The 72,089-nt window shown below is 36.8% G+C and overlaps 1 protein-coding gene across 1 annotated transcript; it reads left to right on the top strand.

Annotated features, from left to right (window-relative positions):
• Nucleotides 1-41,292: 41,292 nt before the first annotated feature.
• On the top strand, nt 41,293-45,770 carry LOC112720685 (tobamovirus multiplication protein 2A). Its single transcript, XM_025771720.2, has 7 exons — nt 41,293-41,550; nt 42,135-42,436; nt 43,154-43,253; nt 43,429-43,509; nt 43,586-43,690; nt 43,940-44,152; nt 45,290-45,770. The coding sequence occupies exons 2-7, from the start codon at nt 42,207-42,209 to the stop codon at nt 45,395-45,397; spliced, it is 837 nt and encodes a 278-aa protein (XP_025627505.1). The 5' UTR covers nt 41,293-41,550; nt 42,135-42,206; the 3' UTR covers nt 45,398-45,770.
• Nucleotides 45,771-72,089: the final 26,319 nt, after the last annotated feature.

The following is a 72,089-nucleotide window of genomic DNA, read 5'->3' as shown; positions in this document are numbered from 1 at the left end:
TTTATAATTGTCATTGCTTATTATTATTATTATTATTATTTGTCAGTTGCACCTTTTATATTTTTATCTATTGAGTTCATATAGTATTTAACAACTTTAATAATGACAAATATTTGATAGGCTTATAAAGCTTAACCCAATTTACTTGTGTGGATTGATATGACACATTAATATACTTCTTAAAATGTTGCATCTGGTTCGGACTTTGGCAAGGCCAAGTGATAGAAAGAAATCTTTAAAAATATTAGGGATATGGATGAATTTGTGATGTAATGTCTAAAATTGGAAGTTTTTCAGTTTGTCGAACAAAAAAAGAAAAGTATTGCAAACCCAGTGTATCAAACTCAAAGGATGTTGATCACACACCTAAATTTTGTTCGGTTCTTTTGTCACGGAGAGCTTTTCTCTCTAAAAGAGAACTCATGAAGCACGTGGCTCACAATTTTAGGGCCTCTTGGCCCAATTTTGGAAGGCTGGAAGCTAATTTGGAGTGCTATATCAAAGGGGATCATTTGATATCAAAGGAGGACACTTGAGACCTCACTTTTTTACAATAGAACACATTATTAGGAGTAGGAGTAGTGTAGTTTAGGAAATTATCTCTTAAGGTTTATTTAGGTTTCATTGTAGGATTTTATACTTTCAGTTTTGATCTTGGATTTTGCTCATCTCTTTTATAAGTACTATTTAATTTCTCTCTAATTACATCACATTTAATCTTCCTACATTTTCTTATGGTTCAAGTTATTTTGTTACTATATGTAATTTTATTTTCTTGAATCTTTTGTTTATGAATTTGACCTTTTATGATTTTTATATGCTTGATTAAATTTCTATTGTTGATATTGTGAATAATTTGGTTATAGTTTTCATTTTCCTTTGTAATTTCCTATGTTTTGCTTTATTGCCACCAAGTGCTTGTGAAAATGTCACTTAAAAATTTCGAGTAGATTTTCACACCTTGGCTTGGAAAATGAGTCCCAAGGATACTAGAGTCATAATGTTCGACATTTAGTGTAATTCTTGGGTTGTTAGTTGGCTCTTGTTTCCATTGACGCAAGCTTTTTACTAAGTTAATTAGTAAGTTAGCTAGGACTTATGGATTAAGGTCAATTATGCTTGCTTGACATACTCCTCGATGTTAGGGATTGACAAAGTGAGATTAACTCATCATAGTTGCCATAGTTGTGATTATGACAAGATAAGATTCCTTAATTCTCATTCCCAATTCAAGGCTCTTTTATACAATTATTGCATTTTCACTAGTTTTGACTTTATCTTCCTTTTGATTTGCATTAATTTCCTTTTTGATCTTTTGTTAGTTCTATTTTTCTTTGATCTCTTTTACATTTCCCATTTTATACTTCAAACCCCCCTTATCTCATAACCAATAGTGTGTACACCAAGTTTGCATGGTCTGAGGGAAGATGACCCGGGATTTCAAACTCCCGGTTTATATTTGTTTTGGATTGTGACAATCTTATAGTTTTAAACTTTGATTGAGATGATCGATTGTCGGTTTGGACTATACTTACAATGGAATTGTTTTGTCTAAATTTTCAAACCGACACAATCCTCTTCATCAACTATCCTAAATTGAAGAAAGATGGAAAAACCCTAAAAGACAAGAAAAAGGGACTCATGGCCTCTTGGAAAAATTTGGAGAATGACTCAGAAGATGATAAAGATTCTAATAAGGGCTCCCAAGCCTGTCTCATGGCCGACCATGACCAACCCAATGAGGTAATATTCATTGAACCTTCTACTGAGGACCTTTATCTCATGATAGATCATCTCACTGAAAAATTGAGAAATTTTCTTAATAAATGCCGTAATCTTGAAATGGCAAATGACATCCTTAAAGCTGAAAATGCTTTTCTCAAAGATAAAATAAGAGAAGTCGAAATACCTTTGGATCTTGTTGAAGAAAACAAGTGGATTAAGGCTGAAATTAGTAGCTGTGAGAAATAGCATTATGTGATTGCATACTTAAACTATTTTGAAGAAAATGATAGATTGCATAAAGAGGTTAAAAGTTTAAAGGAAGATCTAGCCAAGTTTGCTCAAAGTTCTGAGAATTTAAATAAACTTTTGGTTAGCCAAAAGCCTCTTTATGAAAAAGCTGGGTTGGGTTTTTATGAATAATATGAAACTATTTTTGAAAGATCTCCACATGCAAATGTGGCCTCTACTTCAGATGACATAAGATTTCAAAACCCAACTAATTTGAAAAAATAGCAAACAAAAAGATTTTGTCGCTTATGCAATCGGGATGGACATTTTCCTATTCAATGTTTTATAACTGAGAAAATAATTGGTGATAAAGTCTCAAAATAATGGCAACTATAATGATCTTAGCCAAAAAAGATGGTTTAACATTAAAGGATCCAAAAAGATTTGGATACATAAGGTCACTTGAGAATGTTTTGTAGGTTTGCCTAGCATCCAAAAGAAAGGACAACATGTGATATTTGGACAGCGAATGCTCTAGGCACATGACCAGAAAGTCTACGTTCTTCATCAAGCTAGACAAGTATGATGGAGGCTTTGTAACTTTCGGTGATAATGGTAAAGGAAAGATAGTGGCCATAGGTAGAGTAGGTAAAAATTTCTCTTTATTCATAAATGATGTTTTTCTTATTAACGGATTGAAACACAATTTACTAAGCATTAGCCAATTATGCGATCAAGGATACTTAGTTATCTTTAGAAAATTGGATTGCTTAGTCATTTGTGAAAAATCCGGTGAAGTTTTATTTGAAGAAAAAAGATGTAATAATGTGTATGGACTCACTCTAGAGGAACTAAAAGGACAAAATATATCATGTTTTACTTCAATGGAATCTGAAAAAAGTCTTTGGCATAAAAGGTTGGGACATGCAAGCATGTACCAAATTTCTAAGCTAGTAAAGAAAAACTTGGCTAGAGGCATTCCTAACATAAAGTTTGATAAAGACATCACTTGTGATGCTTGTCAATTGGACAAACAAACAAAATCCTCTTTTAAGCCCAAGTATAGAATCTTTACCAAAAGACCATTAAAAATGCTACATATTGAACTTTTCGGTCCTACAAGAACTTAAAGTTTGGGAGAAAAATATTATGGCTTAGTAGTGGTTGATGATTTCTCTAGATATGGATGGGTTCTTTTCTTAGCTCACAAGAATGATGCGTTCAATGCTTTCTCTTCTCTTTGCAAAAAGATTCAAAATGAAAAGGATTTAAAATTTGTTTTTATAAGAAGTGATCATGGGAAGGAATTTGAAAATCAAGAATTTGAAAACTTTTGTTTTGAGTTTAGAATATCTCATAACTTTTCATGTCCTAGGACCCTTGACAAGCCCCAATTTTGTGTTTTTTCTTGTGCTTAATTTAAGGAATTTTATCAACTTATCTCACATTTATTCAATGAAATAGCATAGTTTTATAATTCTTCCTAAATTTCTGCTTAAGAGTGAAAACATGCTTTCTAGGCCTTGAATTTGCCAATTTTAATTCACCTTTAATTCCACTCAATGTCTTGATATGTTTGCTAGTGAATTCAGGAATAAAAGGGCAAGGAATGGATCAAAGAGGTGAAGAGAAAAGTATGCAAGATGGAAAATTTATGGAAAAACAAGGATTTGGAGTGCTTAGAGCGACGCGCACGCGTGACAGATGCGCACGCGTGAAGAGGAGGTCGTCCAGGCAATGCGTACGCGTGACATGATGCGTACGCGTGACAAGAAAAAGCCAGACGATGCGTACACATGACCCATGCGTACGCGTCACAATCAGCACGTGACCTCATTAAAGTGAATACGCTGGGGGCAATTTCTGAGCCTTCCAGGCCAAAATCCAACTCATTTCTGAGGCTATTTCATGCAGAATTGAAGATTGGACAAGGGGGCCAATTAGATTTTCTTAGCATCATGTTATAGGTAGTTTTATAGAGAGAGAAGCTCGCTCTTCTCTCTAGAATTAGGGTAGAATTAAGTTAGATCTCCTTTGGATTTAGGTTTACTTCTTGTTTTCATCTTGTTTTCTTTATAATTTCTTGTTCCTACATCTTTGTTCTTCTTAGTTTTCTTGTTAGTTTCCCTTTTATGCCTCTTTTTATGTTGATGAACTCTTGTTGGATTTGGATTTCCTTTCAATGCAATTTAATGTTTCATGTTACTTATTATTTAATTGAGTTGTTATTCTTACTTTTCTTGCATTGGATAGTTGTAGATTTACATTTCTTGCAATTTTACCATGTTTTCCTTTTATGCCTTCCAAGTGTTTGACAAAATGTTTGGCTTAGGTTTATAGTAGCTTTTTGAGCATTCTTGGCTTGGAAAGAGAAATTACGTAATCTTGAGTCATTAATACCCAACTTGGGTTGGTGATCTAGAGTTGTTCGTTAATATTGTTTCTATTGACTCTAATCTCTTGCTAATTCAATTAGTGAGCTAATTATGACTTTTGGATTGAGATTAACTAGTCTTATTTGACTTTCTCTCAAGTGAAGATAACATTATACTTTCTTCCTGTGTTGGAGATGACTAAATAGGATTAGCTCTTGTTAATCATTGTATGATAATTAATAATTGGGATAGAAAGCCTTGATTCTCAATTCTTGCCATGAATGTCTCTTTTTATTACTTGCTTTCTTTAGTTGTTTGCTTTATTTTCTTTCCATTTATATTCTTGCCCCTTTTATGCAAACCACCCCTTGGATACTATAACCAATAATGTGCACACCTCACTGTAATTCCTTTGAGAGACGATCCGATATCTAATACTCTCGGTATTTTTATTGGTTTGCATTCGTGACAAACAAAATTAAACTTTGATTGAGCATTATTTGTCGGTTGGGAACTATACTTGCAACGAGGTTATTTCTCTTTTACCGAGAAGAAATTCCTAACCGACGGTTTTTCTCTTTCAAGTTTTTGGCGCCGTTACTGGGGAGTTGCAATGTATGCTTATTGTTGGTTATTGTTTATATGTGAATATTGTGAATAGTTTACTTTTTGTTTGTTTGCTAGTTTTGGTTTAGGAATTTGTTTTCTTTGTTTCTTATTAGATTTTGTTTTTGATTTTTTCCTTTTCACTATAAACTCTCACCACTTTGGCTATGAGTTTGGTTCAAACTATGTTGTACCCTCAGAAACAAGTTGGATTTTGGCCTGGGCAGCTCAGAAATTGACCCCAGCGATTTCACTTTAAGTGGGTCACGTGCCGACATCGACGCGTGCGCGTCGCTAGCAAAACCTCTACTCACGCATACGCGTGCATGACGCGTGCGCGTGGCCCTCAATTCTCCATTTTGCTCGTTTCTTCATGAATTCTCCCACCTTGCATGCTTTTCCTTCATTCCTTCAATCCAATATTTGCCTTCTAAACCTAAAATCACTTAACAAACATATCAAGGCATCGAATGGAATTAAAGTGAATTAAATTTAGCTATTTTAAGGCCTCAGAAGCATGTTTTCACACTTAAGCACAAATTTAGGGAGGATTACAAAATCATGCTATTTCATTGAATAAATGTGAGAAAAGTTGATAAAATACCCCGAAATAAGCACAAGATAAACCACAAAATTGGGTTTATCAAACCCTGCCCTGTTTCACTCCTTTCTTTTCTTCTCTTCTTTCTATTTCTTTCCTTCTCTCTTCTCTTCTTTCCTTCCCTCCTTCAACCATCATCCAACATACCAATCACCATCTATCACCATTTTTTTAGTTAGTTAATTAGTTAGTTATTTAGTTAGTTTAATTTCTATTTAATTTTCTGTTCCTCATGACAAGTGTTGGATTATTAATCTTGTTTACTATCTATTACTGCTTATTATTAACTGAATACTATTTTAGCATAACTATTTTGATATTCATTGTTAGGATTCATTGTTGAGGTTATTTTTTGTTACTTGGTTTTGAGTTTTTCATGTTTAACATTTGTGAATACCAAGTGTATGACATTGCCCTCAAGTATCCTAAATCTTTTAAATTGCATGTTTTGGCCATCATGTGATTTAAAGCATTTCAGTATGATTAGGCAATTTGTGTATTATCAATGCATTTTTTGTTAGGTGATGCTTGTTTATGATTGACCCTTATTTACGTCACCTATTTCATGCATTGAAATTTTGGAATTGTGGAATTGGATCGAAAGCTTGCCTAGTGACATATTTTTTAGCTTTTCAAGCTTTGTGGACCATGCTTGCTATGTGATTGAGTTTAATTTCTATCTTCTTTTTTCTAAGTTCCATAGCACCCATGTCTTCCACCCTTATGTCACTTAGGTGTTGCAAACAAACTTCAATATGTGTCATTATTTGATGTGTGAGCTCTATATTTCAATAAGTTCACTAAGTTTACTTGCACATCAACCAATGACCATTCATTATCTAATTCACAATTTCTTGATTAATTGCTTGAATGCTTTTATGCTTCTTTGTTGCTTGTTTGGTTGTCTTAACTTACATGTTTTCTTTGAAGTATCTCAAGCACACTAGAATGAGTGAAGTGTATGCTTTCTTTTGTGTACTTGTGATATAACTTTTAATATCACTGTGTGTGTTCTAAACCGCATGCAACTTAGAACTCACACACTATTCTTCCTTATTGTCACACTAATTCACTCACTCCATTCTAGTGGTTACTACCTCATTCCAATAATTTATGCTTCCTTGCTTTTACATTTTCTCATCTTACTGTGCTATTTTCTATTTTTCATGGGTGAGTCATCATAAGCAAAGATAGAAGCGGGAGAAAGAACACGCAGCAGCCGGTTGATCCACCAGCTGAAGGTGACAACCCGTGTAGTCACTGTACCCCCTTGCTCATCTCTGAATGCACCGAGGACGGTGCAAACTTTTAAGTGTGGGGAGGTCGTCTGACCGATCGGCATTTTTGGGTGACAATTTCTAATTCCAACACTTTCGCATTTCATTTTTAGGTCTTCTAGGATTTTTAGTTGCATTTTCTTATTTTGCATATATGTATAATAAGCTTAGTCAAAATAATGAAATTTTCAAGAAATTTATCTATAGGGCACCCCAATTGATTTGAGTAAAATTTTTTTTTAGAACTTGCTTGAACTATATATCGTGGATCATGTTTTTGAGCTAAGAACACATAAGCATGTGAGTTTTGAGCCTAATTGTGTGGTTACATCATATAACCACTTATTTTCATTATTGTGTGTATTATTCTCTTTCTATGATTGTAATCTTTGATTTGTTTGATTCTTTATGTCCATTATTTTGTGTATGAATGCACTTATATGATTGAGGCCATTGTTTCAATCAGCTCACTTACCCAAACAGCCTTACCTTTTATCTTCCATTGTTAGCCAACTTTGAGCCTATGCTAAACCCATTTGTTCTTAATTTTAGCACATTACAAGCCTAAGTGAAAAACAATAAATGTCTCTTATTTGGATCTTTGATTAGCTTAGACTAGTGAGAGTGTCTGTCATTTAATGGTGGGAGCGTTGGGAACATTGGGTAGAGATAAAGTGTATTTTTATATTTTTGTTGAAAATTTTGGGAATTGGGTACATACTCATACATTAAATGTTAAACCATATGCATTGATTCCCTTGTATATATTTTTAGTTTGGAAAGAAAAAAATAAAAGAAAAAGAAAAAAAATATACATATATAAAAAAATGAATGAAAAAGAAAAGAGAAGAAAAAGAAAGCAATAAAAAGGAGACAAAATACCCCCAAAGTAAAGTTCAATAATAATCAATGCATACGTGTTGTGATCAAAAGAGAATGCATGAGTGTGTGAAAAAGTGAAGAATGGGTAGCTAGGTTAGCATTTGAATAGTATAGGTTGTCATAGGTTAGGTGGGAAACTTAAGTCAATCAAAGATTCAAATTCTAGTCCACCTAACCAAATACAATCCTACCTTGACCCTAGCCCCATTACGACCTATGGATAAGTCCTCATGATATTTGTATGCATGCATTGAATAAGTGTTGATCGTTAGATGAAAAACAAATCTTGGAAAGCATGATTAGAGGAGAATTGAGTGAATCAACCCTATACACTTGAGCGACTAGAGTGGATACACATCCGGTGAGGGTTCGATTGCTCAATTACATGTTTTCACCTATGATCGTCTCTTTTCTTACAAGTTTGTGAAATCTTTTTTATAACTCAACTAAATTGTGGTTTGATTTGATTGCTATTGCTTTAGCCCTTGTATTCATACATGTATTTTTGGAAATTGATTTATTTTGACTAAGTAGTTGCATTCATTTAGATAGATTACATATAGATAGTTTGCATTGAATAAATGTTAATACCCTTTGTCTCTTTCTTGAGTTTAGCATGAGGACATGCTTAGTTTAAGTGTGGGGAGGTTTGATAAACCCCAATTTTGTGGTTTATTTTATGCTTAATTTAGGGGATTTTATCAACTTATCTCACATTTATTCAATGAAATAGCATGGTTTTGTAATTCTCCCTAAATTTGTGCTTAAGAGTGAAAACATGCTTTTTAGGCCTTAAATTTGCCAATTTTAATTCACCTTTAATTCTACTCGATGCCTTGATATGTTTGCTAGTGAATTCAGGATTGAAAGGGCAAGGAATGGATCAAAGAGGTAAAGAGAAAAGCATGTAAGATGGAGAATTCAAGGAAAAACAAGGATTTGGAGTGCTTAGAGCGATGCGCACGCGTGACAGATGCGCACGCGTGAAAAGGAAGTCGTCCAGGCGATGCGTACGCGTGACAAAAAAAGCCAGATGACGCGTATGCATGACCCATGCATACGCGTCACAATCAGCTCGTGTCCTCATTAAAGTGAATACGCTGGGGGCGATTTCTGAGCCTTCCAGGCCCAAATCCAACTCATTTCTGAGGCTATTTCATGCAGAATTGAAGATTGGACAAGGTGGGGGCAATTAGATTAGCTTAGTATCATGTTGTAGGTAGTTTTCTAGAGAGAGAAGCTCCCTCTTCTCTCTAGAATTAGGGTAGAATTATGTTAGATCTCCTTTGGATTTAGGTTTAATTCTTGTTTTCATCTTGTTTTATTTATAATTTCTTGTTCCTACATCTTTGTTCTTCTTAGTTTTCTTGTTAATTTTTCTTTTATGCCTCTTTTTATGTTGATGAACTCTTGTTGGATTTGGATTTCCTTTCAATGCAATTTAATATTTCATGTTCCTTATTGTTTAATTGAGTTGTTATTCTTACTTTTCTTGCATTGGGTAGTTGTAAATTTACATTTCTTGCAATTTTATCATGTTTTCTTTTTATGCCTTCCAAGTGTTTGACAAAATGTTTGGCTTAGGTTTAGAGTAGCTTTTTGATCATTCTTGGCTTGGAAAGAGAAATTAGGCAATCTTGAGTCATTAATACCCAACTTAGGTTGGTGATCTAGAGTTGTTAGTTAATATTATTTTCATTGACTCTAATCTCTTGCTAATTCAATTAGTGAGCTGATTAGGACTTTTGGATTGAGATTAACTAGTCTTATTTGACTTTCTCTCAAGTGAAGATAACATTATACCTTCTTCCTATGTTGGAGATGACTAAATAGGATTAGCTCTTGTTAATCATTGTATGATAATTAATGACTGGGATAGAAAGTCTTGATTCTCAATTCTTGCCATGAATGTCTCTCTTTATTACTTTCTTTCTTTAGTTGTTTGCTTTATTTTTTGTCATTTATATTCTTGCCCCTTTTATGCAAACTACCCCTTGGATACCATAACCAATAATGTGCGAACCTCACTGTAATTCCTTTGAGAGACAATCCGAGATCTAATACTCTGGGTATTTTTATTGGTTTGCATTCATGACAAACAAAATTAAACTTTGATTGAGCATTTTTGTCGGTTGGGAACTATACTTGCAACGAGGTTATTTCTCTTTTACCGAGAAGAAAATTATAATCGACGGTTTTGCACTTTCACCCCTCCCCCCCCCCCAACAAAATGTGATTGTTGAAAGGAGAAATAGAAGTCTCCAAGAAATGACTAGGGCAATGCTTTGTGAAAATAAGGTTCCAAAATATCTATGGGCAGAGGCTATAAATACAACTTGCTACATTTTAAATAGAACCATCATTAGAAAGGGGCTAAAGAAAACTCTTTATGAGCTATGAAAAAGAACATCTCCAAATCTCAAATACTTTCACATATTTGGATGCAAATATTTTGTGTTAAATAATAAAGATAATCTTAAAAATTTTGATCCAAAATCTTATGAAGGTATGTTTGTAGGATAATCAACCACTAGTAAAGCTTATAGAGTTTATCTCAAAGAACATAGAATCATAGAGGAATCCATACGTGTTTCTTTTTGTGACTCTAACTTCATTCCAGGCTCTATCATAGAGGATGATGCAAGAACTAAAACTGAGTTAAATCCAAAGAAGAATCAAGGAAATGAAAAACTTGTACCATCAATAGAGAATGCTGACTTTAACCCTACATATCAGAATGTAGGAGATAATCTGGTTTTGTCTCCTAATGAGGCAGGAGATTTTGGATCTGTGAGCATTGATGAACCAAGTCAAAGCTAAACTGAAAACCCATCACATAAACCTAGAGAGTGGAAGTTCTTGAAGAACTACCCTCACGAGTTTATTATTGGAGATCCTTCAAATAGAGTCACCACTAGATCTTTAAGTAAGAAAAAATCCAATGTCAACAACGTTGTCTTTTTATCCCAATTGGAGCGCCAAAATGTGAAAGAAACACTTGAAGATACTTCTTGGATTAAAGCTATAGATGAAGAGTTAAGCCAATTTGAAAAGAATAAGGTTTGGACTCTTGTACCCTACCCAAATGGTAAAATGAAAACCGGTACCAAGTGGATCTTTAGAAATAAATCGGGTAAGAATGGTAGTGTGGTTCGTAACAAGACTAGATTAGTGGCCCAAGGTTACAATCAAGAAGAGGGCATTGACTTTGATGAGTCATTTGCTCCGGTAGCAAGAATGGAAGCTATTCGATTATTGCTTGCATATGCTATTGATGCATGAGCATCTTTTCTATCTTTTCCTAGTGAATTTGCATTCAAATTGTTAAGTTTAATAAAGATTTAAATATCTTTTAGCCACTATGAATGCTACTTTGAGTTGTGTGTAATTCTGTTTATTTCAGGTAGCATTCTGTAAGGCCCACATCGGTTGGGGAGGGGAACGAAGCATGCCTTATAAGGGTGTGGATACCTCTCCCTAGCATGACGCGTTTTGACGAGTGAGTGTGGGGGGCTTCGGCTATCATCCCTATCGTCAAAGGCAAAACCGTGAGGCCTTGTGTGCCAAAGCAGACAATATCGTGCTAGCGGGTGGTCTGGGCTGTTACAGATGGTATCAGAGCCAGAACCCGGATCGATGTGCCAGCGAGGGCGCTGGACTCCCTTAGGGGGTGGATTGTAAGGCCCACATCGGTTGGAAAGGGGAACGAAGCATGCCTTATAAGGGTGTGGATACCTATCCCTAGCATGACGCGTTTTGACGAGTGAGTGTGGGGGGCTTCGGCTATCATCCCTATCGTCAAAGGCAAAACCGTGAGGCCTTGTGTGCCAAAGCGGACAATATCGTGCTAGCGGGTGGTCTGGCCTGTTACAGAGATGTAAGACCCGGTTAATTAACGGCTAATTAACCCATAAATGAGAATTTATTCTAGAAAGCCAAAAATGTTATTTTTATGGCTTAATATGATAGAGAAAATTGAGACGAGAATTTCGGTACCAATTTTATAGAAATCGGACCAAGATTGGACCGAACGGGCCAAACCGGGCCAACCGGACCCAAAGTGGACCCTTGGCCCAACTAAACTAAACCAAAACCCTAGTTTTCAGCACTCTCTCTCCTCACTTAGCACTCAAACACGCTGAAATTGGTATCGAGGGGGGGAAGAACACTCTCTCAAGTTCTCTCCCTTGGTTGATCTTCAAACCACCATAACTTTTGATCTAGAGCTCCGATTGCCACACCATTTGCGGCCACGCGTTCACCGCAGAGAGCTCTACAAAACCCATACAATCAATCTTGAGGTAAGCCACGTTTTGCTCTTCGAATTTCCAGCCTTGATTTCGAGTTTCATGAGCAAAAATGTTGAGATTTTGGGCTCTTTGATGTTATAGGACCCAACTCTCTTGGAAGAGAAGGTTAATTTTGTCTCCTTGGACTTGGGTGTGGTAAGATTCTCAACCTTAGTGTAATTTATTATTCTATGATGTTTGGGTATTGAGATGTTGTGTATGGGTATGATGATTGTGGTTTAGGTTGTGTATATGTGAATATTGGAGCTTGATTGGTGATTTTGGAAAGCTTGAGAGAGGGTTTGGTGTGATAAAATCTGTTCTTGGAGGTGTTGATACCTTGAGAGCTTGTGGACAAGTGGTTTGGAAGTGCTCCGGTTGAGCTTGGGAAATCGGTTAAGGTATGGTTTCGGTTTTCCGTATCTAATATGTAATGTGGTAAGAAATACTTAGGCTAGAGGCCCTAAGATAGGCATTGAATTGATGATGTTGTTGATTGGTTGAGATATATGATGTGATCATATATGTGATTATGAATATTGATGCCTTGATTGCGTGATATATGAGAAATGCATGTTGTGATATATGCTTGATGGATGATTGAAGTTGAATTGATGGGTGATACCATGTTGATGGTGAGTATGATGTTGATTATGTATAATGATGGTTGATTGGAAATGGTATTATTGGAAATTGGGATGAGGGAGGATGTATGACATGATATTGTGTTTGTCCTTTAGCCATTTGATTGAGAAGTGTTAAAAGGGTTGGATGGTGATTTTGGAAAATTTGGTAAAATGTCAATGTGTGAGTTGAGGATGGCTTGATGTTGATTTTGGTACATTTTGATTGATTTCAAAGAAAAGGGATGAAATTGGCATGTTTTGATTGATTTTGAAAAGAGTTGAAAGTAGCTTGTTTCGAAAATGGCACTTTGTGGTTTTGTATGAAAACACGGTTTTTGGGCATACTTTGACGGGACATTACTTGGACTACGGATCTCTGATTTGTACCAAATCTGTTTAGAAATGAAATTGGATCCGGGACGTCCATGCCGTTCGAAAAACGGGTGAAAAACGATTTAAAATGAGAAAGTTATGTCCGTCGGAAGATTGGGGGTTGAATCTGTAAATTCTGCAGCTTTTAACTTAGAAAATTTTTAGCAGAATGACCCCCTGCGTGTAGGCGCACTTGGCGCATACGCGCCGTTCTTCGAGAAAGCACCATCCACGCGTGCGCGTGGTGTGCGCGAGCGCGTCGATGCGCTGCACCAAATGCCCAGCCATTTTCCCGAGAGTTGTGCCAGAGTTGTGCCAGTTTTGTGCCTGGGGCGCAAGAGCACCCACGCGTACGCGTGGCTAACTCTTGCGCGTCGTTTGGCTAATTTCCAATCCGCGCGTTCGCACGTATGACGCTTGCGCGTCGATGAATTTTAAGGCCATCCACGCGTGCGCGTGGAGTGCGTGTACGCGTGGCCCTGTTTTCATCCCAAAGTTGATTTTTGAGTTTTAAAAGCCAAATTTCATACTTCTAAGCCTCCGATCTCACCACTTATGTCTTGATTCATTATGATATGCCTAGCGTGAGAAAAAGGGCTAGTGAATGTGGTAACTTGCGAGTGAAGCAAGGGAAAAAATGAATGATCATTGAGGATCAAAGATGATTATGTGAGATGCGGAGGATGGCGGTGGAAGTGCTTGTTATGCCATGGGTCGAAGGGCCGTAATTGTTAATGAATTGGCTGGTTATGGATTTAACCGTGAGCCGGATGGCTAAATTATTGCCGTGTTACGGCGGAGCCATGATTATGGCTAAGTATAAATGCATATATGCTGTTGAATGAATTGTGAATGTTTGCACCTCCACCATCGGAGATGAGGGTTTCCCTGGGAGGAAGCAGTGGCTAGCCACCACGTACTCCAGGTTGAGACTCGAAGCTCTTTTGACCCTATGTCGTAAGTGTGGCCGGGCACTGTGAAAGGCCCGGATGAGCTCGCCCCCGTAAATATTCACCAGTGAGGGTGATGGATATGGATCATGATTATGATCAAGTTTATGTTGAGTATAACTCGAGTTGGGGATGCGCGACAGAGGGACAGTCCAATGGTTAGCTACCAGGACTTGTCGGGTTGGCCCTATAACCGACAGATGATATCATCAGCTACTAGGGACAGGCATGCATCATAAGCATACTACATGAACTGTTTGAGATTGCCTATTTGACTGCATATTACTTGCTAATTGTCTAAATGCCTTATTCGTTCCTATTTGTGAATCTCTTGTTTGATATAACTGTGTTTGCTATATTATACTCCTGCTGGTGGTTGGGAGGTCTGTAGGAATTGGAAAGGGAAGTATTAGTTAGACTGAAGGATCTTTAGTCAGTTGCCCCTAACGGTTCAGTTTGTTTATAAGCTTTGATATTATTTGGAGGAAGTTCTAGGATTGCCTTCGGCTTTCCTCTATTATTATATATTATATATGTGGAAGCTGTTACCGTGCTGGGGACCTCTGGTTCTCACCCATGCGGATTTTGTGGTTTTCAGATGCAGGACGCGAGGCTTCTCGTTGAGGCATGCTGGAGACTTCTGGATTAGCGAAGATCCTTGTTCTCGGGACTCTGTTTTGGTTTATATATCTTGTTTAGATACTTTTATCTCCATTAAATAATACAAACTGTGATGACTCCTCTTATAGGAGATTTTTGGAGAGTAGGGTTCTGTATTTGTGTCCCTTTGGATTTCCTTTGGGGTTTTCCTTATTTTATTATATGTATATATTGCTATGCTCGGACCGGTTATCTTCGCAGCCAAATTTTGAGTCTTGATATTCCCGTTTTTGACACTCTTTGTATATATATGATCTTGCGTTAGATTATCCTTTGCTCGTTACGTTATTGATCGGAGTGTTGCGCGTTCGAGTTACGGTTTTTGTTTACCCCCTTTTCTACAAAGGCTCCTAGTTATAATCAATTATTCATACTACTATACGTACTAAATTTTTGTTTTAGAGGTCGTAATACTTTGCCATCTCTGAATTATGACTTAAGCATAAGACTCTGTATGGTAGGGTGTTACACATTCGGATGGATTTGATGAAGTTTCCGTAGAAGAAGAAGAAGAAAGTAGATGATGCTGTCAACCCTGACCTCCTTGCACTCAAACAGAAATAACTGAGCTACAAAGGTCCAATTGACATGCGGCATTGAAAAGTCAACTTTCAGAGCTTTCCAACGATATATAATAGTTTACACCTTTCATATGAAATTACTGCCCTGGTGGCGCCAAACTTGGGAAATCCCAAGTTTGGCATCATGATCATCACAACGCCTTCCTTGCTTGCTGCTTTGGTGGCGCCAAACTTGAGAAACTCCAAGTTTGGCGCCAGTTCAATGAATCAAAGTGGTCCCAGTGCGTGATCAAGGCCTACATGAAGATCCTCATTGATTTTGATTAAACTTTTATTTTATTTATAAATAGGAAAAGATATTATTTAGTTTTAGGAAATATAATTTACATTAATTAGGATTAGATATAAAAGGGAAAAGAATCAGCCATTCGGGCTCATCATCTCTTCTCTTTGACCTCATTCCGCAATTGACAGTTTTTCAGAATCCTTGTTTTCTCTCTGAACCATGAGCAACTAAACCTCTACTATTAAGGTTAGGAGCTCTGTCTATTGTATGGATTGATACTATTATTTTTCTATTTTAATTCATGTACTGATTTCTATTTCAAGAATTGTTTTCGTTCTTTATCTTATGAATCTGGGTGGAACGGAAGTATGACCCTTGTTCTAATTGAGTTCTTGTATACCTTGGAAAAGCTCTTTACTTGAACAACAGCTTGAAAATAATTTCTCCTAAACTTCTAATTATCTGGACTTAATGGGATACGTGACATATAATCCTCTTATATTTGGGTAATTAGGATTTTTGTGGCGTATAAACTAGAATTGAACTTCACCCTCTAATTGGAATTAAGTTACCAAGGAATTGGCGGTTGATGAAGGTTAGAGGAGACTAAAAAGGTCTAAGGAATTAGGGTTTAGTCACATATAGTTTATCATGAATTGAATCTTGCATGATTAAAATAGTTAATAAGGAAATTCAATCCGGAAGATAGATATCTCTGAAGCCTTAACTGTTTTCTTCATATATATTTTACCTCAATTTATTGCTTGTTTTCTGATTCTCTGAATCACTGTTTGATGCAATTGAACTCTCAACACTCTTTTCTATTTGTCTAACTAAGTAAATCACTTAACCATTGTTGCTTAGTCCATCAATTCTCGTGGGATCGACCCTCATTCACTTGAGGTACTACTTCGTACGACCCGGTGCACTTGCCGGTTAGTTTGTTGGATATAAATTTTGCACCAAGTTTTTGTCCACAAAGGTTTTAAATTATTTCAAATGGATGTCAATATGCATTTTAAATGGCTTTATTGATAGAGAAGTATATGTATAACAAAAATTTTTCTAATCATGTTTTTAAATTTGCAAAAGCACTTTATGGTTTGAGACAAGGTCCTAGAACTTGGTATGAAAGGCTTAGTGCCTTCTTGTTGCAAAATAATTTTTAAAGGGGTACTACGGATACTACTCTATTCATTAAAGAGTCTAATGATGATTTCTTGCTTGTCCAAGTTTAAGTGGACGATATTGTGTTTGGATCGGCTAATGAAACCTTGTGTGAAAAATTTGGAAAACTAATGACTAATGAGTTTGATATGAGTATGATGGGAGAACTCACTTTCTTCCTTGGACTTCAAATCAAACAAACTCCTAGTGGTATTTTTGTTCACCAAGATAAATATGCCAAGGAGTTGGTAAAGAAATTTGGTTTAGAAAATTCCAAACCAATGGGTACTCCTATGCATCCAAATACTAAACTTGACAAGGATGAAAAAGGGAAATATGTTGATGAAACTATGTATAGAGGAATGATTGGATCACTTATGTATCTTATATCTTGTAAATCGGACATAGTTCAAAGTGTGGGTGTGTATCCTAGATTTCAATCGAATCCTAAAGAATCACATCTTTCCTTTGTCAAAAGAATCATTAGATACATAAATGGCACATCTGACTTCGATTTGTGGTATCCTATATCTGATGATTTTTGTGTAGTTGGTTTTTGTGATGTAGATTATGTGGGTGATCGTGTGGATATGAGAAGCACATCGGGAATATGTTGCTCTCTTGGACAATCCTTAAATGTTTGGTCAAGCAAAAAGCAAGCTACTGTTTAGGGGTGGCAACACTACCCGAACCCGCGGGTACCCACCCCGCTCCTACCCACACCGGGGCGGGTTTTAACGGGGCGGGTTCTTGTGCGGGGCGGGGCGGGGTCGGGTTTAGGTTGAACCCGCCCCTACCCGCCCCGGTATATATAATATATATGTAAATATATATATTTTTAATATATAATATACGTAACATATATAAAATAATTAGTAAAATGATTAATAATATTATATCATATATAAATTTTTACTTTAATTTATATTATGTATGTAAATGGTGGTTATATAATTTTTAAAATTTTATTTTATTTGTTGGATTTAATAATTATAGGGGCGGGTAGGGGCGGGGCGGGTACCCGCAGGGGCGGGTTAGGGTTTAACATTTTACAACCCGCGGGTAGGGCGGGGCGGATTTGATGCGGGTTTTCTGTAGGGCGGGGCGGGGTCGGGTAGAGCAAAAACCCGCCCCTACCCGCCCCATTGCCACCCCTACTACTGTTGCTTTATCCATGGCTGAAGCTGAATACATATCTGCCTTCGCCTGTTGTTCACAATTAATTTGGCTCAAAACTCAGTTAGCCGATTATAAACTAGAAATTAAATGTATCCCTTTTCTTTGTGACAATATGAGTGCCATAAATATTTGTAAAAATCCTATTTTTCATTCAAGAATTAAGCACATTGAGGTTAGATATCATTCTATAAGAGAACATGTACAAAAGGAAACTATTGATATTCAATTTGTGAAATCGGAGGATCAACTGGCTAATATCTTCGCAAAGCCATTGTGTGAAGATCGGTTCTGTAAACTGAAAATTGCACTGGAAATCATTGACATTGAATCTGTGGAGTAATTGTATCTAATGAGCTTCTAAGTGTTTTTGTCTCGCAGGTTGCAGGGAGACAAAACTGGGCAAATGATGACATCCTCCTTAAGGGCTGTACACAGTCTAGAGACCTTCTTTGATATGGACTGGAAATAAGCCTCAAAGTGGCCTCATGTGTTTCGTCATCACCATTGGGCCTATGTAAAGTGACCTTTAGTTAATGAAACCGGCCTTATGTTGTTTTCAATCATAAAAGTATTTTTAAAAGAAATTAAAATTGGTTTAAAATTTCTCTTTTTTTCTTACCTCAAGTGATGTCAATCAGAAACCTTTCAAATCCTTCTTGGTATGTCATGTCAAAAACTGCATGTTCTTTGAAATTCAAACTCCTTCTTGAAAACCATTTCATTAAGGAATTTTTGTTTTAAAGAAAAATTTTCATTCAGCATTAATGACAGTTTCTTAACAAAGAAAAACCTCTCTTTTCTCCACTACTCCACTTTCGTGATTTCTCTCACTTCTACTTTTACTTCCATTCTCTTCAAAATAAAAAAGAAGGTTGCAACTAAAAGAGGCATGGGCACATACATCCCTCCACAAAATCCTCCAAAATAAGAAATTCCACAATCACATACTTCACTCACATTCACATTCACTCTCATTTATCTTCCTCTCAATCCCCTAACCCAACCAAAACCATGGCAAGAAAAACCATTCATTGTGACACCCCGTTACCCTAAGCCTTACCTCGCACCGTAAAGCGAAGGATAACAAAGTGTCGCGACAGTTCTAAGACTCATATATATATATAGAGAGAGAGAAAGAAAGAAATAGTAATACTAGAAGCCCGATGAAGGAATAAAAGCTCAAATTGCCTAAAGCGGAATTACGAAATGCGAAGCATTCACACACGATAACTAAACGCATATGTACGAATAGAACGAGACATAATATATGTAAAATCTTGTAGATAGCTCCAAGATACACAAGGTAATAATTAAAATAATCAAGATGTATTATATATATATATATAATACCAAAGAGAGGACTAGTCACACCTTGTGGAGTTTAGGCTGTCTAGTCAAACTGAATACAACAGAATTTTGAAGTTTTAAAACAGCAACAACCTATCTCTCAAAGCTTTTCAGAAATAAAGCCTCTAAGGCAACAAAGTTAAATAAACAAAAGGTGAGAGAATAACTACAACAAAAGTAAAGTGAAATAAAACATAAGGAAGATCATACTCCGCTCTGTCACCATATCCACAAACTCACCGTGGTGGGTTGCAACCTGCATCTGAAAAATAACAACAACATATGGTATGAGAACCGGAGGTTCTCAGTATGGTAACAGTGCCCAATATATAAGATGTAAGGTTCCGGGATGCCAAAGGCAATCCTAGAACTTCACATCGAAGACGGATATCCAAGCTTAGCAAAATAAATAACTTAAACCATAAACAATATACAGGGTTATCTAAACTTAGGGGATTTCTAACTAGTACTAAATCACACCGCTGTATCCCACAGCCTTCGCCAACCTAACCTCCGTGCGATCCCATCGCCACCGCCTCCCGATCCTCCTTAATACCAGTAAAACACAATTAATGCAACCAAGTAAAACACGAGTAATATACATATACACCAGGTAATTCAACTAGCATTTAGGCATGTTATTCAAATACGCATAACTCAAGTAATCAAAGCAAGCAAGCATATAGAAGATGCATACGATGAATGTCTATCCTATTTGGCTCGTGATATCACTTGTCGGTCTATAAATGCCAACCCGACGTATCCTTTTGGATGTAGCCTTCCTGCCACGCCAGGGATATAGGCCCTGCACACTCATGCAGCAAAGAAATCTGCCACGCCAGCGATATAGGCCCCACACACTCATGTAGCAGGGAGTCTGCTACGCTAAGGATATAGGCCCTGCACACTCATGCAGCAGAGAAGAAAATAACAACCACTGTCTCACCATAAATCATTCCAAGGATATAATGCCTAGCGCACTCTTGCAGCAGAAAAACTGCCACGCCAAGGATATAGGCCCTGCACACTCTTGCAGCAGAAAAACTACCACACCAGAGATATAGGCCCTGCACACTTTCATATAATCCAATAATATCATCATTCCTTTCCAAGTTCTCAACTCGGCATAACCATCACCAGTTTACAATTCCCCAAATCATTATCAACTATCGTCACCTCTTAAGTTCTCTAAGTCATCACCAATATAATACTCCACCCGCTCACCCACAACTTCAGAAACCTAAGTTTCCATCTTCTAAACTCATGTAGAAATTCATTTATTTAAGTTTATAACTCATCTTTAATAGTATTAGAACCTAATTACTAGATAGTACTCTTAAACAGAATTTAGAGGACGCTTGGAAAGTTAGAGAACCCTTAAAAATGAAGAAAAATCATTTTTCAGCAAAACATGGTGTATGCGTATGAATACATTATGTATGCGTACACATACATACAATTTGGCCCATTTCACGTATGTATACCCATGTATGCATACGCATAGGTGCCAAAAAGAATGGCATGTATGCGTATGGGGGTATGTGTACGCATGCACTCCTAGACTAAGAAAATTTTGCAAAGTTGCAGAAATCAGTTTTAAACCCCAAATATTAAACATTCATAACTTCGTCTACAAAAATCCATTTTCATCAAACTTTATATAAATTTAAAGATCTTTAGATGAACTTTAATTTAAGATAAATTTCAACTAATTTTGAAAACTGAGGCTCAAGTTATGATCCGTCAAAGTTCTCAAAGTTCCAAATTTCATAACCAAAACAAACTAAAACACACCCAAACATCATAAAACACTACCACACACTACACCTTACCATTCCATTGAACTTCCATCACTTCCACACCTAATTCACTCAACCTTTCCACCGTAAATCAACACAAATTCATAATTCCCAACTTAAGATCTCAATCATCAACAATTTGTACAATTCACTCATCATAAACATCATTCATCACCTCTCATCATAAATCCTCATAATTATCATTATTCAATCTCAATCTCCATAATTAACACCATGAACATAAATAACACCAATACTCATCATATTATCATCATAATTCATATATCACACATACCAACACTCCATATCATACTTCTCATCATCAAACATAAATTTACATATAATTAATCATACACAACCATCATTCAATCCTATTCTAGGGTCAACTAGCCTAAGTGTCTAGAAACATTACATATTACATAAAGGAAACCGAAACCATACATTGGCCGATTTCCAAAATGCACCAAACACCAAAACGAAGCCACCAAGCTCGATCCAAAGCCTCAAACCAACTCCAACAAACACCAAAACTCAATCTAACATCATATAACATACAAACATCAAACATAGGGTTCACAAAAATGACAAAACACAAGGGTTTAGTGAAACCTTACCTTACCCAATGAGATTAGGGCCAAAATCTAATAATATTCCAATGCTAGATCACCCCTAAACAAACAAAATCACAAAATCTACTCAAGAACTAGAACCAAAAATGCAAAACTATTTGGGATGGAAACTAGAGCATAGATTTCGAAAATCTTACCACTTTATTTGGATAGAAATGAAGAGCTCAGCGAGAGCTTCGCATGGCCGTAAATAGCTCGTCAATTGGAGCTTCGTAGCTTAAGTTATGGTAACCGGAAGGTGGACGTGAATAGTGACCAAATCCTTTTTCTCTCTTCTCCCTCAAGCTGCGCCCCTTTCTTTGTTTTAGGGCAAAAATGAGCTGAAAGCTCATTAAACATACATATATATGTTGAGTCTTGGACCCGATTTGGGTCTGGTCCAACCCGTTAGCGTTTTAGGTCCGTTTGGCCCACTTTGGGCCAAAACCTTTAAGATTAGTGTCCGGTTTCCAATTCTAAATTATTTTTGTCCTTTCAAAACAATAAATTAAATTTTCCAAAATCTTATTTTCCAAAAATACATGGTACCGGACAGACTAGAGGCGGTACTGCTGGCTTAAGCACCGGTACGCATTTTCACAAAAATTTTTCGCAAAAGATACATTTTCCTACTTAGAAAAATTTAATGAAATCAAATTTCACCTTTATATTTTAAAAATATAATTTCTATATTTTTGAACCTATTTTGGATAATTAAATTATTATTTTATAAAAGCGATTTTACATGAAAATTCTGGTTCTTAAATTCATCCCAGGCTTCTTCTACTCACAAGGGGGCTGAGTCTTCTCGTGGTAAAGGTGGAAAAGGAAAAAGGCCATTGCAGGAAGAAGAACAACCACCATCTCCTCCTCCACGCTCAACCCCTCATTCTTCAGGATATTTTGTCCCTTTCAGTCGTCCCTCCAAAGGTCTCAGACGGCCTAATCTTCAACCTACCAGGGAACCCTCCAACATTGACTCTCTTGACTTCAAAACCGAGTTTGGTAAATCATCTCATTCTCACTATGATCCTCATAGATTTTCTCACTGCATGGATTATGAGTTTCATAAACAAGTTATTTCAAACCGGACCCTCTGTTCTTCTTTTGTTGTTGATCTTGATGCATTAGCTGAAAAGGGGATTAATTTCAAAAGTAATTTTCAAACTCTGAAATGGGATAACATTTTTAAGATTTGAAAACCAGTTTATCCGAATATGCTTAGAGAGTTCTATGCTAACTTACTCTTTCTTGAGGGAGAACTTCATTCCTATGTCAAAGGTACTCAATTTGTTTTGAATACGGACACCATTGGAGATGTCCTCGGCTATCAAGACATAGGGGTAAGAGCATATATGTCTAAAAAATGGGATGATTATGTTGGTGTCTTCCATCAAGAAGCTTTGGCCAGAATTTGTGAAAATTTCTCTCTTATGGATGATATGACCCCCACTCATAAGGCTCTAAGTCTTGTTAGAGCCCAACTTCATCGCATTGTGACTCATATTATCATGCCTCAAAGTGGGTCTTACCAACGGATAACAGGTTGTGATACTCTGGTGCTTTATGCCATTCTGAACTTTATTCCCATTTCTTTTGCTTTATCTTATGATTTTCCATATGTTGGATTGTGTCAAAAGTGACAAAAATAGTTCTCTTCCTTATGAAATATTTTTTACGTGTTTATTTGAATATTTTGCAATTGATTTGAGTAATGAGCCCATTGAAAACAAAGTGTCTTCACTCAAAGGCGGTGGTGCAACAAAACAAGCTAAAGGCAAAGGTACCAAGGGTACTAAGGCTTCGGTCATGAATGAAAGTGAAGATGAAAGCCTTTTCTCTCCCTTAGTTGCTGGTACCTCTGATTCTCACAAATACTTGATCACTATGATTGTTAAAGACGTCCTTCAATAATTTGTCTTTATGACCAAACATATGGTTAGATCAAGCAAAGAACAACATAAGATTGTAGTATAAAATGAAAAATCCTTGATAAAATTCCATGATAGGATCGAGGTATTTTTTAAGCATCTTGATTTGCTTGATGAGGACTAGGTAGTGTAGGACAAAGATGAAGATGTCTTAGAAACTGAGAAAGAGGACTCTGATGCCTAGTCTTGCTCCCTGCTGCCTCTGAAAGTCTAATATTTTGCTGCCTCTAGTTTCTGAACTATGATGAACTTTTCTAGTTTTATTTGAACTTTGTTTCATTTGGGATGACTATAATAACTCTAGACACTTTAACTTTGTTTAACTCTGTTTGGTATGCATAGTTTGCAATTTTGCTTTATTTATAATTGTGTTTGCTTGCAGGTTTTCCACCTTGATAACAAATGGGGGAGTATATGAAAAATGAACAAACATTTATTAAAGTGATGAACAAACATTATTAGAAAATTATCAATTATTTGTATAATTTGTTTGGTTTAGTATGCAAAAGAATTAAGTCAATAAATATGTCCCAAAAAACAAATCATCAAGCCCACACACATTTCTTGTTCCACTATAACTAAAATCCAATGAGAGATAGATGGCCCAAAATACACAATCAAAGATCAATGGGCAAATACCTCCACCACAAATGTTTCTCATCCGAAACAAAGGGGGCTTTGAGTAAAACAATTGAAATCAAACAAGCCCAAACAAAGATCCAAGCCCATTTGAAAAAGCCTCCAAGGCACCACCTTCAGAAACTTGAACCCCAAGTTCATTTCAATTAAATTTCTTGTAGCTTCTACTGAAAGCCAAACTCTCTGTTCTCTCTTCTCCTTTTTTTTCATCTATCACGTCATTCTTTGATCAAAGAATAAAGAAAGAATAGGAAAGTCTGGTGCTAGGGTTCGGTGAAGAACAAAAAGCTTGTTACCAAGTTTAAGCAAGTTTTTGAGCTACAACAAAAGAGAAGATTGCATCCGGTCAGAGCATCTTCAAAAGGTGATTTCCTCATTTGAGCAACACCAAAACACCTTAAAGAAATCTGTCAAGCCTTAAGTACAAATCAAGCAACCATAGAGAAAGTGAGGTCAAACTTATTCAGAAGCTCATCCACAGTCCAAATCAAAACTTGGGGCCAAAGAAATCACACACGGTCAAGATTGAAGGAACTTGAAGGAAAAGGATGAGAGAGAAGGTAAGTTGCATGTCAAGATTTGGTCTTCTCTCTCTGTTCTGATAACGCCTCTGCGAAGTCTAATAATGGAGAAAAAGACAGCATTGAGTTTGAACTTGTTTCAACCTTGGAAACTTCACTCTTCTATAATAAGGGTGAACGGCCAAAGGTTGAAGGCAAGAGAGAAAGAGCAGAGCATTGAGTTCAGTTCTTATAGCTACTTAAGCTGTTCTAAGTTCTTCTCCTTCATGGTTTTCATTTTGTAATTCCTTTTCTCAGTTTAGCCTATCTGAGTTTCATTGAAAAAGGCAAACATGGTGAGGTTTGTAAGAAAAAACCAATGAGAGGTAAAAGATAGTGAGTTAAACTTGGAAAAAAAGCCATAAAATGTCTCAATTTTTCTTTGTACATCTTCCTGTTTTGTGTCATGATCTTGTGAAAATTCCCTTACAAGTTGGGTTAGCACTTGGCTGTTGAAAGCTAGGTTGAGTCCTAGTCAAATTCAGATTGGGTTAGAATATAGATTTGTCCCAGATAACATTGGGTAGATCCTATGGAGAATTGGTGATTGTAATCCATTGAAAGATAGTGAAAGTCCGTCACAGTTGTGATGGAGACTGGATATAAGCTACATTGCACTTGGTAGCTGAATCAGGATACATCTGTGTATAATTCTCTTTTGCTTACTCTATCTCAATTTCTGTATCTTAGGAGACAAAAAGAGAAGTGTCTCATAATTCAACAAAATACAAAAATAAATGTCTCCTCAAGTTCTCTTAGTAAAAATAAGATAAAAGTCAACGAAAAAGATGGATAATATTCAACGCCCTCTCTCTTAATCACTGATAATCATAAAAAATGTTTAGCTTTCACTTTTATGAATAAAAAAATAGTTTTGGATTTTACCAAATTTTAAAGATTTCAATATAAGGAATGCAGCTCATTCCCACCCAGCCTGTAAAGTCTGAAATTGTGTGACAAATAATTTTTGGCTCCAAACAAACATGGACCACAACACTGCAAGAAACAAATTTGTTGGGAGTTACGACATGGTATATTGGTAGCATTCGTTTCACACGAAAAACACCAAGTTGCACCGCCGTTGGAGTTCGGTTGAATAATGATCCTACACGTCGTATCTATGATAATATCAAAAGATAATTGTTTATGTTTTTTGGGTTTGTGGATAATGGCGTCAGATTTAATTAACTTTTCTTTTTTATAATGGAGGCGATTGAACAATCCATTTCCAATAAGACACTTTCATTATCTATTGAATGTTTTATTTTTTTAGAACTTAGCTGACATGTATGTATCTTGAATTAGGATTATTAATAAAAATTTTTAAATTTAAAATTTTTTAATAAACATATAATAAATGTATTTAGATTTTAAGTTTTAGACATTTTTTACAAATTTATTTTAATAGATAATCTTAATATATATTCTTAAAATATATACTAAACTAAAAAAATAATTGGACATTTTAATTTATCATCCTAATTATCTTTTAAAATTTTAAATAAAAAATTTTAAATTTTTATCTTTTCTATAGTTTCAAAAAAATATATATTTAAATTTTTATTCATTTAAATATTAAGAGAATAATTAAAAAGTTGAATTATGACTCCAATTATTACTCTTAAACTAAACTCTATTTTTTATTTGATAGAAATTATTTGTTGAAATATGTATTTTGTTAATTCATTTTACATTCATTATTTTTCCCTGAATTTAAAAAAATAAAAATATAAAGGTTAACTGGTCAACATTTTTTATACTTATTTTGTAGCTGAGTTAATACTAACTAACTTTGGTTTTTTCACCAAAAATACTGACCTTTTAGCATTTACTTTAAAGAAATATATAGTTTTTACTATTAATTAATAATAAAACAGCGTCACAGTAATATCAAACGCAAAAGAAAAAATACTTGCATTTACAAGGTCACGACATCATTATATTAGTTGCTTTTATTTTAAAGAGTTTAGCTATATTTTCTCAAGATATATTTTAATAATATAATAATAAAAAATTTTTAAATTTTAAATTTCGTTAATATATTAATAATATGTAATAAAATTGTGAAAGAATAGGAAAATAAAAGAATTGTGAAAGAAAAAGATGAAGAAATTTTATTGATTATTGATTGAATGAATTGTAAATTATGAAGGTAAAACTAAGTATATATAGAGTATTGGCCTATGAAAGATAAAATTAGATAAAGATAAGATATAGATAAAGATAAAGATAACTATAAGATAAGATAAAGACTAAATTATAATTTAATTTGTGTATTCTGTTGGGCTGAATTTGTGGGCCGTGAGACGTCTTTATTGTTGTCATGGGCTAAGGTGGAAGAGTGGTTTAATACGCCCCCGCAAGCTGGAGGATGAAAGATGTCAAGAACACTAAGCTTATTCAGATTAAAATGGAAGGGTTGAGGAGACAAAGGCTTGGTGAAGATGTCAGCTAGTTGCCCAGAAGAGGGAATTGGGAGAAGTTTCATCACTCCAGCTTGAGCTTTTTGTCGAACCAAGTGACAATCAACCTCTAAATGTTTGGTCCGTTCATGAAAAACCGGGTTAGCAGCAATATGAAGAGCACTCTGATTATCACAATATAAAACTGGTGGGCGAATAGGAGAGATGCGTAAAAATTGTAACACATTTATTATCCATTGAAGTTCACAAGTTGTGTTGGCAAGTGCACGATATTCTGCTTCCGTGGAAGAGCGGGCAACGGTGGTTTGTTTCTTGGTCTTCCAAGAGACTAAAGAACTGCCTAAGAAGAAACAATAACCTGTTAAAGATCGCCGAGTGTCAGGACATCCGGCCCAATCAGAGTCACTGAAGCCGAGAAGCTGAATTTCTGATTCCCTTGGAAAGAAAAGTCCTTTGCCGGGACTAGTTTTCAGATATCGTAACACATGCTTGGCAGCTTGAAGATGAGATTCAGTAGGAGATGCCATGAATTGACTTAATTGTTGAGTAGCATACATGATGTCCGGTCGAGTAGTGGTGAGATAGATAAGACGGCCAACCAAACGACGATATACAAAAGGGTCGGATAGCAAGGGACTTTGGTCTTGATATAGTCTTGTGGTACTATCCATTGGAACAGAGGCAGGTTTAGCACCTAATAAACCAGAATCCTCCAAAAGATCAAGACAATATTTTCTCTGAGATAAGCAAATTTTCTTCTCTGATTGAGCAACTTCAATACCCAAAAAATATTTTAATGGGCCCAAGTCTTTAATTCGGAAGTGTTGGTGTAAAATAGACTTGATGGCAGCAAGTTCAGAAATAGAATTACCAGTGAGAACAATGTCGTCAACATAGACTAAAAGGATAGAAATTTGATCACCAATGAATTTGACAAATAAACTATAATCAGATGAGGTCTGCTGATATCCATGAGATAGCAAAAGATGAGAAAGTTTGTCATACCACATACGACTAGATTGTCGTAAACCATACAGTGACTTTAGTAGCTTACAGCATTGATTCGGTCGAGGAGATATAAATCCGGGTGGCAGAGTCATATAAACATCCTCAGAAAGATCCCCATGTAAGAAAGCATTATTGACATCCAACTGATGTATAGGCCAATGCTTCATAGAGGCCAATGCCAAAACTAATCTGATAGTGGCAGGCTTGACAACAGGGGAGAAAGTTTCCAAGAAATCAACACCTTCAGTTTGAGTGAACCCTTTAGCCACAAGCCGTGCTTTATATCGATCAACTGAACCATCAGGCTTGCGTTTGATGCGATAGACCCATTTACAGCCAACCGGCTTAACCCCTGCAGGACAATCAACAAGACGCCAAGTTTTGTTCAGCTCAAGAGCATCCAACTCATCTTTCATAGCACTACGCCAATTAGAGTGTTGATTGGCGTCCTTAAAAGACTTTGGCTCAACGTCAGAATGTAGAGATAAAAGAAACTTTTTATGTGAAGATGAAAGAGAAGAAAAAGACATGACTGAAGATAAAGGATACTTGCACTTTGAGGGAGATTGATTTGTAGAGATGAGAGAGGAATTACACAAGTAATCAGAGAGATATGCTGGAGGTCGGTGAGGCCGGTCGGAATGACGAGGATGGGGTTGCTTAGGTGGTGAAGAAGGTGACGGGGGATGAGAAGGTGATGGTGGGCTGGTGTCTAGTGTTGAAAGGGATTCGGTGGTCATGGGTTCAACTTGGTTAGGAAACGATAGTGAGGAAGAAGGAGAGGTTGTTGGAGAAAATAAAGAACTAGGTGGAGTTGGGTCAATGGGTATAGGTGAGGGTTCAACTGGAAGACTAACTGAATCTTGTTTTTGAGAAGGTGTGTTTGGCAATGTTGGGCTAAGTGTCTGGAATTGGACATTTTTTGTGACTAAGGGCAAGATCTTTTCATAAAAAATTACGTTTCTAGAAATCTCAATTCTTTTATCTTCTAAAGCATAAATAATATACCCTTTAAAACCAGATTGAAAGCCAATAAATACAGCCTTTTTGGCTCTTGGATCAAATTTTGATCTATTTGCCATTTGGGTAGAAACAAAACATAAGCATCCAAAAACTTTAATGTCATGATAATTTGGTGGAAGATTGAGTAAAATCTCAAATGGTGTTTTAAAATTAATTGCGGATGATGGAACTCTATTAAGTAAATAAACAGCATGTCTAACAGCATAAGACCAAAAAGATGATGGTAAATTAGATTGAAACATAAGAGCACGAGCTATATTCAAAATATGTTGATGCTTGCGTTCTACCCTTCCATTTTGTTGAGGAGTTTCAACACAACTACGTTGATGAATAATGCCCTTTGAAGCATAAAAATCAGGTAAAATAAATTCTGGTCCATTATCAGAACGAATAGTTTTGACTTTGGAGTTGAATTGTGTTTCAATTAAAGTAATAAAATTTTTTATTTGATTCTGTACTTCTCCTTTTGATTTTAATAAAGTAACCCATGTAAAGCGGCTAAAATCATCAACAATAGTAAAAAAATATTTATGATTATGAATAGAATTTTGTCGAAACGGACCCCAAATATCAAAGTGTAATAAATCAAAACTTGCATTGGCTTTGTTAAAACTTTGAGAAAAAGAAAGTTTCTTTTGTTTAGAAAGATGACAAATGTCACAAGCCTCGTCATGATGCATAGAGATAAAAGGAAATTGTTTATGTAAATGATTAAGTCTTTGCCCAGAAAGGTGTCCTAAACGAAAATGCCATATATTGGAAGGTGTAATGGGTGGAGATTGGATGGAATTTATGGAGTGTGTAGTGGATGAATTTTTACCGAAATTAGGTTCAAAGACATATAATCCCTCTCTCATTCTGGCCAAATCAATTGTCCCCAAATTGTTGCTCTGTAGAGTGCAAGAAGAAGATGAAAAAGTGAGTTCACATACGAGTGCTGAAGTAATTTTTGAAACAGAGATAATATTAAAGTTGAAATGAGGTAAATAAAGAACATCATGAAGAACCAAGGATGGTGAAAATTGAACGATGCCTTTATAAGAAACAGTAGTTCGAGAACCATTTGGTAAATGAACATTAATAGGAGAAATTTGTGTGTAAGAAATAAACCAAGACAAATTTGATGCAATGTGATCTGTGGCACCAGAATCAATGATCCAAGTATTCAAGAATGAATCTCGATTTGAAGAATTGTTAACAGTAGAAAAGGTATTGAAAGAACAAAGATAATGAGTAGTTGGACTTGGCAGAAGCTCAAGTTGGTTTGAAGGACGAGCTTCTTCATTGAAAGGAAGTGCCATGAAAGAAAAGTGTTGGGCTGACGAAAGGTCCAAAAGAGATTTCGGATGAAGTTGCTGGTGTGCCCTTTCTCCTTGATCCATGGATGTCAGCAGAGCTTAAGAGGAGCTCTGATACCATAATAAAATTGTGAAAGAATAGGAAAATAAAAGAATTGTGAAAGAAAAAGATGAAGAAATTTTATTGATTGTTGATTGAATGAATTGTAAATTATGAAGGTAAAACTAAGTATATATAGAGTATTGGCCTATGAAAGATAAAATTAGATAAAGATAAGATATAGATAAAGATAAAGATAACTATAAGATAAGATAAAGACTAAATTATAATTTAATTTGTGTATTCTGTTGGGCTGAATTTGTGGGCCGTGAGACGTCTTTATTGTTGTCATGGGCTAAGGTAGAAGAGTGGTTTAATAATATGAAAAGTTAAAATATATTTTAATAAAATATTTTTTTTATTATATTCTTAAACTATGTTCTTCGAACATAATTAACAAGACCCTATTTTAAATATTACTCAATAAAGTAATGAAGAAGTGATCATGTTTTCAACAACGAGGATTTGAAGACCAGACATTAGAAAATGATCTCATACTTTATCAAACTTTTGGAAAATAATATTTAATTTAGTCGGTGAAGTTATATTCGACCTCAATTTATTTTTTAAAATTTTAATTGCTTCTATTTAATCTTCTAATTTTATAAATATTACTCACATTATTCTTGTGACAACTTCCATCATAGAAACGTTATCAGAGAGATGATGTAGATAATCAGATATTATGTTAAATTTCTAATAACTATATTAAAGATATGTTAAAAATCTATACTTATTGATGCAAAGAGTTTCAGTTGCCACTAATATGGTCAATAAACATCTATTGTGTCTTTGATAATATTTTTGTGATAAAAATTATTTAAAAGACTAACATATGAGTAACGTTTGCAAAATTGAGAGACTAAATAAAAGTAATTAAAATTTTAGTAATTAAATTGAAATTCGTGTAAAAATTTAGAAATCAAATTGAGTATCAACTCAAATTTTTTGTTCATTTTTTTTGTTGATAAAAATATTAGTTTTATATTTGATTTATAAATACGATTTGGCTTTCCAACTGTGACTACTCTTATTATGAGGTGTGTGAGATCCTCTACTCTATCTATTATGTATAATGGTAATAAGTTGGAGAGTTTTCATCTGAAAAAGAGCCTTCGGCAATGAAACTCTTAATCGCCTTATTTTTTTGTTCTCTGCATGGAGAGGTTGGGGTATTTTATCTCTCAGTTGGTTGAATCAAGTAGTTGGGAGCCGATGACTGTGACCAGAGGAGTTCAACTATCTCTCATCTTATATTTACAGACGACCTGCTTCTCTTTTGTAAAGCTACAAGAACTCAAGTTCAGTGTGCTCTTTAGACCCTTAATTTATTCTGCAAAGCTTTAGGTATGAAGATTAGTTGTGAACAATCTTCTCCAAATATGTCTAAGCAGAAAAAAGAGAGGCTTACAAGGACCTTTTTCATCTGATTCTCTAACACTCTAGGTAAATATTTGGATGTTGTTTTGGGGCATTCTAGACCATCATGAGTGGATTGTAATGATTTGTTGGACAAGATCAGGACGCGCTTATCTTTGCGAAAAGGTAGATTCTTGAATATAACAATGTGGATTTGTCTTGCAAAATCAATTATCGCATCTATTTTGGTATAAAAAAATACAAGTAAGTTTTTTTCCCTTTTCTACTTACTATGATATTGATAAATTTTCCTGACAATTCGTTTAGAGTGGTAACAGTAGTTTTTAAGGAGATTCCATCTATCATCTTAGTCGGTCTTAATAAGTTTCAAGAAATTTGGTGGGTTTGCTCTAAGAGACTTACGTTTAACTAATTTAACTCTGCTTGGCAAGCTAGTTTGGCAGATCTTACACTATCCGAACAAGCTGTGAATTTAGGTAATGAGGAATAAATACCTTAAGGGTAAGGACATTTTTAACATTTAATCATCTTGTCACTCGTATGTGATCTGAGAATCTATTGTCAAAGTTGCAACTATTCTGAAAGACAGCTTCAAGTGAAAAATTGGTTCTCTAACTAATAGCTTCTAATTTTACTCGTGGATGAAAACGGATACCGTTGGTGAGAGGATGAATTTTACTGAGACTTCTAAATCTGATTTCTGCATTGGGAATGTTCTTGTGCATAATAACTAGCAGCTTAATCTTATATACTCACATATTCTGGAAGGGCTTGCAATGGAGATTCTATGGTATGGAAGAGACCAAGCTACAAACAACGAGGCAGAACCATTGCAGAATGACAAGGAATATTCAGCCAAATCAGGATATTACTGGCTACTAGAGCGCACTGTGACTTGGAATACTAGTTTGAATTTGAATTGGCTTTAGAGACTTAAAATTCCAGAAAAATTAAAGATCCTAATTTGGTTAAGCTTACATGAAGCCTTTCCAACCGCAACTATGTGGCACCATCTGTAAGCCGGAAAAATATTAACAAGTTAATTATGTAATTAAGATTGAGTTAAGAGGGTTTAAACCGCCTGGTCTGGGTTGAAAAATTTAAATTTTATAATTTAAAAATTTATAGATAAAATTTGAACTTACAAAATTATTTGGAGCACGAAAATATAATTATTTATGGCAAAATGTGTACTGATATTATAATTAACTGTACACACATAGGTCTGTCCGGTACTGTGTATGAGAAAAATAAAAGTGTAAAAATAACCAAAAAAAATATTTAGAATACAAATCAAAATACTTATCTTTAAAATTTTGATCCTAAGTGGGGCCTATAGGTAAAAGAACAAAAATGTCCCTCACTTAAAAGAGTCAAAACGTGACTCCATCCCCTAATTTCACACAATTTGCCAAATTTTGAGAGAAAGGTTCGAGCTTGAGAGAAGAGAGGCAAGAAATCACACAAAACACTATTCACTCTCCGCCTTTAAATCCACTTTTCTCACAAACCAGAGCTCCGATCAACAATCTGTTTGCGGCTACGCATTTCTCTCAATTTCCTCTACGTTTCTATGTAACTTTTGCGTGTAAGCTCAAACTCAATTTCTAATGGATTTTGACACATGTTCATATAGAATAAAATTGAATAGAGTTGGTTGAAGCATGGATTGGTGAGGAATTGATTGAGACTTAGATTGGCCGAAGAAAAAGACTCAAGAGGTTGGGACCGCCATCAAATAAGGTACGGGTTTTGATTTTGGATAATCTATATAATGCTATGTGAAAACCTAGGCTAATTGACCTTAAGATATTGATGAATTGATGTTGTTATTGATGATGTTTTAGTATGAATGTATGATTTTGTATGATATTAGATGTTGAATGAAAATGACCGAAGTCCTTGAATGATTGAATTTCTCTTGTTTGGTATGTGTTGGTGTTATGTTTGAATTATTGAAAATTAGAGTGGTTTATGATGAATATATGAAATTAAATTTGAAAAGATTGATTGTTGTTATTTAGAGGATTGTATGAAGATAAAATTTAAGAGTGAGATGAAGTTGGGTGTTTGATGTGTTGTGGTATGATTGTTGGAATTGGAGTTTTTTTTGAGGAATATATATATATATATATATATATATATATATATATATATATATATATATATATATATATATATATAATTGAATTTGGAGTGGATATTATTGTTTGTTTGGAAACTTTTCGTGAGGAATAAGATTAAGGGTGAGTAAGATTGAGATTTTGGAAGTGTCAAATTGTGTGATTTTAAGTGGATGAAAGTTGTATGATGGTTAAGGCGAGAATTGAATATTGGTTGCAAAAGAAAATGGTTTTGAAAAGGGTTGTTTTGGGTGTTGCAGAAAATGTGTTTTTGGTAAATTTTGATCAAACTTTGGAGGGCCATAACTTGGCACTCGGAACTTGAAAATTGATGAACTTTAAAATTGAAAATGTCTATTTTAAGACCGTCAAAGAATGGAGGGAAAATAATTTTTGGTGAAAAAGTTATGGGTGTTTGAAAATCGGTGGTTAAAACTGAATTATGCAGAATTCTGCAGAATTAGTTGCCGAACCAAGATTCCCGCGTATGCACGATTGTACTTGTAAGACCCGGTTAATTAACGGCTAATTAAATCATAAATGAGAATTTATTCTAGAAAGCCAAAAATGTTATTTTTATGGCTTAATATGATAGAGGAGATTGGGACGAGAATTTCGATACTAATTTTATAGAAAACGGACCAAGATTGGACCGAACGGGCCAAACCGGTCCAACCGGACCCAAAGTGGGCCCTTGGCCCAACTAAACTAAACCAAAACCCTAGTTTTCAGCACTCTCTCTCCTCATTTGTTACACACACACACGCTAAAATGGAGGCCATGGAGGGAAGAACACTCTCTCAAGTTCTCTCCCTTTGTTGATCTTCAAACCACCATAACTTTTGATCTAGAGCTCCGATTGCCGCACCGTTTGTGGCTACGCATTCACCGTAGAGAGCTCTACAAAACTCATACAATTAATCTTGAGGTAAGCTACGTTTTACTCTTTGAATTTCCAGCCTTGATTTCGAGTTTCATGAGCAAAAATGTTGAGATTTTGGGTTCTTTGATGTTATAGGACCCAACTCTCTTGAAGGAGAAGGTTAATCTTGTCTCCTTGGACTTTGGGTGTGGTAAGATTCTCAACCCTAGTATAATTTGTTGTTCTATGATGTTTGGGTATTGAGATGTTGTGTATGGGTATGATGATTGTGGCTTAGGTTGTGCATATGTGAATATTGGAGCTTGATTGGTGATTTTGGAAAGCTTGGGAGAGGGTTTGGTATGATAAAATCTGTTCTTGGAGGTGTTGATACCTTGAGAGCTTGCGGACAAGTGGTTTGGAAGTGCTCCGGTTGTGCTTGGGAAATCGGCTAAGGTATGGTTTCGGTTTCCTGTATCTAATATGTAATGTGGTAGGAAATACTTAGGCTAGAGGTCCTAAGATAGGCATTGAATTGTTGATGTTGTTGAATGGTTGAGATATATGATGTGATCATATATGTGATTATGAATATTGATGCCTTGATTGTGTGATATATGAGAAATGCATGTTGTGATATATGCTTGATAGATGATTGAGGTTGAATTGATGGGTGATACCATGTTGATGGTGAGTATGATGTTGATTATGTATAATGATGGTTGATTGGAAATAGTATTATTGGAAATTGGGGTGAGGGAGGATGTATGACATGATATTGTGTTTGTCCTTTAGCCATTTGATTGAGAAGTGTTAAAAGGGTTGGATGGTGATTTTGGGAAATTTGGTAAAATGTCAATATGTGAGTTGAGGATGGCTTGATGTTGATTTTGGTATATTTTGATTGATTTCAAAGAAAAGGGATGAAATTGGCATGTTTTGATTGATTTTGAAGAGTTGAAAGTGGCTTGTTTTGAAAATGGCACTTTATGGTTTTGTATGAAAACATGGTTTTTGGGCATAATTTGATGGGACATAACTTGGACTACAGATCCCTGTTTTGTGCCAAATTTATTTAGAAATGAAATTGGATCCGGGATGTCCATGCCGTTCGAAGAATGGGTGAAAAATGATTTAAAATGAGAAAATTATGTCCGTCGGAAGATTGGGGGTTGAATCTGTGAATTCTGCAGCTTTTAACTTAGAAAATTTTAGCAGAATGACCCCCCGCGCGTTGGCGCACTTGGCGCGTACGCGCCGTTCTTCGAGAAAGCACCATCCACGCGTGTGCGTGGTGTGCGCGAGCGCGTCAATGCGCTGCACCAAATGCCCAGCCATTTTCCAGAGAGTTGTGCCAGAGTTGTACCAGTTTTGTGCCTGGGGCGCAAGAGCACCCACGTGTACGCGTGGTTGACGCTCGCGCTCCCGCGCGTTTGACGCTTGCGCGTCGATGAGTTTTGTGGCCATCCACGCGTGCGCGTGGAGTGCGCGTACGCGTAGCCCTGTTTTCATCCCAAAGTTGATTTTTGAGTTTTAAAAGCCAAATTTCATACTTCTAAGCCTCCGATCTCACCACTTATGTCTTGAATCATTATGATATGCCTAGCATGAGAAAAAGGACTAGTGAATGTGGTAACTTGCGAGTGAAGTAAGGGGAAAAATGAATGATCATTGAGGATCAAAGATGATTATGTGAGATGCGGAGGATGGCGGTGGAAGTGCTTGTTGTGCCATGGGCCGAAGGGCCATAATTGTTAATGAATTGGCTGGTTATGGATTTAACCGTGAGCCGGATGGCTAGATTATTGCCGTGTTACGGCGGAGCCGTGATTATGGCTAAGTATAAATGCATATATGCTGTTGAATGAATTGTGAGTGTTTGCACTTCCACCATCGGAGATGAGGGTTTCCTTGGGAGGAAGCAATGGCTAGCCACCACGTGCTCCAGGTTGAGACTCGAAGCTCTTTCGACCCTATGTCGTAAGTGTGGCTGGGCACTGTGAAAGGCCCGGATGAGCTCGCCCTCGTAAATATTCACCAGTGAGGGTGATGGATATGGATCATGATTATGATCAAGTTTATGATGAGTATAACTCGAGTTAGGGATGCGCGACAGAGGGACAGTCCAATGGTTAGCTACCAGGACTTGTCTGGTTGGCTCTATAACCGACAAATGATATCATCAGCCACTAGGGACAGGCATGCATCATAAGCATACTACATGAATTGTTTGAGATTGCCTATTTGACTGCATATTACTTGCTAATTGTCTGAATGCCTTATCTGTTCCTATTTGTAAATCTCCTGTCTGATATAACTGTGTTTGCTATATTATACTCCTGCTGGTGGTTGGGAGGTCTAAAGGAATTGGAAAGGGAAGTATTAGTTAGACTGAAGGATCTTTAGTCAGTTGCCACTTACGGTTTAGTTTGTTTATAAGCTTTGATATTATCTGGAGGAAGTTCTAGGATTGCCTTCGGCTTTCCTCTATTATTATGTATTATATATGTGGAAGCTGTTACCATGCTGGGGACCTCTGGTTCTCACCCATGTGGATTTTGTGGTTTTCAGATGCAGGACGCGAGGCTTCTCGTTAAGGCATGCTGGAGACTTCCGGATTAGCAAAGATATTTGTTCTCGGGGCTCTGTTTTGGTTTATATGTTTTGCATAGATACTTTTATCTCCATTAAATAATACAAACTGTGATGACTCCTTCTAGAGGAGATTTTGGAGATTAGATTTCTGTATTTGTGTCCCTTTGGGTTTCCTTTGGGGTTTTCCTTATTTTATTATATGTATATATTACTATGCTCAGACCGGTTCTCTTCGCAACCGGATTTTGAGTCTTGATATTCCTGTTTTTGACACTCCCTTGTATATATATAATCTCGCGTTAGCTTATCCCTGTTCGTTACGTTATCGATCGGAGTGTTGCGCTTTCGAGTTACGGTTTTTGTTTACCCTCTTTCTACAATGGCTCCTAGCTATAATCAATCATTCATACTACTATACGTACTAAATTTTTGTTTTAGAGGTCGTAATATCTTGCCATCTCTGAATTATGACTTAAGCATAAGACTCTGTATGGTAGGGTGTTACAGTACTGCTTTTTCAAAAATGCTATTTTTGAATTATTAAACCTTTTTGGCAAGCTCGTAACCCTCTATAACTTCCGTATGAACTCTGAAAATCATATTTTTAACCTTGGTTGTATTGGGGATGAGATTAATGAATTTAAATTGGATTACTTCCCTATAAATCTTGTAAAATGAAATCTTTTAAAATGTTGTGGGATAGTGGTTCGTCCCACCCCCGGTGAGGACGGTAGCATAGTCCCGCTCACGAATTGAGGAGGTTGATTACTTTAATAAAGGATTGGGGTTATGATGGGTTATATCCTCTGAAATTGGTTGAAATTGTAAATTTGCTGTAAATGTGATATTGATTACTTTCCTGGAAAGGACAGTGATAAGGTCCCGCTTGCTCAGTGCATTGTTATATGGAAATGGTTGTTTTGTTCTGCCCACGGTGAGGATGGTGGTTTTATCCCGCTCATAGCTCAAGAATAATTATTTCTGTGATAAATACGATTATATAAAATTGTGATTTTGTTTTTGTTATAGTCTTGGTTATAACAATAGTTATGTTTGATTGTGAATAATCGATCATGAAGATATTTTATTGATGATCATGAGGAGAATTTTGTTTATCATGAGAGAGATGATGAGATATTAGGTTTGATTTGAGGTTACGACCAAAATATGATTTGATATGATAATTATGATGAGAAGTGAAATTATGATTGATGATGGTTAATTATGTCATTGATGAAATTGATTATGATGGATGATTGATTTGCAAGGATGTGGATTTTGTCCTACTTGTATGATTATGATTTAAATTTGATTACTGATTGGCAAGGACGAGGGTTTTGTCCCGCTTGCATTGCAAGGACGTGGGTTTGTCCCGCTTGCTAGGTTGATGGGGCATCGACACCGGGCATGGATGGTAGTTTTGTCCCACTTACTCGGAGTTGTGGTGTAGATGTGTGGAAGGTGACAGCGTACTCTCCCTCCCAAAACGTGACAGGGCATTTTGCCTGCCGAGACCGGCTTGACATAAATCCAGGATATAAATTTTCCTACATTCTCTCTGATTGCAATGTGACAGGGCACTCTTCTTCCTAAGACGTGACAAGGCACTCTCCCTTCTAAGACCAGCTTGTGATAAGTCCGGGTGATGTCCCCAGTGAGAAGATGACAGAGCACTCTCCCTCCCAAGACGTGACAGGGCACTCTCTCTCCTAAGACCGGCTTGTGATAAGTCCAGAATATTCCTCTTGGGGATGCACAAAAGAGAGATGATTTCTGGGTTAGCTACCAGATGTGTCAAGTCTGGCAGTATAACCAACACATGAGCTCACGGCCAGTAGGACATGCATGCATCATGTGCATTTGTTTGCCATTGCTTGGGTGTGCATAATTGTTTTGGTTTGCCTAGTTGATAGTCCTGTTTAACTGCTAATTGTATTACTTGTTCTAAATATTCTTATTTGTCATTGTTTGGTATGATTGCTTGTGTGTGTGTTTGCATTTTTATTAAAAGAATAGAGATTAAAATTAATGATGATGATTGTTGAGAATGGATAAGATTGGTGGTAGATTAAAATATTCTTACCTTAGCAATTATACCCTGCATGAATTAGTTAAGACCCTAAGCTTGGATTCCTGCGAAGTTGGAGATCAGGATTTTTTCGAGGGTTCGTATTTTCTTTTGCAGTCTTTATTCGAAACTGTTATCCTACTGGGAACCTTCGGGTTCTCACCCATCGTGAATTTCTTGTTTTTTCGATGCAGGACGCAACGCACCTCGTTGAGAGTGTGGGATTTCAGGTGATGACGCGAAGAGGATTCTTTTGTGATATTTTGTTTTGATACTAGAGATTTTTCCACTTTTAAAACTTTGTTGTACATGACTATATATTCCTCTTAGAGGTTTTTATTTGGAGAAATAACCTTTCTATTTTGTATATTCCCTAGTATTATAATATTTTAGCCGGCTTTTCTTCGCGGGTCGAGACTAATAATTAACATGTATATATGTTATTATGTATCTTCACTTTGGACTCATGATGTATTCCATTTTTGTATACGATGTTATCGATTTAACACGTTCGTGTGTGTTTAACAGTTTTCGATGTTTAAATTTTTTTTACTGGCTCCTAGTTATAATATTATCTTTTTATAACCATATATGTATTTTCTTTTCTAAGTGTCATAATGCCTCGCTATCATTGATAGGGTATTACATTTATGATATCAGAGCAGTTCGTCCTTGTAGAGCCTGAGAGATGGACTAATTATGTTTCTGAGTATACTCTGAGTTGTGTTTTTATGTTGTTTAGGATATCTACATGATAAATATAGCATAACTGTTCATAAGTATAATTTTAGAAATTCAAAGCACTAGACTTAAAACATTGAAACTGATCACCTTAATATCAATTATTTGGTGTGGACATGACCCAAATGACAAAGAATAGAGCTCGCAAAAATACTAATGTAATAGATAGGATTTATCCTATGCTAATATTACAATATTTTTTTTCAAAAAGACATAACTTAATTTATATTTTCCTGAATCCTGTTTTTTCTTCTTTTCTTTGTTTTTCTTTCATTATGTACACCAAAAAATATTTAATTTACAAATTATATATTTAATTATTTATAATTAAAAAAAGATAGACTAAACAATTTTTTAGCTAATAAATATATAATCAATAATAACATAATTTTAATTATTATTGCTCTTTCAGAAAACGAAAGAACTTACATAATTAATTAATTTCTTTATATTAGGTGTACTTGAGTTATAAAATTATTGGTCATATAATATGATGATTAATTTTTTGGTGTATATAATATGATTGTAGAAATAATTGTGTAAATATTTAAAGAGTTAAAAATTGAGTTTTATTTAATAGGTTAAGAATATATAATATTTTAAAAGTTTTATTTAATTATATTATTTTTTAAATGGTTATTTATGGTGAGAAATTAACAAATAATTTATAAAACTTAAATCTTGAAAAGAAAAATAAAAATAATTATTTTTAAATTTATTTATTTTTTATGTTTAATTATTCGATCAGTCTTTATAATTTTATCAAATTTTTAATTAAGTCTTTACAATTTAAAATTTTTTAGTAAATTCATGTATTAGATTTTTTTAATTAGATCATTACTAACTATTTTTATTTAAAAATATGAAATGTTATTCGAACATTTATTTTTGTATTTGACGTGAAATAATTTATAAAATATTATAAAACCAAATATTATAATATTATTATGACTTTTTAAAAGCTAACTAGTTAAGAATTAATTAACAATTTTTATCTAGTACAGGAAATCAATTATAAGCTTTTAAACGGGGAAGAATTAATTGAAAGTTTGCTAAAATTACAAGAAAAATAGAATTGTTTAACGCCAATGTGTGTTCGGGGTGCCAAACCAGCAACACACAAGGGTATTAATGTCATTTAAGTTAATTAAATTTAATTGTATTTTCTTTTTCCTAATCATTGATATTCCGGTCACCGTTTTCTTTTTTCTTTCTTTGCTGTTCCATTTTCTATATTTGAGCGATTTCGAGAAGCGAGAGGATCAGAAAAAGGGAAAGCTTTGTCAATCGGAGTTCTAACTGTGAGTGATTCTCACTTCTATGTATCGCAGCTCTCATCAACATTTTGTTTTTTTCTTACCTTTCTTTTGATTTTAATTTTAACCTTTTACATTTTCTCTTAGTTGATTATTTTTTATTTTTTTATTTTTTTTGGTAGATTGCATCCTTACGAATTTCCTGAGCTAGATTCTGTCGGAATTTTGGTCGATAGTCTCATAACTAACATGGTCAATGTTAATAAATAAATAAATAATTGGGGACATCCTAATTATTCATATTGGAAAATTATAACAATGTTATTGATTTCAGTGACATAACATTTTCTCTTAGGTGATTATGTTTCTGAATAAAGAATGAGAAAAAATAAGGTTATGGGTTAGAATATACCAGAGCAATTGACCTAGACAATTGTCTTCTTAGAACCCCTAAGGTTGAAAATATATGTGACTAAGTGATTGTCATTGTTTTTTGTGCTTGTTAAGGTTGTATATGGAGCATTAGTTAAGACATCAGCGTCTCTGTTAAGGTTGAATCTGACTGCTTGAATTACTGGTCTTATTTGACATTAGTACTGATGGAAATGCCTTTTGTTTTTTTCCCCCAGAAATTATAGTTGGAATTGGTCACATTATTGAATTCTGGTTGAGGAGTTGAAGGGTATTATAGGTAGGGGAGGATGGGTTGTAAGGGTTGCTGGGAGTGCCTTCTGAAGGTTCTGAACTTCTTTATGTCCCTTGCTGGTCTGGCCATGGTGGGCTATGGGATTTATCTGCTGGTTCAATACAATAACCATCCACATGACACTTTAATAGTTCCTACTGATCAGACTCTTGTTCAACTTGGCCGTCCAATGCTTGTAGCTGTGAATCTCTCCGACAGCATTTATGATGATTTACCGAAGGCTTGGTATGGATGCTGCTCTTTTCTTTCAATTGAGAAATGTGTTGCGGGACTAGTTGTAGAGTAATGAGGAAATAATAATTCTTTTGTTATAAATTTTGCTGCTGCAATATTTTGCTGGTTTTTAATTTTTTATTTTTTTTAGTTTATATATTTTAGAAAAGGAAAATTCACTCCAACTTACTTTGGAGAAGATAATCCGTAAAATTGAATCGGAACTTTGTGCTAACCTAGGAGTTGAACCTATTCAATTTCTATTTGATCAAGCTCAGTAAGAGCTGCAATGTGAAGCATTTGGGATGGCTACTAATAGATTTTAGTTATGTAACATATAAAACTTTAGAAGGGCTAGTCACGCTTCACTAATTTGGTGCAAATGATGCATTAGGTTCATTCTTATTGCCAGGGTTGAAGGAATCAAAGTTAATAATGGACTTGGCTTATTAACTGTGTAGATTTCTATGCAAAATGTGAATTTGAAGTTCTTTTATTTCTTCAATGTGTGGTTTTAAATAGATTAGCGACATCTAAGGTGCTGAGTAAAGAAAGACAACTAGAGAAAAATACCAGATGTAGTCTTGTGTGCTTCATGAATTCGGTCTGCATTCACCACAATGATTGAGTTATTGCCACATTTACATTGCTACTTCTATTAGAGGAAGTTGACAGAGCTCAAGCTTCTGTCATTGAACTCTCTTTCACTGCTTGTGTTCATGCATGCAGGTTTTTATATGCTTTTATTGGTGTTGGGGCGATTCTGTTTGTCATTTCTTGTTTTGGATGTGTCGCATCTATGACACGGAGTGTGTGCTGCCTGAGCTGTGTATCCTTATAGATTGTCTTTCGTTGTAGGCAAGATATTCAATGGGCTCCTAAATTTTCCACTAGCATACAAAAGCATGAGATGAATAATCTCTTCCACACTCTCTTTCTGTTTTAATTAGAACTATTTAATATATTTATCTCAAAGGAATGACTATTTCCTTAACCCAGCAAAGTATGCATTTTTGGTGATACTATTGATCTTGCTAGAGCTGGCTTTTGCAGCCGTTATATTTTTCGACAAAGGCTGGAAAAAGGTAATTTCTTTCAATGTTTAACTGGGGTGTGAAATTGATGTTATATTCAGCAAATTACAGATTATATTTCTTTCAGGAAATTCCACAAGATGAAACGGGATATTTTGATATGGTATACGGATTTCTAAGAGAGAACTGGGATATTGTGAGGTGGGTTGCTCTTGGAATTGTTGTATTCGAGGTAAGCAAGAACTGATATGATTGGAATTCAAAAGAAAGCAATGTTGTTTTGTGGCCATGTGTCCTGTGCATATACTCATGGAAAATAGGTGCACCCACTAGGATCAACAATCACCTCTAGAAAGGATGTTTCGAAGTAATACCATCTTATTTTTGGGCATGACCTTTTTTTTTTTAATCAAGAAAGTAAATTGGTTATTTTATTGATAAGGTGGATGTGATGTGCCTTGTTATGTTTCTGGAATTGCAGGCCCTTCTTTTCTTGTTAGCACTTATTGTTAGGGCCTCAAACAAGCAAGTGGATTATGATAGTGATGAAGAGTACATTAATCCAAGGCACCAGGCCCGTCAACCTTTGCTCAATAACAAACCAGCTAGCCCAGTAACAGGTGTACCAGTTGCCGGCACACTTGATCAGCGCCCAAGCAGAAATGATGCATGGAGTACACGGATGAGGGAAAAGGTGCAATATTTTTTTCTCTGCAGTTTACTTAGTCCATTCTTCTTGTTTGTGATTCTGTTTTCTTTTTTCATCCGTGTAACTGTTAACTGTGTCAGGCTGGCAACAAGCTAAGTTTGGCTGACGAGCTCAAGGCTTGTTTTTTTAGCTTACCAAGCTTAAGCTCATGTCTCGGATTGAGACTAAAATTAAACTCATAATAATGGCCCATTCTTTATCTTTCACAAGTTTGGTTCATTAGTCTGCAACCTAATTAGATATAATATTGAGTAATTAGAATATAATTTAAGCTATTTTTATTGAGTAAAAACTCATCCTTTTTTTAATTTCCTTTTAAACCCTTTAGTATCTGGGACTGTGTTTTTTATTGCTGCTTGAGGGTGGGACTTCCCAGCAATAAAGTTGATACCTTGTGATTTGGAAATCACGGGTTTAAATCATGCAAAAAACCTCTCCATTTATGGAGGTCAAAGTGTCAAACAATGTATGCTTACCCTTCCCAGTCCCCACCAGGTGGGAGCCTTGTGCATTGAGTTGGGGGCCTTACCAGTTGATTGCCGATTGATGAACATGGTTAATTACAGCTGATTTTGTCTTCGCGGGAGTTAGAGTAATGAATTGGTGATATAGAGTTTGAACTTGGCTCATTGAGCATGAATACTTGTTAGATTAGACCAAACTAAGGTCATTTCAACAAGATGACTTTGAGCTTAAGCTTCAGCACACAAATTGTCAGCAAACTGAACACCTACCCAAACTCATCCTTGCTCAGCTCATTGATCATTTGTGCTATTACACTGTGGTAAAGGTCTCTTGAACCATGGAAGGTTCATACTTTGTTTTGTTTTTTGTTTCTTTTGTTTGTTTTTTTTCCTCAATAACAAGTATAATTGCCTATAAACTCCTTTGAAAGGTGCTTAGGCAAATTAGCAAACTCACCTCCTTGATTTTGCTTTTAAAAGTTCAATGATATTTTATTGACTGAAAGCTTTTAGCAAATAGGTACATTTTCATAAATGGTTTTTTATCTAACAATGGCACAATCCTTGCAGAATCATTACTTATTATTATTATTATTATAATGAAAAAAATGATTACGGTATTGCATGCGGTTGTCTGACACTAATCATGCTCATGCAGTATGGTTTGGATACATCTGAATTTACATACAATCCATCAGAGTCGCACAGGTTCCAGCAACCAAATCCGCAACCAACTGAAGAAAGGAGCCGTTGCACCATCATGTGATAAATGTATCCCTCCAAAGCTTTTTCAGGTTGACTTCGAATGATTGTTTGGCAATGACTTGAGATTAGAAGGTTGTCTCACGAAAAAGAAAAAAAACAAAAAAACAAAAAAACAAAAACAAATCGTTTTGTGTGTCTCAAGTTTGTAGACAAGTTCCACTTCACATGATCCCCATCTCCACTTTTTTTCTGTTACAATGGCAACAACGTCTTCAGTTTGTTGTGTGTATGTGTGTAACATTCTGGGTGAGACATTAGTATTGTTATGATGTTGCTTATGTTTATGTCCATAGTTTAACCCAGCGAATGAAATCAGTGTTTATGAGGTTGATATTATTCTCTTATAAAAGTTGAAACCAATGCTTTTTATGTAATGATTCTGAAGTGTTCCTGTGTTTGTCACCGAGTTAGTAATGTGAAGAGAAATTGGTGCAAGAAGTTGTGGATACAATTTTGAAAGTGTTTTCAAACACCCAGTATAGACTATGCTGCATGTAGGGTGGCAATAAGGGAAGTCCGTCCTGCCCCACCTACTGAGGTGGTCCTGCTCGTCCCGTTTAATGGTGGGTTAGCGGGTCAAGTCCCGTGAGGTGGTCCTGCTCGTCCCGTTTAATGGTGGGTTAGCGGGTCAAGTCCCGTTTAACAGTGGGTTAGCGGGTCAAGCCTATCAAAACTCTTTTTTTTTTTTTGTATAAACTACTAAATATTAAATAATATATATAATTTTATAATTATTTTAATAAATTTATAATTTTTAAATTTACAAACATTAAAGTTTTTATAATTATAAATATGTAATAAACATAATCATAAAACAAGTTTTTTGAAACAAAATAATAAAATTAATATTGTCCAAACTCTAAAGCAAAACAGTGTCTAAAATATATAATTAAACATCTCTAAGTTTATATTAATCAAACATAAAATATAATTTAAAATATAACTTAGAACATCTTCAATTATCACCTTCATCCTCTTGTAAATGAATATCATAGAAATTTGTAAAAAAAAAAAACTCTAACCAAAAAGACGCCTGATTCGCCATGAAAACCCGCCAAAGTTTACGGTTAGGTGTTACGGGTTAGACGGATTTTTTAAGTTTAGAAGTTTTAAATTTCCAGCCCAATTCGTCTTTTTTGGCGGGTTATGCGGGCCGGCCTGACAGGTTTTGACCCGTTTACCACCCGTAACTGCATGCATCGTGGTGTCTGTTTTTTTTTTTTTTTTTTGGTCGGTGAATTGGACAACCCCCAATTCTAGGTTACACAACACACACCCACTCACACACCCATTAAAGGTTCTATCACTATCCAGCTATAGCTGGGATTCGAACCTAAGATGTGGCTTCTGTGAGGCCAACATATTGGCCATTGGTGCAACACCTCGGCCATGTGGTGTCTGTTTATGTGCAAACTTGTTTCTGTTAGAAGGTTGCAAAAGTTTTGCAGCACACATAAATGTATTACAAAAGAGTTCAATAATTTCTCATACTTGAAAGTGTTGACGTAAAAATGTGTAGACTTTGGTGAAAATATAAATTTTGCTCTTTTTTCATTTATTTTGTTATTTTGCTGGATTAACATTTGAGCAAGTGTCCTATCAAAAAAAAAAAAAAAAGAACATTTGAGGAAGTATTTTTAACTTTTAATCTGGTCATCGTCATCCTATTGGCAAAAATGCAAGCTGCTGCCTTCAATTCATGATACATTTATGCCAAAATTACATTGGCATATAACATTTTCGAGTGAAAGTAAAAATCGATCTCTGAATTTCTTTTATCAAACATTTAGGTTTCTAGCTAAACGTCATATCCAGTGACATCTCAAGGATTATTTTCGTTGGACGAATAGTTTTTATATTAGTTTTTTTCGAATATTTAAAACATTCTATTTTTATTTTAAATATTTTTTTGTCTTATTTTAATTTTTGGTTAAAATAAAAAAATTTTCTTCTAAAAGTACCCTATTTTTTTATGGTACCTAAAAGAGAATCATAACAAAAGAAAGAATATTTTTAACAAGAAAATTTTAATTTTGACTAAGGATTAAAATGGGATAAAATATAATATTTAGGATAAAAATAAAATATTTTAAATATTAAGAACAAAATTATAACTTGGCTCAAACCTTAGAAACTAAAGCAATATTTTATCCTTTCTTTTGTTAATCACTAATGAAGCTATTATACATGGTCATCATCAATGTAAAATAGGACACCTTGGTATCTCTTCCAAAATATTATTATTATTATTATTATTATTATTATTATTATTATTATTATTATTAATGAAACAACGTTTTAGAAGGATCATTAAGATGGAATAAATTGTGTTATAAAATAACTATTATAAAGGAAGCTCACTTTTCCTGACTCAAATTTAATTTTGTTTGGACAATTAAACTCGACTCAGTATTTTCTTATTACAAATCCCATATCTTTTAAGTAAAAAGTCTCTAAACGAACAATGTAGCTCTTGTTTTTAGAAGAGCGAATTCAAAGTACCTAACGACATATTGTTCCATTCTATATATGTTGTGGATAATTCTATGATAAAATAGTTTTGTGAGTGAAGAGAATAAAAAAAAAATATTGATATGGCCGTTATAACTCATTCTTAATGCTATAATTTGATAATATACTTTTTAGATTAGTTATCAATAATGAACATCAAAAGAAATATTATAACGTCCTGATATGTTATTACTCTCCATTAATGCTAATTATTCAAGAGTATAATTGTCGATGCTTCATCCCAAGATATAAAAAGGAGGTAAAACGTTTATTTGATTCATTATTCTGCAAAACTTATTACTCGCTTACTGACTTGAGCGTCGGAGTACCTTTTACAGGTACCTACCTTTTGTTCTCTCACTGCTGATGTATACCTTATCCTGATGGAAAGCTTACAAGTATTCACCGGCGGACGAGCTATACACTAGTCAACCTCCACAAGAACAATTGGCTCCCACCGTGGGGCCTCAAGATAAAAACCCTTCTTTCTATAGGTCCTAAAACTCCCATACCTGCTCATGGCTGACCTGCCTCCCCCCACACCATCTAAGCTTCTTCGAATGGTAACGGAGTTACAACAGGCTAATCAGCGCATGACGGAAGAAAATCAGCGAATGGTGAATCAAATAGCCGAGCTAACCAATACTCGGATTGAAAATAATAACAATGAGCAGCCAGAAGACGATGAAGAACATTTCGATCCAACACACATTTTGAAAACTCAATAACCAGAGGAAAACCAGCAAAATGATGATGATGATGAATTGGACAACGTTGTTGGTCCATTCACGGCCGATGTTATGAGTTTCAAACTGCCTAGGAACTTCACCTTACCACTCACATTGACTCCCTACAATGGCATAGGAGACCCAAAAAAACACATCAAGAAATTCCAATCTCTGGTGATCGTAAACAGTGCTTCTGATCCTATTCTATGTCATTGTTTTCCTATCTTTTTAGACGGTCTGCACTTGATTGGTTTTCATCTTTTCCTGTAGATTCAATTCCAAGCTTTCAGGAGCTCGCCAAGCAATTCGAGAATCTGTTCACTGCATTTTCCTTCTATTTACATGATTTTGACTATCTGAACACCATCAAGCAAGGGCAGCACGAAAGATTAAAGGACTATATCACCCGCTTCACCAAAGTGGCAATGAGCATTCCAAACCTCCACCCCGAGGTGCACCTGCATGCTATAAAGAGTGGACTCTGTCCAGAAAAGTTCCAAGAAACTATCATAGTGGCCAAACCCAAAAACTTGGTCGAGTTTCACGAAAAAGGCTAAAGGTCAAATGGAAATCTAAGAGCTATGCCAAGCTCGGAAATATGAGAAGAATCAAAACAGTAAGGATGACGATAAAGTTCGGGACAACAAGAAACCTTTCCGGCTGGCACCACGTTATGATTCTTATACCCAGTTCAACATCGAAAGGGAGAAAATCATCAAAGAAATACTAAATTTGAAGCTAAAACCTCCTCGAAAGGCCAGAATATACCAAGATACAAAAAATGTGTACAAGACAAATTACTGTGCTTTTCACCAGAAGCACGGACACACTACCGATGAGTCTGTCATCGCCAAAGACTTGCTTGAGCGCTTAGCTCGGCAAGGATATTTGGACAAATACATTAGCGTCCACATCTAAAAGCGCAACACACATCAATTTGACTCATATTTTGCAGGTCAATCTTCTCGAGATAAGGAAAAAGCGCATACAGCTCATATCTGAAGGCTTCGCCGATGGTGGAGCATCAAGCTCTACTGGCAAATGTACTTACCGAGCTATGCTCACTGTAGAAAGCACCATTAACAATCATCAAAGTGTGTCAACCTTCCTTGAAATGACATTCCAACCGTCAAATTTCAATTTAACCGAACTTAATTTAGACAACCCAATTGTCATCTCTATTCAATTGGGAGACCTAATAGTTCGGAAAGTCTTGCTGGACCTAGGAAACAATGCGATGTTCTATTCTACTCCACATTTCAAAAGATGAAGTTTAGTAATAACATACTACAGCCATCCACTGGAGACTTGGTAAGATTTTCAGGTGAACGAGTACCCGTGTTGGGATCAGTGTAGTTACAAAAAACACTCGCTAAGAATCCTCTAAACAAATTTTAGATGTTCAATACCTTGTGGTTGATTGTTTCAGTCCTTATAACTTAATACTTGGCCGACCTTTTTTGAATAAGTTCGGCGCAATTATATCTACAATTCATCTCTGTGTGAAGTTTTATGTGCAGGACAATCTTGTTGCAACAATTCATAGTAACCATCGTGAAGCTCGGCATCATTATAACATTAGTCTCAAAATGCCTAACTGAGCTATAGGTGCACAAGTAAATGTCGTCCACAACTCGCTCGAGCTTCCTTCTTTAGCCAAGTTAGACCCACACGCCGAGTTTTAAGATCGTCCTACCTTGATGGAGAAGTTAGAGAAAATCACTTTAACTAACGATCCAAACAAGTTCACTTTTATAGGTTTAACAATGCAGACTGACAAAAGGAAAAAAACTTGTCCTATTCCTCCAACAAAATGCCGACCTCTTCGCTTGGACCCCTGCTGACATACCAGGCATTGATCCTTCTGTAATATCTCATAAACTGGCAATTAACTCATTAGTCTGACCTATAACACAGAAAAAGCGCAACCTTGGATCCGAAAAGAAAGTAGCGTCCCTGGAGGGGACCAAGCTCATTGATGTCAACTTCATTCGAGAAATCTGGTTTACAACATGCTTAGCTAATGTTGTCATGGTAAAGAAACATAATGGTAAATGGCGCATGCGTCGACTTTACTGATTTAAATAAAGCATGTCCTTAAGATGCATATCATTTACCATCCATTGATGCTTTAGTTGATAATTCATCAGGCTAACTTTAAGTTTTATGGATGCATACTCTGGTTATAACCAGATCCTCATGCATCCATCAGACCAAGATAAAACTGCTTTCATAACTGAATACGGCAATTTTTGTTATAAAGTTATGCTCTTTGGCCTTAAGAATGCAGGAGCTACTTACCAGAGACTCATGAACAAAATGTTCGCCAAGCAAATTGGTCGAAACATCGAAGTCTATGTTGATGACATGGTTGCCAAAACCAAAGTCGGCAAGTCTCACGTGCACGATCTTGAGGAGATTTTCACATAAATTTGGCAATACAACATGAGGTTAAACCCTGAAAAATGCGCCTTTGGTATCCAATGAGCTAAATTTCTCGGTTTTCTATTGACAAGCCGAGGTATAGAGGCAAATTCAGAAAAATGCTGAGCTGTTTTGGACATGCAAAGTCCTCAAATAGTCAAAGAGGTCTAATGACTAACAGGAAGACTCGCTGCTTTATCAAGATATTACCTTGTTTAGCTTCCAAATCTTTCCATTTTTTTCAATCACTCAAAAAAAAAAAAACAACTTCAAATGTGATGATGAATACGAAACTACTTTTTCAAATTTAAAAAATGATTATTTCAAATCCTCCCATTTTACAAAAGTCTGAACTTGGAGAAGAACTTTATCTTTATCTTTCAAATCCTCCCATTTTACAAAAGTCCGACCTTATTTCCAGAGTCATACCATCAATGTTCGAACCGACCAGCTGCTACGACAAGTGCTCACAAAACCAGAACTAGCTGGAAGATTAATAAAGTGGTCAATAGAATTATCTGAGTTTGATATCAAATACCAATTCTGAGGCTCAATCAAATCACAATACCTTGCCGACTTTGTTGCCGAGTTTAATGCTCATATCTCCGATGATATGCCAGCAGAATGGATGTAAGACCCGGTTAATTAACGGCTAATTAATCTATAAATGAGAATTTATTCTAGAAAGCCAAAAATGTTATTTTTATGGCTTAATATGATATAGGAGATTAAGACGAGAATTTCGGTACCAATTTTATAGAAATCGGACCAAGATTGGACCGAACGGGCCAAACCGGTCTAACCGGACCCAAAGTGGGCCCTTGGCCCAACTAAACTAAACCAAAACCTTAGTTTTCAGTACTCTCTCTCCTCACAACACACAAACACACGCTGAAATTGTGGAGAGGAAGGGAAGAACACTCTCTCAAGTTCTCTCCCTTGGTTGATTTTCAAACCACCATAACTTTTGATCCAGAGCTTCGATCGCCGCACTGTTTGTGGCCACGCGTTCACTGCGGAGAGCTCTACAAAATCATACAATCAATCTTGAGGTAAGCCACGTTTTGCTCTTCGAATTTCCAGCCTTGATTTCGAGTTTCATGAGCAAAAATGTTGAGATTTTGGGCTCTTTGATGTTATAGGACTCAACTCTCTTGATGGAGAAGGTTAATCTTGTCTCCTTGGACCTTGGGTGTGGTAAGATTCTCAACCCTAGTGTAATTTATTGTTCTATGATGTTTGGGTATTGAGATGTTGTGTATGGGTATGATGATTGTGGCTTAGGTTGTATATATGTGAATATTGGAGCTTGATTGGTGATTTTGGAAAGCTTGGAAGAGGGTTTTGTGTGATAAAATCTATTTTTGGAGGTGTTGAGACCTTGAGAGCTTGTGGACAAGTGGTTTGGAAGTGCTCTGGTTGAGCTTGGAAAATCGGCTAAGGTATGGTTTTGGTTTCTCGTATCTAATATGTAATGTGGTAGGAAATACTTAGGCTAGAGGCCCTAAGATAGGCATTGAATGGTTGATGTTGTTAAATGGTTGAGATATATGATGTGATCATATATGTGATTATGAATATTGATGCCTTGATTTTGTGATATATGAGAAAATGCATGTTGTGATATATGCTTGATGAATGATTAAGGTTGAATTGGTGGGTGGTACCATATTGATGGTGAGTATGATGTTGATTATGTATAATGATGGTTGACTGGAAATGGTATTATTGGAAATTGGGATGAGGGAGGATGTATGACATGATATTGTGTTTGTCCTTTAGCTATTTGATTGAGAAGTGTTAAAAGGGTTGGATGGTAATTTTGGGAAGTTTGGTAAAATATCAATGTGTGAGTTGAGGATGGCTTGATGTTGATTTTGGTACATTTTGATTGATTTCAAAGAAAAGGGATGAAATTGGCATGTTTTGATTGATTTTGAAAAGAGTTGAAAGTGGCTTGTTTTGAAAATGGCACTTTATGGTTTTGTATGAAAACATGGTTTTTGGGCATGCTTTGACGGGACATAACTTGGATTACGGATCTCTGATTTGTGCCAAATCTGTTAAAAATGAAATTGGATCCGGGATGTCCATGTCGTTCGAAGAATGGGTGAAAAACGATTTAAAATGAGAAAGTTATGTCCGTCAGAAGATTGGGGGTTGAATCTGTGAATTCTGCAACTTTTAACTTAGAAAATTTTTAGCAGCATGACCCTCCGCGCGTAGGCGCACTTGGCGCGTACGCGCCGTTCTTCAAGAAAGCACCATCCACGTGTGCGCGTGGTGTGCGCGGGCGCGTCGATGCGCTGCACCAAATGCCCAGCCATTTTTCCGAGAGTTGTGCCAGAGTTGTGCCAGTTTTGTGCCTGGGGCGCAAGAGCACCCACGCGTACGCGTGGCTGATGCTCGCGCATCGTTTGGTTATTTTTCAACCCGCGCGTTCGCGCATATGACGCTGGCGCGTCGATGAGATTTTGTGGCCATCCACGCGTGCGCGTGGAGTGCGCGTACTCGTGGTCCTGTTTTCATCCCAAAGTTAATTTTTGAGTTTTAAAAGCAAAATTTCATACTTCTAAGCCTCCGATCTCATCACTTATGTCTTAAATCATTATAATAGGCCTAGCAATGAGGCAAGGGGCTAGTGAATGTGATAACTTGCGAGTGAAGCAAGAGAAAAATGAATGATCAATGAGGATCAAAGATGATTATGTGAGATGCGGAGAATGGCGGTGGAAGTGCTTGTTGTGCCATGGGCCGAAGGGCCGTAATTGTTAATGAATTGGCTGGTTATGGATTTAACCATGAGCCGGATGGCTAGATTATTGCCGTGTTACGACGGAGCCATGATTATGGCTAAGATAATGAATATATGCTGTTGAATGAATTGTGAATGTTTGCACTTCCACCATCGGAGATGAGGGTTTCCCTGGGAGGAAGCAGTGGCTAACCACCACGTGCTCCAGGTAGAGACTCGAAGCTCTTGTGACCCTATGTCGTAAGTGTGGCCGGCACTGTGAAAAGCCCGGATGAGCTCGCCCCCGTAAATATTCACCAATGAGGGTGATGGATATGGATCATGATTATGATCAAGCTTATGATGAGTATAACTCGAGTTGGGGATGCGCGACAGAGGGACAGTCCAATGGTTAGCTACCAGGACTTGTCGGGTTGGCTCTATAACCGACAGATGATATCATCAGCCACTAGGGACAGGCATTCATCATATGCATACTATATGAATTGTTTGAGATTGCCTATTTGACTTCATATTACTTGCTACTTGTCTAAATGCCTTATTTGTTCCTATTTGTAAATCTCTTGTCTGATATAACTGTGTTTGATATATTATACTCCTGCTGGTGGTTGGGAGGTCTGAAGGAATTGGAAAGGGAAGTATTAGTTAGACTGAAGGATCTTTAGTCAGTTGCCACTTACGGTTTAGTTTGTTTATAAGCTTTGATATTATCTGGAGGAAGTTCTAGGATTGCCTTCGGCTTTCCTCTATTATTATGTATTATATATGTGGAAGCTGTTACCATGCTGGGGACCTCTGGTTCTCACCCATGCGGATTTTGTGGTTTTCATATGCAGGACGTGAGGTTTCTCGCTGAGGCATGCTAAAGACTTCTGGAATAGTGAAGATCCTTTGTTCTCGGGACTCTGTTTTGGTTTATATATCTTGTTTAGATACTTTTATCTCCACTAAATAATACAAACTGTGATGACTCTTCTTATAGGAGATTTTTGGAGAATAGGGTTCTGTATTTGTGTCCCTTTGGGTTTCCTTTGGGGTTTCCTTATTTTATTATATGTATATATTACTATGCTCGGACCGGTTATCTTCGCAACCGGACTTTGAGTCTTGATATTCTCGTTTTTGACACTCTTTGTATATATATGATCTCGCGTTAGCTTATCCCTGTTCGTTACGTTATCGATCGGAGTGTTGCGCGTTCGAGTTACGGTTTTTGTTTACCCCTTTTTCTACAAAGGCTCCTAGTTATAATCAATTATTCATACTACTATACGTACTAAATTTTTGTTTTAGAGGTCGTAATACCTTGCCATCTCTGAATTATGACTTAAGCATAAGACTCTGTATGGTAGGGTGTTACATTATGGTATCAGAGCAGTTCGTTCCTGTAGAGCCTAAGGGACGGACTGACTATGCTTCTGTGCATTCTCTGTATGTGTGTTATGTGCTATTAGTATATCTGCTTGATATAATTGGCATAAACGTTCATGAGCATACATTTGGGACTTTGAAGCACTAGACTTCTGATATTGAGACTGATCAACTTAATATCGATTGTTTGGTATGTATAGGAACCAGATGGCGCCTCGTGGATGCGGTAGAGGACGTAGGAGCGGTCATACGAATGCTTGTGCGCCAGAGACTAACCCTAATGACCCGGTGAACTTTATGACTGCATTGGAGAACATGGCTGCTGCTATGCAAGCCACTGCTGAGGCTCTTGGTCAACAGATGAACAACCATGGTAATGACGGAGGTGGAGTTCAGGGCCCGATGACACTGACAAACTTTTTGAAGGTTAATCCACCTAAGTTCAAGGGAACCACTAACCCGATTGAGGCCGATACATGGTTTCAGGCCATGGAACGAGCACTGCAAGCGCAGGTGGTACCTGAAGGGCAGTGTGTAGAGTTCGCTACCTATTTGCTCACTGGGGAAGCGTCGCATTGGTGGCAAGGAATCCGACGCCTCCTGCAGCAGGGTGATGATTATATCACCTGGGATGTCTTCCAAGAGGAGTTCTATAAGAAGTACTTTCCGACTTCTGCCAGGACGGCCAAGGAGCTTGAATTGTTGCAGCTGAAGCAGGGTACTATGTCCATATCTGAGTATACTGACAAGTTTGAGGAGCTGTTCAGATTCTCTTGTATGTGTCAAGGGACTCCGGTGGAATATAAGGAATGGAAGTGTATTAAGTACGAAGGAGGACTCCGGAGCGATATTTTTGATTCGGTGGGGCCAATGGAGATTAGGACTTTCTCCGAGTTGGTGAACATGTGTAGGGTTGCTGAAGAGTGTGTGAAGAGGGCAGCCACTGAGAAAGGAAGTCACAAAGGATCATTTCCACAGAACCGAGGGAAGAGTTTTGCACCTAGAGGTCCGCCTTTCAAGAGGGGAGGTCCCTTTAGGAGGCCCAACAACAATTACTCCCAAGAGAAAAGGTTTGGGAAGCAGCCTCAGAATGATCAAGCTTGTACTAGGTGTGGGAGTCACCATCCGGGAGTACCATGCAAGGGCGGATGGGGTTTGTGCTACAATTGTGGAAAGGCGGGGCATAGAGCCGCAAGTTGTCCGGAGCAGCAGAAGCAAGGTGATGGGAAAGCACAACAGACCGGTCGGGTGTTCACCACCTCAGCTAGGGGTGCAGAGGGATCCGAGACACTCATTCGAGGTAACTGTGAAATGGCTGGTCAAACTTTAAATGCTTTATTTGATTCGGGAGCATTGCATTCATTCATTGCATTTGAGAAAGCCCATGAGTTAGGATTGAAGATCGTAACCTTAGGTTATGACCTAAAAGTATATAATGCTACCCATGAAGCCATGGTAACTAGGCTAGGATGCCCGAAAGTTTCATTTAGGTTCAAGCCGCGTGATTTTGTCCATAACTTAATCTGCTTACCGATGATCGGTCTTGATCTTATCTTGGGATTGGACTGGTTATCTGAGAACCATGTCCTACTTGATTGTTCTACAAAGTCGGTGTACTTTATGCCGGAGGATACAGGAGGGCCGGTCATGGTGAATAATTATTACTTGAATTCGATGATGGTGAACTGTTCCGGAATCGAATGTCAGGGTATCCTATTGTTAACCGTGGGTGTTTCGGGTGATGACCAAAGGTTGGATCAGATTCTGGTAGTGTGTGAGTTTTCGGAAGTGTTTCCTGATGATATTGAGAAATTTCCACCTAATCGAGAGGTCAAGTTTGCTATTGAATTGGTGCCTAGGGTGGGACCAATCTCAAGTGCTCCTTATAGGATGTCACCATTAGAGATGGCCGAGCTAAAGTCTCAGTTAGAGGAATTGTTGGGTAAGAACTTTATCCGGCCAAGTGTTTCCCTGTGGGGTGCTCCAGTGTTACTGGTAAAGAAGAAAGATGGAAGTATGCGACTCTGTGTGGATTACAGGCAGTTGAACAAGGTCACCATAAAGAATAAGTACCCATTGCCGAGAATTGATGATCTCATGGATCAGTTACAAGGAGCTGGGGTTTTCTCCAAGATCGATTTGCGATCTGGTTATCACCAGATAAGGGTGAGGGGTGAGGATATCCCTAAGACCGCTTTCAGGACTCGTTATGGTCATTACGAGTACACTGTAATGTCCTTTGGGTTGACGAAAGCTCCTGCAGTATTCATGGATTACATGAATAGAGTGTTCCGTCCGTTCCTGGATAAATTCGTTGTTGTCTTCATTGACGACATACTAATTTACTCCAAGACTGAAGAAGAGCATGCGGAACACTTGAGGACCGTGTTGCAAATTCTAAAGGAGAAGAAACTCTATGCGAAACTGTCTAAGTGTGAGTTTTGGAAGGATGAGGTAAAGGTTTTGGGTCACGTGGTGAGTAAGAAGGGAATAGCCGTAGATCCAACTAAGGTGGAAGATGTGATGGATTGGAGGCAACCAACCACAGTAACCGAGATAAGGAGTTTTCTGGGTTTAGCTGGCTATTATCGAAGGTTCATCAAAGGCTTTTCGCAATTAGCCTTGCCGTTGACAAAATTAACCTGCAAAGACACTCCGTTTGTTTGGACTCCTGAGTGTGAGGAAAGCTTTCAGGCATTGAAGAAAAAGTTGACCACTGCACCTGTGTTGGTGTTACCTGAGCCGAACGAACCATTTGAGGTGTACTGTGATGTCTCACTAAAGGGTCTAGGATGCGTGCTGATGCAACATCATAATGTGGTGGCGTATGCCTCACGACAGTTGAGACCTCATGAAGTTAGTTACCCTACGCACGATTTGGAACTCGCTGCGGTCGTGTTTGCCTTGAAGGTGTGGAGGCATTATCTCTATGGGGTTAAGTTCCAAGTCTTCTACGATCACAAGAGCTTGAAATATCTCTTTGATCAGAAAGAGCTTAATATGAGGCAAAGGAGGTGGATGGAATTATTGAAGGACTACGACTTTGAGTTGAATTACCATCCGGGAAAGGCAAATGTAGTGGCGGATGCGTTAAGTCAGAAGTCGTTATATGCGGCTTGGATGATGCTTCAAGAGGAGAAGTTGCTCAAGGGATTCGAGAGTCTAAAAATTGATGCTCAAGAAGTATCTGGAACCTTGTGTTTGAGCCGATTAGAAATCTCGAGTGATTTTAAGTCCGAGCTCCTAAAGGCTCATGAAAATGATGAAGCGTTATGGAAGGTGTTACCGGCTATCGAGCAAGAAAAACAGTGGAGAGTGTCGGAAGAAAAAGATGGGTTATGGAGATTCAAGGGTAGGATCATTGTGCCAGATGTTGGCACTTTGAGGCAAGATATCTTAAAGGAGGCACACAAAAGCGGATTCTCCATTCACCCGGGAAGTACTAAGATGTACCATGATTTAAAGGCGATGTTTTGGTAGCCAGGTATGAAGAATGATGTGGCGGAATATGTTTCAAAGTGCTTAACTTGCCAAAAGGTAAATATTGAACATCAAAGACCTTCTGGGATGTTGCAACCTTTAGAGGTTCTGCAATGGAAGTGGGAAAGTATTGCAATGGACTTGGTGTCGGGATTGCCAAGGACTAGGACTGGTTTTGATGCTATCTGGGTGATTGTGGACCGACTGACGAAGTCAGCTCACTTTTTGCCCATTCGGATGACTTACACCCTTGAGGAGCTAGCTCGGTTATACATAAAGAAGATTGTGAGACTCCATGGTGTACCTGCTACTATAATCTATGATAGAGATCCTCATTTCACTTCGAGGTTCTGGGGTGTATTTTAGAAAGCTTTTGGAACCCGATTAAGCTTGAGTATAACTTACCATCCTCAAACAGATGGTCAATCCGAGAGGATGATCCAAACACTAGAGGATATGTTGAGAGCTTGTGTTTTGGATCAACCGGCGAGTTGGGATCGGTATATGCCGTTAGTGGAGTTTGCATACAATAATAGTTACCATGCGAGCATTGGAATGGCTCCGTATGAGGCATTGTATGGGAGGAAATGTCAATCTCCGCTATGTTGGTATGAAGCTGGAGAGAAAGGCTTGTTGGGGCCGGAGATGATAGCTGAGACCACTGAACAAGTCAAGAAAATCCGAGATAGGATGCTTACGGCGCAGAGTCGCCAGAAGAGTTACACCGATCAAAGGCGGAAGCCCTTGGAATTTGAAGAAGGAGATCATGTTTTCCTGAAGGTTACTCCGACCACAGGAGTAGGTAGGGCGATTGAAGCGAAGAAGTTGAATCCTCGATACATTGGTCCATTTCAGATCCTGGAGAGGATTGGACCGGTAGCGTACCGGATGGCTCTACCACCTCATCTTTCGAACCTGCACGATGTGTTTCACGTGTCACAGCTTCGGAAATACACTCCTGATGCTAGCCATGTGTTAGAACCTGAATCGGTTCAGTTAAGAGAAGATTTGACGCTTCCAGTGGCTCCAGTTAGAATTGACGATACTAGTATCAAACGGTTGCATGGAAAAGAGGTTTCATTAGTCAAAGTGGCTTGGAGTCGAGGCGGGGTTGAGAAACACACCTGGGAACTTGAGTCGGAGATGCGAACGGATTATCTGCACTTATTCTCAGGTAATTGAATTCGAATTTTGTGGGCAAAATTCCCAATTAGGTGGGTAGGATGTAAGACCCGGTTAATTAATGGCTAATTAACCCATAAATGAGAATTTATTCTAGAAAGCCAAAAATGTTATTTTTATGGCTTAATATGATAGAGGAGATTGAGACGAGAATTTCGGTACCAATTTTATAGAAATCGGACCAAGATTGGACCGAACGGGCCAACCCGGTCCAACCGGACCCAAAGTGGGCCCTTGGCCCAACTAAACTAAACCAAAACCCTAGTTTTCAGCACTCTCTCTCCTCACAACACACAAACACACGCTGAAATGGTGGAGAGGAAGGGAAGAACACTCTCTCATGTTCTCTCCCTTGGTTGATCTTCAAACCACCATAACTTTTGATCCAGAGCTCCGATAGCCGCACCGTTTGCGGCCACGCGTTCACCGCGAAGAGCTCTACAAAACCCATACAATCAATCTTGAGGTAAGCCACGTTTTGCTCTTCGAATTTCCAGCCTTGATTTCGAGTTTCATGAGCAAAAATGTTGAGATTTTGGGCTCTTTGATGTTATAGGACCCAACTCTCTTGAAGGAGAAGGTTAATCTTGTCTCCTTGGAACTTGAGTGTGGTAAGATTCTCAACCCTAGTATAATTTGTTGTTCTATGATGTTTGGGTATTGAGATGTTGTGTATGGGTATGATGATTGTGGCTTAGGTTGTGTATATGTGAATATTGGAGCTTGATTGGTGATTTTGGAAAGCTTGGAAGAGGGTTTTGTGTGATAAAATCTATTCTTGGAGGTGTTGAGACCTTGAGAGCTTGTGGACAAGTGGTTTGGAAGTGCTCTGGTTGAGCTTGGAAAATCGGCTAAGGTATGGTTTCGGTTTCTCGTATCTAATATGTAATGTGGTAGGAAATACTTAGGCTAGAGGCCCTAAGATAGGCATTGAATGGTTGATGTTGTTAAATGGTTGAGATATATGATGTGATCATATATGTGATTATGAATATTGATGCCTTGATTTTGTGATATATGAGAAAATGCATGTTGTGATATATGCTTGATGAATGATTAAGGTTGAATTGGTGGGTGGTACCATATTGATGGTGAGTATGATGTTGATTATGTATAATGATGGTTGATTGGAAATTGGGATGAGGGAGGATGTATGACATGATATTGTGTTTGACCTTTAGCCATTTGATTGAGAAGTGTTAAAAGGGTTGGATGGTAATTTTGGGAAGTTTGGTAAAATGTCAATGTGTGAGTTGAGGATGGCTTGATGTTGATTTTGGTACATTTTGATTGATTTCAAAGAAAAGGGATGAAATTGGCATGTTTCGATTGATTTTGAAAAGAGTTGAAAGTGGCTTGTTTTGAAAATGGCACTTTATGGTTTTGTATGAAAACATAGTTTTTGGGCATGCTTTGACGGGACATAACTTGGACTACGGATCTCTGATTTGTGCCAAATCTGTTTAAAAATGAAATTGGATCCGGGATGTCCATGCCGTTCGAAGAACGGGTGAAAAACGATTTAAAATGAAAAGTTATGTCCGTCGGAAGATTGGGGGTTGAATCTGTGAATTCTGCAGCTTTTAACTTAGAAAATTTTTAGCAGAATGACCCTCCGCGCGTAGGCGCTCTTGGCGCGTACGCGCCGTTCTTCAAGAAAGCACCATCCACGCGTGCGCGTGGTGTGCGCGGGCGCGTCGATCCGCTGCACCAAATTCCCAGCCATTTTCTCGAGAGTTGTGCCAGAGTTGTGCCAGTTTTGTGCCTGGGGCGCAAGAGCACCCACGCGTACGCGTGGCTGACGCTCGCGCATCGTTTGGTTATTTTTCAACCCGCGCGTCCGCGCGTATGACGCTGGTGCGTCGATGAGATTTTGTGGCCATCCACGCGTGCGCGTGGAGTGCGGGTACGCGTTTCCCTGTTTTCATCCCAAAGTTGATTTTTGAGTTTTAAAAGCCAAATTTCATACTTCTAAGCCTCCGATCTCACCTCTTATATCTTAAATCATTATAATAGGCCTAGCAATGAGGCAAGGGGCTAGTAAATGTGATAACTTGCGAGTAAAGCAAGGAAAAAATGAATGATCAATGAGGATCAAAGATGATTATGTGAGATGCGGAGAATGGCGGTAGAAGTGCTTGTTGTGCCATGGGCCGAAGGGCCGTAATTGTTAATGAATTGGCTGGTTATGGATTTAACCATGAGCCGGATGGCTAGATTATTGCCGTGTTATGGCGGAGCCATGATTATGGCTAAGTATAAATGCATATATGCTGTTAAATGAATTGTGAATGTTTGCACTTCCACCATCGGAGATGAGGGTTTCCCTGGGAGGAAACAGTGGCTAGCCACCACGTGCTCCAGGTAGAGACTCGAAGCTTTTGTGACCCTATGTCGTAAGTGTGGCCGGGCACTGTGAAAGGCCCGAATGAGCTCGCCCCCGTAAATATTTCACCAGTGAGGGTGATGGATATGGATCATGATTATGATCAAGCTTATGATGAGTATAACTCGAGTTGGGGATGCGCGACAGAGGGACAGTCCAATGGTTAGCTACCAGGACTTGTCTGGTTGGCTCTATAACCGACAGATGATATCATCAGCCACTAGGGACAGGCATTCATCATATGCATACTATATGAATTGTTTGAGATTGCCTATTTGACTGCATATTACTTGCTACTTGTCTAAATGCCTTATTTGTTCCTATTTGTAAATCTCTTGTCTGATATAACTGTGTTTGATATATTATACTCCTGCTGGTGGTTGGGAGGTCTGAAGGAATTGGAAAGGGAAGTATTAGTTAGACTGAAGGATCTTTAGTCAGTTGCCACTTACGGTTTAGTTTGTTTATAAGCTTTGATATTTTCTGGAGAAAGTTCTAGGATTGCCTTCGGCTTTCCTCTATTATTATGTATTATATATGTGGAAGCTGTTACCATGCTGGGGACCTCTAGTTCTCACCCATGCGGATTTTGTGGTTTTCAGATGCAGGACGTGAGGTTTCTCGCTGAGGCATGCTGGAGACTTCTGGATTAGCGAAGGTCCTTTGTTCTCGGGACTCTGTTTTGGTTTATATATCTTGTTTAGATGCTTTTATCTCCACTAAATAATACAAACTGTGATGACTCCTCTTATAGGAGATTTTTGGAGAATAGGGTTCTGTATTTGTGTCCCTTTGGGTTTCCTTATTTTATTATATGTATATATTACTATGCTCGGATCGGTTATCTTCGCAACCGGACTTTGAGTCTTGATATTCTCGTTTTTGACACTCTTTGTATATATATGATCTCGCGTTAGCTTATCCCTGTTTGTTACGTTATCGATCAGAGTGTTGCGTGTTCGAGTTACGATTTTTGTTTACCCCTTTTTCTACAAAGGCTCCTAGTTATAATCAATTATTCATACTACTGTACGTACTAAATTTTTGTTTTAGAGGTCGTAATACCTTGCCATCTCTGAATTATGACTTAAGCATAAGACTCTGTATGGTAGGGTGTTACAATGGACACTATATGTTGACGGTGCCTCTAATTCTCAAGGATCGGGAGTAGGAATCCTTCTTGAAGACACCAATGGAATAGTTTTGGAACATTCTTTACGCTTCTCCTTCAAGGCCAGCAATAATCAGGCCAAATATGAAGCACTAATTACTGGCTTAAGGTTAGCCATCGAATTAAATATTTCTGCAATAAAAGTACACTGTGACTCCTTACTAATAGTACAACAAGTAAATCAATTCTTTCAAGTAAAAGATCCCCTCTTAACAAAATACTTAGATATTGTCAAAACACCTATAACTCATTTTTCAAAATCTGAAAGTCATCATATCCCTAGAGAACAAAATCACCGAGTCGACATCTTGTCAAAGCTCGCCAGTACACAATCAAATACTGCTACTCTTTTACAATCCAATTTAATTCCCCAAGCATCAATTTCATTAACATTTGCCACATTATTGACAAAGATGATTGGCGATGGCCTTACATCCATTATCTAAAAACCAGAAATATTTCCTCTGAAATCACTAATTTAAAAAAATTCAGGAGACAAGATTCATTCTTTACATTGTTAAATGATAACCTGTATAGGCGAGGTTATACTCGTCCACTTTTGAAGTGTCTAAGCAGGTCGAAAGATGATCTTGCCTTCGCCGAGGTTCATGAAGGAATATACGGCACACATATAGGAGCACAGAGCTTGTCCTCCAAAATTCTCCGAGTTGGATTTTTCTGGCCGAGTTTACAGAAAGACTGCCATCAAAAGGTGAAAACTTGCACAAATTGTCAGAAACACGCTCCAATAATACATGTGCCAGCCGAACTATTGCATCACTCCGAGGTAAGTTGGCAATTCTATCAACGGGGATTGACATCCTCGGCCCGTTTCCTATCACACCAAGACAGATAAAATTTTTAGTTGTGGCAATTGACTACTTTTCTAAATATATTGAAACATAACTACTGGCCAAAATCACTTCACAACAAATAATTTTCTTTGTTTAGAAACACATTATATGCAGATTTGGTATACCTCATGATATTATTACTGACAATGATCGCTAGTTTGTCGACCATAATTTCAAATCTTTTTTACAGAACTTAAAAATCAAACAACACTTCTCTTCAATTGAACATCCGCAGACTAACGGATTAGCTGAAGCCGCCAACAAAGTCGTCCTACATGCTTTGAGAAAGAAACTGGATGATGCAAAAGGGCTTTGGGCCAAGCTTATTCTAGAAATCCTATGGGGTTATAACACCATGACACACTCTACTACTAAAGAAACCCCGTTCCGTCTAGTCTACGGGTCTGAAGCAATGATTCCTTTGGAAATCTCTCAATTCTCACTAAGATCACAAGCAACCGATCATGATGAAGCTTGGAGAATCGAACTTGATTTAGTTGAAGAAATCCGAGACATAGCATCTGTCCACCACTGAGCAATGCAGCAAAACATAGCTCGACGACACAATCAGAAGGTCCATCCTCGCTCATTTCAGGTTGGCGACTTAGTACTCAGGAAAACCAAGCAAGCCAGATGACCTCCATCCCACGGAAAACTCACCGCCAAATGGGAAGGCCCACTCATAATCCTTGAAGTCCTTGGAAAAGGAGCTTATAAGCTTGAATCTTTAGATGGTACTATGTTACCTAACTCTTGGAATATTTCTTCTTTAAAGCAATATTGTAGCTAAAAGACAGGGACAGGCTTGTACTCTTTTTCCTACTCACAAGATTTTTTCCAAAAAGGATTTTGCTTGGAAAGGTACCTTTGTAAACAAAGGTTGTATAATAAATCATTATGACCAGGAAAAGGCCGATCTATATCTATTATCTTTATTTTATGATCTATATCAATCATTATCAGATCTATATAAACTATCTTCCGAATTATGACTTTCAACAGTCAACAAATCAAATATCAAATAAGCAAAAACACTTATCCATTTGCGATAATTTTTCAATTCAAAGTCGCATCGTTTACACATGCACAATCAAACTCAATCATCAAATCACCAAACAAAGGTGAACTAACAGGATATTCTCACCCAAACAAATTCAATCCTATCCCTCTCAGTAATAGGGACAAATATGTCAGTGGCAATCTAACACAGCCATTGCCTAATTCATTCAAATCAAACATCTATCTAATAATTTATCAAGTATCAAACAATCAAATACTATCCAAAAGAGATCATTCTCAACCAAATACCAATTTCAAAAAAGTCAAGACAAATTGGCAACTGTCAAATGCATCCAAACAATTCAAAAATTTTTTGAAATAAAATACAAACATCAATCTGCTAGGTTGTCATCTTCATCCTCGGCAGCATCTTCGTCATCAACCAAAATTCCATCTCGAACCACTTTACTGAGATCCATCGCTGAGAAGTCAGTATCTGGGGCTAAAAACTTTGCCTGAGTAACAGTATGCTCAAATCCTTCAACAAAAACATCCATAACCTCGGTCTTGCGACCCTTCTCCATATTCTTCAGCTTCACCGTAACTTCAATCACTTGGTCATTCAGTCTAGAAAGATCATATTCTTCCTCCTTCAAAAGTTCCACATCTTTGTCATGATCACTCTTCTACAATTTTAACTTTTCATCTTTTTCAGCCAAGTTCTTTTTAAGATCCAATATTACAATTTCTTTCAAGCCCAACTCTTCTTTCAGGCTCACCGACTCATCATTTTTTAGCAACACCTTTTTATGCCTCTTCTCTTGACTCCGACCTATACTGGCCAGACGAAAACCCAAAACCTGAAAGAACCCAAAATTAAAGGTATATATATAACTCGTCATCAAAAAGGTCAAAATTCAGTTATTATACCTGAAGATATTAGTCGACACCAATATCCCCGACCTCATCAATCAAAGCAACGTCGGACGACGCTTGCACTACCTCATCAGCTACAACCATAAATGGAAATCTTTTATCCCACACCGAGGAATCATCACTTTCCTTGGCAAACACATAGAGCTTCTCTTGCTCACAAACAAAAGCCGATATCTCCTCCAACGAAATTTCTTTATCCCTCTTAGCAACATCATCACCCAAGTTAATAATCTCAACCCTCCTTTTCTTAAAAACAAAACACTTCTTTTTGGGGCTAGCTGATTTACCTCGCCATCCCCATCAAAATTTTTCAGGATTCGAAGATGAACCCTCTTTGTCAAAGTTCTTTGTCTTTAGACGAGATCGCAAGCTCGCTGCTGATACACCGAGATATTTCCCACCTACAAAACCAACAAAATTTATCAAAAGTTAACCAAAATCAACATCTCAGAACAAATACCTAAAAAATCCCTTACTAAGATAATTCAACACTAAAAATTTATCTTCTTCCCATGGAAGCAAGTCCACAACAGATATCAATCTTTTCTTATCTACAGCCTTAATTAAGTACCCTATTATACACTCATTCCTCAGACTAATCACCTCTGGACATAAAATTTGATTCAGTTTAGAACACTAAAATAGAGAAAACTTCTCACCTAAATGCTTGTCCACATGGAATGAAAAATCTTCCTCCATCGACTTCATTTTCGAAAACATTTCATTGAAATCTTTGAATGGCAATTTATAGAGTTTGAAAACAGAAAAATCAGAGGAACACTATTTAAATTCACCCAAACCCCTTTAGCTTGAAATAACATAAAAATCAACTCCAGAGAAGGATTGATTTTCAGAAATTCCATCAAAATTTCAAAACACCTTAAAAAAGCCCAACCATTCGGATAGAATTGAGATGGGGTACAATTTAATTATTTTAAAACATCACATTCAAACACAGTAAAAGACAATTTTACACGCAGTTCTTCAAGAACACTGCTATGCATATAAAAGAACTCAAAATCCATTTTTTTAATGAAAAATCCAATCAGCCCTGATGCATGGCAACAATTGGACCCGTACTCCAGAACCCTTCCTAACTATCTTCAACAAATCAATCTCACCAACACTACCCTCATCAACAAACAATGAACATCAAATCCTCACATCCTCACTTACTCAGTTATAAGAACCGTCATCCTTAACTTTATATTTTTTCTTACCCATAATCCTTTCAGAAAAGCGAAAAGAAGAAGAAGAAACAATGACAGTAACACAAACTAACTTCTTTTACTCATGCCTTTAAGACTGCAAAATGCTTCAATAGAAAATCAATGTTGCCTTCATGAATCCTTTCAGGATTCCAAACATAAATCAAATGCCACATTTAATGAAATTATTCAGTTCCATAAAAAAATTCTAACTGTTGCATCTATTAAATTAACGGTTCAAAATTACATTGGAAAAATTAAAGGCACAATCAATAACAAGACTACTACACTTTTTAATACACATTAACTTCAAATCACGTCTGAAATTCAAATTATTTTTATTCTTTATTTTAATAAAATAAGTTGATCTGAGGGTCCAAATTATTTTAATAACTCGATAGTATACGTTATAGATCAGTTATCAATAACGAGCACTAAAAGAAATATTATAATGTCCTGATATGTTATTACTCTCCATTAATACGAATTCTTCAAGAGTATAACTGCCGATACTTCATCCCAAAATATAAAAGGGAGGTAAAACGTTTTATCTGATTCATTGCATTCTGTAAAACCTATTACTTACTTATTGACTTGAGTGTCAGAGTACTTTTTACAGGTACCCACCCTTTTGTTCTCTTACTACCGATGTATACCTCATCTTGATGACAAGCTTACAACTATTCACTGGCGGACGAGCTATACACCGGCCAACTTTCACAAGAACAAGTGTATAATTTTATTTTAAAAAATTAATGAAAATAAAATGATATATTTTTTAAATAGACGTTTAATTATCTATGAAAATGAATCGTCATCCCTTAATTAATTTTCTGCTTCATCATAGTATGCACTATAATTTGATGGCTTGGATCGGATGATCTCGTATGAAGAAATTATGGACCAATAGTTCTGCTTAATTTGACGCTTAACATGTCCTTTTAGATGGAATAAAATAATAATGGAGGGTAACAAACCACATCCTTCCTCATTAGATGACACTGAAAGGTTACCGAAACATAGCAAATAATCTAATTGTAAATTTGTAATGTTTGGTTGTAACTTGTAATATTCGTTTTAAAGAAGTATTAAGATCACATCACTAGGTGATTAAATAATATGAATAAGAAGGCTCTGGAATGTGTAATTGTTAGTATTATATATTCTATGTTCTAGGCCACTTTCTAAACAATTCTGAACAGTGAATTAACGTTCTTTGAATAAATATTAATTCAATCGGACGGGTTTTTGAGCCACTCCCAAATTTCTATGTTTGAACTCCGTACTAGGGGTGCACATGGGCCGGGTGAAGCCGAGTTTGAGGTGACCCAGACCCGGCCCGAAATATAGACCGGGTCTATTTATTAGACTCAGACCCGGCCCTAGACCCGATGAAACCAACAGTCTTTCGGGTCACAATTAAACCGGGTGAAAACCGGGCCATAACCAACACTTCTTCAAAATTAAAACATAATCACAATCAATACCAAAGCATCATCACAATCAATAGTCCATTACTAATATTGTCTAATAACATTAAATATTTAAGTCAATACAAATAACACAATAATATTTAAGTCAATACAAATAAGATGTTAAGGTTTACAATACATAAGAATAATCATCCTCTATCAATAGCCATTAATGTTGTCAACTTGTTCCTTGTGATGTGGATGCATTAGTGAAACCTACAAAACATAAAATTACTCATTTTTCATATAAAAGATTATTACTTGATAGAAGGGATTGAGATTGTAACATTTAGTCATTTAATGTAACACAAGAAGATCAAATAGCCACCAATTATTAAAATGCAACTAATAAATCGTGATTACTTTGTAATAATCTCCCTAGCATGGGAGTTAAAGGTATGGTTAAATCTCCTGAATTAGAGGGCAAAGACCAAGTTCAACATATAAAATGGCTTACATACAAGTAATGATCAAGCAATCAACCAAACAAACAAAAATGAGCATACAATAAAGAATAAAAAAAGATGCTTACATACAATTAATCATCAACCAAACAAACACTAGAAGGCACGGCATAATAAGGATTATACAATATCCAATCTTTCTCTTCACCATATTACACTAACAATCCCTCTTTGTCCTGTAGGCAGGGGATGATGCAACTTGAAAGAGTCACAAATGGCCAAACAATGCCAAACATCTTAAACCAAGCTTTGCTTCATACTCTCAAAATATGAACATGTGAATACGTGTGTGCAGCTTCATTGCGCAAAATACCAAAATGGTTAGTGCTGGATTACCTTAAACCAAGTTTTGCTTCATACTCTCATTCAGCAATTTTACTTTCTTGGCTGTCTCTGGATCTTCTGGTGCAGGTGAACCTTCGCTCTGATAAATGTTATGGTCCAATGCACCTGTACAATATAGTTCAGCTCAACTTGTCATATAAGAACAACTGAACAAGATAATCAGTAACTAATCAGCTAAACAAATCATTTAACACACATCAACACCCACACCTAATCAGTAAAGAATCAGTAAATCCACACCTACTCAGTAAAGAATTAGTAAACCCAGAAATCAGTAGTAAACAGTGAATCAGAACAAAAAATAAGCTAAACACACATCAACAGCCACACCTAATCAGAGTTCTAATAATGAAAATCAACATCTACAACCAAAATTCACAAATTCTGTTTATCAAAAACCCTAATCCTTAATCAGAATATTAATGACATAATAAAATTAATTACTTACCTGAGCAGAAGACCTGAAAAGAAGACCGGAGAAGAGAGCAGAGCAGAGGGAGCAGGACTAGCAGAGCAGAGCAGAGCAACGTCGCCGAGAAGCAGGGCAACACCGTACGTCGTCACTGTCGTCCGTCGAACGAAGAGCTTCGGCAGTGACTGGGGTGAACACCGAGGGTTGTGAAGAGATGAGAAAGGGAGGAGTCGGCGACTGCGTGGTGTGTGCCGCGAGACTCGGAGTGGGCCGTGGGGAGAGAAGATGAGGTCAAGGTCACCGGATCGGCCTGCGCCGTGGGAGTGGCGACTGCCAAAGCCGGAGTGGGGCGTGGGGACTTGGGGTGTGGGGGTGAGCCTCAATGGCTGAGGGGCGAGGGCTGAGGCGCTGAGCTGCTGAAGGAGGCACGAGGCAGTGAATGCGATGCGTGTTCTGTGTTGCCCTAGCCCCTAATTAGAAACCTCAAACCTGTACTGTAAGGCTGTAACGCGTTTGTGTGTGTGTAACGTGTATATGGCCGGGCCACCGGGCCGGGTCCGGGTGACCCGAGCCATGGCCCGGTCCCGGCTTCACTTCCCTTTCTGATTTCAATTTTTTTTCCCGGGTCCACTTCGGGTCACTTCGGGTCCGGGTCTTCGCGGCCCAAATTCCTTCGGGGCCGGGCCGGGCCTTCGGGCCGGTCCGGGTCTGTGCACCCCTACTCCGTACAATCAGATGCCAATGGGCAATGGCATGCGTGATATAATTAAAATTGGGAGGGATGTTAGGAGGTCAATAATTTTTGTAATTTGTAGTCATTAAATAGCCATCAAGATAGTTTTAATGGTATGAGATTGGTGTGAAATTTTATCTAATGGCAGAGACGGATCTACTCATGTGGATGTGGGGGCAAGCACTCCCACTACAATTTGAAATTTTATTGAGTAGTATATAATAATAATATTTATTTGTCCCCACTAAATTATTAAATTTGATCCCACAATAATTTTTTATTCAACTTTCGACACTTGATAGCCAATTTGAAAACTTCATATTAGATGTCTATTATAATGATCAATTTTCAAATTTAAATAAGATTGGTGTTCTTTCTTAGAGATCGACTCGAAAAAATATTATCTATCCATTTGTGTTTCTTCTTTTAAAATTAGCTTTAGTTTTTTCATAATAACTACACTAATTGAATGAACTTTTTCAACTATAAATATCATTAAGAGTTAATTTGTATGAAAGTCGAGTTTTAAATTATTGTTCAACGACATATACAAAAAAAAGACATTTTAATTATATTGTCAAGGTTTCAAAATATGAAATATAAAAAATTAAATTTTAAATTATATGTTATTATTTAAATTACTATTTTAGTATTTTAATTTGTAATTAGATATTTTAAAACCTAATCATATTTTACAATAACAAAATATAATTATAACAATAATTATGCTATGTATACATAAAATAATCACTTATACAGAATAAATCTTAAAATATAAATTTTGAAATACAAATTACATATTAAAAATAAATTAAATAATATCTGTATTTATACACAAATTTATAATAGATAATTTGATAGCTAATTTTTTATATAAATATAATATTTTTATTATAAAAATTATTATAATGTTATATATATTTTGCCCCACTATCAAAATTTTTTGGATCCGTCACTGTCTAATGGCTCACTTTTTTTTACTGATTACATACTGACTAGAATTTAACAAAGTTACTGGTCCCTAGACTTTTCCTTAAAATTGGTTTAGCAACGAATAAGAATTCTTACGTAATAAACCATCTAATCTCAATATAAATAAATAAATTTTAAAATGGGTGAATATTATCAAATAATAAGGACAAGATTGGATTATATAGAACAGTAATGATAAAATTGATTATAGTCATGATTAGGTAACTAAGACGGCTGTGGCAATAGATAAAATTAAATAACAAAAGAAAAAATTGTATAATAGTACGTAA

The sequence above is a fragment of the Arachis hypogaea genome, chromosome 11 (assembly GCF_003086295.3).
Source record: "Arachis hypogaea cultivar Tifrunner chromosome 11, arahy.Tifrunner.gnm2.J5K5, whole genome shotgun sequence".
Classification (NCBI taxonomy): Eukaryota; Viridiplantae; Streptophyta; class Magnoliopsida; order Fabales; family Fabaceae; genus Arachis; species Arachis hypogaea.
This window is presented reverse-complemented; position numbering and strand designations above follow the sequence as displayed.

Coding starts and splice junctions, on each gene's coding strand:
- LOC112720685 (XM_025771720.2), top strand. CDS start 42,207: ATGGGTTGTAAGGGTTGCTGGGAGTGCCTTCTGAAGGTTCTGAACTTC. Junction 43,510..43,585: donor TCGACAAAGGCTGGAAAAAG/GTAATTTCTTTC, acceptor TATTTCTTTCAG/GAAATTCCACAAGATGAAAC. Junction 44,153..45,289: donor GTACACGGATGAGGGAAAAG/GTGCAATATTTT, acceptor ATGCTCATGCAG/TATGGTTTGGATACATCTGA.